At 42.1% G+C, this 72089-nt stretch overlaps 1 protein-coding gene across 1 annotated transcript; it reads left to right on the top strand.

The window, feature by feature from the left end:
• The first annotated feature begins 31701 nt into the window (after positions 1–31701).
• TCP11L2 (t-complex 11 like 2) lies at positions 31702–70722 on the top strand. The gene is made up of 10 exons (XM_066356080.1): positions 31702–32268; positions 40550–40742; positions 42832–42967; positions 46548–46668; positions 47671–47891; positions 49727–49863; positions 56858–57045; positions 57251–57432; positions 62446–62618; positions 68357–70722. The coding sequence occupies exons 2-10, from the start codon at positions 40586–40588 to the stop codon at positions 68599–68601; spliced, it is 1560 nt and encodes a 519-aa protein (XP_066212177.1). The 5' UTR covers positions 31702–32268; positions 40550–40585; the 3' UTR covers positions 68602–70722.
• Positions 70723–72089: the final 1367 nt, after the last annotated feature.

Raw genomic sequence — 72089 nt, 5'->3', positions numbered from 1 at the left:
TGGACAACTTATACAAAGTGACACAACCTGAGAATGCTAGGAGTCAGGCTAGAATCTAGGCAGCCAATCCTGGGGCTCACACTCTCAACTAGCACATGAATGTACAGACAGATAAGAAGGCAAAGCCTAGCATGATTAGATAGTTTATCCAAGGCCAGTCAGCCTTCTGATAAAATCCAGACTCTTGATACGCTTCCCAGAATCTCAAACTGGGAAAGGTTGGGCAGGGTTATATCTCAACCTGATACTGGTAATTTACTAATTCACTTCTATAACTACGCCCTCTCACCATGCTGCTGATGGAATACAGTATATCTAATAAGAACCACTGGTTAGCATGACATTAAAAAAAAAACAAAAAAAAAACTGCCTGACCAGGCAGTGGTGCAGTGGATAGAGCGTCAGACTGGGATGCAGAGGACCCGGGTTCGTAACCCCGAGGTAGCCAGCTTGAGCGCGGGCTCATCTGGCTTGAGGAAAAGCCCACCAGCTTGAACCCAAGGTCGCTGGCTCCAGCAAGGGGTTACTCCATCTGCTGAAGGCCCACGGTCAAGGCACGTATGAGAGAGCAATCAATGAACAACTAAGGTGTTGCAATGCGCAATGAAAAACTAATGATTGATGCTTCTCATCTCTCTCCGTTCCTGTCTGTCTGTCCCTGTCTATCCCTCTCTCTGACTCTCTCTCTGTCTCTGTAAAAAATAAATAAATTAATTAATTAAAAAACAAAACAAAAAAAAACCACTTCATATTCTGGCCCCTGCTTTTCCAGCCTCATCTTTCCCTCATCCCTTCCTACCCTTTGAGGCTTCCCTAAAGGTGCCCTAACTTGTCATATTCTCTAAGAAACTCAACTTCCTTGACCCTTTCCCTGACCCTACCCCCAACCTGCATAAGTGTCCCTCCTGGGTGGCTCCCCAGCTCCCAGATGGGCCGTAGCACTTACCATGATGTATTATAATCGCCTGTTTAACTTCCATCCACACTAGAGCTCTCAGGGCAGTAACTGTGATCTGATCCCTAGTGCCAGACAGTTTGCCTGGATTGTAGGAGGCACTCAATGCATGATGCATAGGTCTGGCAACACATAACTCACAGTGCTAGGCTTCTCATTCTCAGCATCCCATACTGTCAGGGTTCCCACCCTTCAGGGAGGTGTTGGGAAAGTATCAAAATTTTAGAAGTTTAATAGAACTAGGTATTATGTGCAAATGCAATGTATTATGATAGGTTCAGATAACATAATTGTTTGCTGCTAATTTAACCAAGAAGAGGAAGAGGTATGTGAATCTGATGGATCCCTAAATGAATAGGATGGAGATGTTACTAGAAAAATCCCACTCCCCTGAGATCACTTTCATGCCCAAGTGTAAAGCCAGTAGCTGTGGCCACCATCACAGCCGCCTGGCCCACGCAGGTTTGCATTAGATTCGGACAGATGGTAATGAAACAATGGAGCCAAGAACTGGTGGGCCATTAGCTTTAATCCTAGCTTGCACCTGGCGGGCAAGAAATACACACAGTGGGAAAACACTTCCCTTCCCATTCAGGGCTCCCAAAGCCACTGACTTATTCGAGTTTCCTAGAATCAAAGGTTTCTAGCTCATCAGCCTTATTCATCTCCTTGCCCCATCTCTGTCTGCATTCTGTCTGCATAAACTCTGCACAAACTGGCTTCTCCCTCAGCACTCTGCCATCTTGGCTGCTTCTCCTGGCCTCCTACTGGCCTTTATCTGCTCTCCTCTCTAATGCTAATCTCAGGAACTGAGAGAGCAAGCTCTTGATCTGCCCCCATTTTATAGTGTAGAAATCAAAACCTTTAATCCAATATACAGACAAGGAAGTCTCTGATACAAAGTCACTTATCTGAGGCATAATGGGATTCCTCATGAGAGTGCACCACCCCACATCATGCAACAGTCAAGGGTGTGGGGAAAAGCTTAGTCTTAAAACTAAGCCTTAGGCCAGCGGTTCTGAACCTGTGGGTCGCGACCCCAGCGGGGTCACGTAATGCCATCGGAAAATACATAATGCATATCAGGTATTTACATTCCGAATCATAACTGTAGCAAAATTACAGTTATGAAGTAGCCATCAAAATTATTTTTTGGTTTGGGGTCACCGCAACATGAGGAACTGTATTGCGGGGTCACGGCATTAGAAAGGTTGAGAACCACTGCTTTAGGCTATAATGACCCAGCCTGCTTACAGCCTGTCCCCCACACCCAATACAAACTATAAGCGAGCAAATATATATATCATATTTACAAACTTATTTGGCCAACACCAAGCATTACTCAAGAATCTCCCATATCTCCTTATTGGAATTAAATCACAGTGTCCAGGAGTGTGTATGTGGGAAGGGAGTGTAGGAACTGTGTCTCCCCTCCCAGCTAGGATTTTGTTCAGACTACCTCTCCCTGCACTACAGGCACCTGCAAGCCGTTGTCCTTTATCAAGCTCTTCTCCCCGGCCCTCCAACCTAGAAGTTACAACCTCCTCCTCTAGGAAAATTTAGTCCCTGACCACCTCTCCCACTCCAACCCCCATCCATTGGTCCCTTCATCATTTGGGCTCCTTAGAATAAGGAAGAGTAATGAGGATACAGATTGGGTTTGATCTTATCTGGAAAACTAGGTTGTGTGGTTCTAGGAAAGTTATCGAATGCCTCTGTTTCAACATTTATAGAATAGGATGAACACTTCGCAGGGTTCATGAAAAGTAATGAATATGAAAAAAGACCATTATGGATGTCTCAGGTTCGATTCCCAGTCAGGGCACACAGGACCACCGTCTGCTTCTTCCCACCCCCCTTCTCTCTCTCTCCCACAGACATGGCTCAACTGGTTCAAGCACATTGGCCCTGGGCACTGAGGATGGTTCAGTGGAGCCTCTGCCTCAGGCACTAAAAATAGCTTGGTTGTGAGTATGGCCCCAGATAAGCAGAGCATTGGCTCCGTACAGAGACTGCAAGTGGATCCCAGTCAGGTGCATGTGGGAGTCTATCTCTCTATCTCCCCTCCTCTCACTTGGAAAAGAAAAAAATAATAATAATAAATGAAAAAGGCCATTATAATTGAAAGTTACATATACATATTTATCATTATTATGTGTCAACTAAATAGATCGATTCCCTCTATAATTTAGAGTCTACCTGGATATTTCCAGCTATAGAAAAAACTAAAAGAGTATCTATAAACTGTTGTTTGTAGTACCATGGCCTAGGATTGTGACAAGGTTTCAGTGCAATAATGTAAGTAAAGCACCCAGAATGCTCCATTTCAGTAAAATGGAAATTATTATGTAATTAGTGTAATATCTTATCCCCACCAGGCCATGGACCTCTAGAGAGCAGAAACCTGTCTGTCTTGTTCACTGCACCATCCTTAGTGTTTATTGTTGCGTAGATAATTGACACTGAGAATATGTTTTATTTGGTTCATGCATTGAACAGATTTGAGCATCTGATAGGCAAGGGGGGTAGAGCAGTGAATAAATGGTCCAAAATCCCTACTTATGGAGCTCTCACACCAGCAAGGGAGACCAGAGAGTAGCACACTAGTAAATCCAGTATGCAGGAGAGTGCTAAGGGGAAAAGTGAGGAAAGAGAAACAGGAAGTGTGGGATTGGGAGGAAGGTTGCAGTTTTAGGTGGTCAGGGAGAACTCACTGAGAAAGTGACATTTCCGTAAAGAACTGAAGGAATTGAGGGAGCCAGCCACGCAAATATCTGGAAGAAGAGCCTTCTAGGTAGAGAAGAGTGAATTCAAAGGCCCTGAGGTATACATATGTGGAGCCTAGAACAGGCCAGTGTAAACAGGAAGAATGAACAATTCAACAAGCATTTATGACGCCCCCAATATTTATTGAATAAATTAATAAATGAGCACAATGCCTGGTATGTAGTCACCAGTAAGCACATGTTGCTGTTTTTATTATCAGTCATTATCAGAATTACCTATTATCATCCCACCACCCAGTACCCAAACCAAGACCCATCACCTAGTAAGAGCTCAGTAACCTCTTGGTGAACTGAATCTCACTGTCCTGTGTAAACTGGTGTCCCTAACCATTATCACTTGGTTACCCCTTGAAATTTAGCTGCATTGGAGATGTACTGTTTCCTAACATTAGGCTTTGCTCTGAAAATCTGTAGACCTTAAAGTGATAACAGAATTGTATGTAAACGCAGTACTGTATCATTTTGGTTTAATTCATCAACATTCAGAAAGAGAAGTCCAGCAGTTCCAATTCTGTGACTTCTGCTCAGTATGGGCCCCTTCATATTATAAGGACCCCTTAGAAGAAATAGCAAATGCCTGGGCTCTGGGCCAGCATCCTCACTGGCTTTGGGGGGATGTCACCCGAGACCCAGCACTAGAACTAAGGGCCTGCTCACTGCAACTGAGATTAGCCTCTGAGAAGGTTTCAGCATAGAACTGAGTGGTTGGAAGTGTGGGAACTAGGAGCTCACCAGGAAACTTTCAAACATAATAATCATTATAGTAATTCAGGAAACTTCTCCAGTATGTGGAAGAGACTGAGAGTCACTAATGAACTAGTGAAGTCCTCTGTGAGCCCCTGAGAGTCACTAATGAACTAGTGAAGTCCTCTGTGAGCCCCTGAGAGTCACTAATGAACTAGTGAAGTCCTCTGTGAGCCCCTGAGAGTCACTAATGAACTAGTGAAGTCCTCTGTGAGCCCCTGAGAGTCACTAATGAACTAGTGAAGTCCTCTGTGAGCCCCTGCCAGCCAGGAGAGTTCAAGTCTTTTAGAAAGAAGATGCCTTAATGACTTAGGATATTCTTTTCTCAGGGTAAGGAAGTCAGCAGTACTATCTAATTGAAGCCCCTTGTGTTTCAACAAACCTAGGTCCCTTTGTACTTTCTTCAAGTGAAAAAAAAAGACATCTCTCTCTTGATCTATTTCTCTGATGTCCAATGAAGGCAAAGCAGACAAGAACACTACTCATCAGAAACTTTCAGTTCAGTTGCTACATGATTCTCATACCTGTCCTAAAGCCGGGGCTTTTGGTGTGTGATCAGTATACAAGTCAGAAGAGCCCTTCTTTTCCTGTCCCATTGGGTTTTTTTTATTATTCCCCAAAGTACCCTCCCCCAAAGGCAGGCTGGCATCTCTTTCTCTCTGCCCTAGTACCACACAAGTTCTGTTTTCCAGAAGGAAGGACCTCTATCCTCCTCTCCACCCAACTCAATGCTGCTCTTCCTGGAAGAGAGCACTGGCTTTAGAGTAAGGATGGCGTTCTCATTTTAGAGGAAGATAAGGCCAGGCCCAGACTATTTTAGCAATTGGCCTAGAGTCGCACAGCTCATCCCCATCAAGAGTCAGGGTTTGAGCCTGACCAGGCAGTAGCACAGTGGATAGAGCATCAGAGTGGGACACAGAGGTCTCAGGTTCGAGACCCTGAGGTTGCTAACTTGAGCATGGGATCATAGGCATGACCCCATGGTCACTGGCTTGAGTCCCAAGGTCACTGGCTTGAAGCCCAAGGTCGCTGGCTTAAGCCCAAGGGGTCACTCACTCTGCTATAGCCCCCCCCCATCAAGGCACATATGAGAAAGCAACCAATGAACAACTAAGGTGCCACAACGAAGAATTGATGCTTCTCATCTCTCTCCCTTCCTGTCTGTCTGACCCTATCTGTCTCTGTCTCTCTCTCTGTCTCTGTCACACACACAAAAAAAGAGTCAGGGTTTGAGACCACATGTATGTGATTCTAAATTCCTCTCCCTTTTCACCAGTCCTCTCTGCTTTTTTGGATGGATGCCCTCCAAGGAATACTGATTAGCACTCAATTCTAAAATAAATATCTGCCCACCCTAGCTGGATAATTCAGTTGTTAGGTGTCAGCCTGTGCATAAAGGATGCTGGTTTGATCCTCGCTTAGGGCACACACAGGAACAGATCGTTGTTCCTGTCTCTCTCTCTCTCTCTTTCTCTCTCTCTCTGTCCCTTTCCTCTCTCTCTAAAATCAATAAATCTGGTATGAATGAGTCAAAAATTAAATAAATATCTGATGTAAACTTATAATACAAGGCAGCATAGAAAACTGTATTTAAATCAGGACTGTGGAGGCTAGTTCCAAAGTAGTTGTCCAGCAGAAGTGGTATCAATAAATATATATTTGTCAATCATGGAATGAATATCTGAAATGAAATATGAAATTAAGGCAGGTGGATCTTCTGAGAAGTAATGGCATTTTTATCCTTAAAAAAGGAGATTCTTTGCTCTGTTAACAGCTTTGCATGAGAGTTTTTTATAAAAATGACTGCACTTGTTCTGTGTGTGTGCGTTCGTGTGTTCATGACAGTTGTCCTTCCTTTCCAGGTTAAGCTGCCCAGGGGCTGGGATTGTCTTTGCTACTGAGCCCAGGTGCTCTGAAGTGAAGCCCGAGTTTGCCTTTGCCAAGCTTATGAAGGCCAGAGCTTTTTGAAGTTCAAAGCATCTCCATTTCTCTAAGGAAAAAGAGTTTGTTTCCAAAAAGTTGCAGCCTCTTTGAAGGTTTCTGAAACCTCAGGGATTTGAAGGACAACTTGGACCTCTTTCCGTTTTGTATCCTGACATGTGTTAGCATGTTTTCTCTAGAAATGTCTTGCATCAATTCATCCCAAAGGCAGCTCTGAAGCAGGCCTGACATGAGCCAAAGGCTCACTCAAGAGGAAGAAGGAAGAATTAATTAAGGTGTCAGGTGATGAGCCAGACATTTCATACTTGAGTTCCCATTGAATCATCACAACTCTATTAGGCAAATATTATTATGTCTGTTTAGGACAGAAAAATGAGAGTCAGGACCAGTGATCTGCCCCGATGACACAGCTTACAAGTGGCAAAAATAGGATTGAAACCTACATCTGCTTGAGCCCAAAGTCCGTGCTCTTTCTCCTGTCCCCTCAGATGCTTCCTGGACCTACAGCTAAATTCATCGGGGCACTGACACTTCTCTCAGTCTGCTCCCTACTTATCTGACTCATTTTATTCACCACCGTTTCCTACATTGGCAGTGCCCAGGGAGCTTTAAAAAATAGATGAACTGGCCTGACCAGGTGGTGGCGCAGTGGATAGAGCGTGGGACTGGGATGCAGAGGACCCAGGTTCGAGACCCTGAGGTCACCAGCTTGAGCGTGGCTCATCTGGCTAGAGCAAAAAAAAAAAAAAGCTCACCAGCTTGGACCCAAGGTCAACCCCTGGCTCAAGCAAGGGGTTACTCGGTCTGCTGAAGGCCCGTGGTCAAGGCACATGTGAGAAAGCAATCAATGAACAACTAAGGTGTTGCAACACTCAACGGAAAACTAATGATTGATGCTTCTCATCTCTCCGTTCCTGTCTGTCTATCCCTCTCTCTGACTCTCTCTCTGTCTCTGTAAATAAAATAAAATAAAAATAGATGAACTGTGCCCTATTTCAAACCTACTAATGGCAAGGCCCAGGCATGGGTGATCCTGTAAACTCCACAGTCAACAGATATGTCCATCCCTAGTTAGGAATCATGACAATATAGGGACCCTTTACTCTAGACAAACTCAGCCCACCATAAATGCCTCGTGTTTGCCCTCTGCTCCACCATTCCCCATTCTAGCTTCCTGAACTGAGCAGTTTCCGTTGCCCTTCAGCCACCCCTGCCTCGCCTCTCTGTCAGTCAGGGTTCTGTCATCTTTACAAAGCAGCAGAGAAGGGAAGCCTCCAGGAGTTTTAAAAGTTTTGGGGAATCACCCATACACTCTGCCAAGTTAAAAATGAATTAAATCACTGAATCAAAAGTTTCAAGCCTAGGCAAAGAAGAGTAAATACATTTTTTAAATGAAAGGAGGAAAATGAAAGAAAAACTTTTTATTAAAAGGGACAGTATATCAGATTTAACTACATGAAAATGTTAAACTATTTTGAAGAATAAATAAAGAACATATGAAGGAAAAATAACTTGTTTACCTCATGTTCTTTTCTTCAACTAGTCCCTAACCCCCTCATTCAGTTTCATGCTATCCCCACCTCTCCCTTCACACGGCCATTTAAACTAGCCAATTGGGAAAAAGTAAGAATGTATGGTCAACACCCCAGCCAATGGGGCAAGACCCAGCCCAGGGCCTGCATTAGAGATAAAAACAGAACCCACCCCACTGCCTGCACACTTGCTGGTGTGCTTTCACTGGCTGCAGCACACCCTTTTGCAGAAGTTATTATAGTTGCCTTGCCAAGGTATTTTGTCTCCACGAGTCTTACTTAATTACAACTCTAACACATAGAAAAATGATCTGATGTAATATGAGAAGCAAATGTTAATATATTATTATCTTAAAAGGCCATATGGCCTCACCAGGCAGTGGCGTAGTGGATAGAGCGTCAGACTGGGATGCGGAAGACCCAGGTTCGAGACCCTGAGGTCGCCAGCTTGAGCGCTGGCTCATCTGGCTTGAGCAAAAGCTCACCAGCTTGAGCCCAAGGTCGCTGGCTTGAGCAAGGGGTTACTCGGTCTGCTGAAGGCCCGCGGTCAAGGCACGTATGAGAAAGCAATCAATGAACAACTAAGGTGTTGCAATGCGCAACGAAAAACTAATGATTGATGCTTCTTATCTCTCCATTCCTGTCTGTCTGTCCCTGTCTATCCCTCTCTCTGAATCTCTCTCTCTGTCTCTGTTAAAAAAAAAAAAAAGGCCATATGAATAAGGTAAGTGCTCTGAAGACTGGAACCCTAGCTTGTTTGCTATTATATGTTCTGTGTCTATAGTTGCTGGGCCTATAATAACAGAGCAGCAAATATTTGTTGAATGGAGAGATTATTTTTATAAAACCTTAAAGCCCCAGGAGATAAGGGAGCAAAATACATGAAAACAATTCACAAAAGAGGAAATAGAAGCATATTGCTACCTCACTTGTGGTATAAGAAATAGGAACAATTAAAATACCGATGGGTTATTATTTTTGTCTATGAAATTAGCTAAGATTAAAAAAAAATTAAAATGTAATGCCAAGCAGGTAGGATAAAACAGTTTCTTCATGCTGTCATAGATTCAGCCACTTTGGAGACTAGTAAAAGTGGGAACCAGGTACTGATGCACTTGGGATGGTTACTGTAATGGAAATGACTGGGTTTGTCTCACCAGCAGCTCCCCCACCCCCTTCTGACAGAGCACATGACCCACAGGTAGTGCACTGACCCTCTGATCCAAGGGGAAGGTACACAAGTAAAGGCTGGCCAACCCTTCACTGGGATTAATCAAAACATCCCTGGCTGGAGCACAAGCCCTTCATTCCTTTGGTTATGTATCAGTAAGGATGTGACTCTAAAAACTGCTAGCAGTCATAGCTCTTAAAATCTGGAGAGAGTATATCTGTAGTAGAAAAAAATTAAGTTAGTTTGCAGAGAGAATCCTGCTGACAAGAGATTCCTTGCTTCCCACCTTTCCTGAGGTCACTTTGTGTGTCCCTGCTCTTCCCACACTTGGATGATGTGAGTCACCCTTCCCCCTCTCTGAGTGTACACCAGAGTGGGCTCCTTCTGGCTTGCAAGAGCCTACTGTTAAACTTTCAGGCACTTTGCAAACTGGTTGTTAAACAGTTCACACTTGAAATCAGCCCTGGTAGGATTATGGACTTCACAACCTTGGGGGAGTTTCTAGCCCAGGGAAATCCATGAACAGTGCAAATCAGGGCTTTCCTCCCACTGTTGTGAAGCATTTACCAGCACGCCACTTTCCTAAGGTTCTTGGGCTGGATTTCTGTCACTGGCCATCCCAAGAATGTTGGGCATGCAGCCAGAGATGCTAATACCCCTTAGTCCCACCTAAGACTTCTATTATCTTCAGTTTACCAATGGACCCTCCCCAGTCAGTCCCCAAGGAGAGCTTTATTTCTAGGTGGGCTTTAGACTACATCTCATAACGAACTCTGATGCATGAAACTGTTCTGTGAGACTGCAGCTAGACACTTAAGGGGGCAGCTTTCTCTGACCTAACATTGGATCAGCCATTTTGCAAGGGAAGGTGTAAATGCATGTCCACCCATGCTGAATGAGATGGACCCACAGAAAGATCTCAGAAAGTGCACTTTCTTCTGAACCTAGCAACAGGCCCTGGCAGGGGTCAGGGAGAGTCCCAGGACTGCTTGCCACATGGGAGAGAAGAGTGCGAAAGGAATGCCATGGGTCCTCCAGAAGTTCATGCTCTGGGGCAGCTTCTCTCTCACACTGCACTCAATAGATTGGCAGGAAGAAAACTATACCCATGTCCAGACCTCCTTCTGCCTGGTGATTGCGCACTGGCCAAGATAACCCACTGAGTGCTTGGGCTTCTGTTAATCACATTTCTCCTTTTCATCCCCCTCTTGGAAAAGAAGCAAAAAAAGGACCATAAGGGAAAAGTGTGGAGATAGGAGCCCCTCCTCCAGATGCCTTCAGAATTCCTTTGACAGTAAGAAGAAACATTGAAACAGTTGATTCCTTCTACATCAGTGATTTCATTTCTGGAATGGTTTCTAAAGAAATAATAGAAAATAGAGGAAGAGGTTTATGTGCAGACTTGTTTAGTACTGAGTTATTTAGAATAGGAAAAAAAAAACCCTGAAATCCACACAAATGTCTAACAATAGATGAATGATTAAGTAAATTACAACATATGAATTCCATTTAATGTATGCCAGCCATTAAAAAGTGTTTTGAAGAGATTATACTGAGATGGGAAAAAATTCTATGTTGACTAGATAGTAATTAGGATATGAGTTTTATATTCAGAATGACTGCAATACAAAAAGAAATAAAAAAGGCAAACTAAATTATACATTGACTGAAAACTAGAAAGGTACACTCCACAATGTTAACTGTGGTTTTCTTCTCTGAGTGATGAAACTATGGATGGTTTTTAGTTCTACTTTTCTTCGTATTTTCCAAATTATATTCAATAAACCTACATAAAAATGGACACCATTTATTGAGTATTCCTCAATATTTATCTTGTGCTAAGCACTTTTCATAGATTATATCATTTCATTCTCTCAGCAATCCTATATGGTCAGCCCTTTTATCATCTCCAGTTTACAAATGAAGAAACTGAAGCTCAGTTTACATAACTTGCCCGAAGTCAAGATTTAGAACCTGGTCTGTTTAATTTCAGAGCCAAAACACATTATCCAACTCACCCTCCTTAACAAGAGAAGAAAAATAGACAACATATCACTATATATTTAAAACTATAAAACTACCTATATGTGTTATTATATAATACACTTCTTCTAGGCAGTTAAGCTGTCCTTCAAGGTTAGTTCCAGGCTTATACCTCTCTCATGAAAACTGCTTTTCGTCCCTAAACTCGTATACTGATGTTTGCTCCTTTCATTGACTCATCACATGGATGGCTATCTTTTCACATAGGATTTACACTCTCAAATAGGTCAGAAGTCTGGGGGTTGGAAGGGCATTCTCTCCTCACTCTTCTTTCCTCGTTCCTCCTCTCCTTTCTCTGCATCCTAGAAGTCATCTGTAATCTCTCTGCACCATAAGATGAAATGAGCTAGAAACACCCAAATTTATATCCTAAGGGCATTTTAAAGCCCTGCCCATGATTTCTGCTTTCTTAAGTTTACTTTCTTATGGTTGCTTCTGCCTCCGACTCCTGACTCCACCCAACGAGTTCATCCAGGAAATGGTCTCACCTTTCTGTCCTGACCCGGATGGAAGCTCAGCCCCTTCCTTCCTCGGTTTCTACAGAAAATCCACACTCCAATGGATGGCGATCCCATGTGTAGACTTTATCAAAGATTGGGGGGTGGGGGTGGCAAGGATAGGTTTGCATTGTTGAAACTCAAACAACTTCAACTTGAATGTTAAACTACCCTGTGAAAACAAAACAAAACCCTTTGACTACCAGGCCCTGAAGATGTATTATTTATTGGCTGCTATCTGCTAGGTCCTCTCTTTCTCTGCCTCCCTCTCCTGGGCCTTCCTACCCCACCCTTACCCCACACCCAACCCCAAACTCTTTTCTCTGTTCTGCCAAACCATTCAGCCCACTCAAGCCCCAACCTCTGGGCTCAGCTCCTGACCCTTGCAGGTGCCCAGCTGAACAAAAGAACCTTTCATTGAAACTGAATCCACACTTCTTGTGCATGTGGATTACAAACATGTTATCCTCTTCTATTACATTTATATCTATGAGTTTGATGAAGAACCTGCTTTGTGCCAAATGCCAAAGATGCACAAAACTGGAAAAATAAACAAACAACAATCCTTAAGAATGTAATCATTAAGTTCCTTAAGAACTCACAACTTATGGAACAAGTAACCCCCACACCAAGTCATTGGAGCTATCACGGAGGTTCCAGCAAAGGGCCGTGAGGCTGCAGGGGATGAAGCAGCAGGTAGATTTGGGCCCCTTTGAGATTCAAGGCCCAGACATACAGAAGTCTTGAGTTCTGAGTTCCTTTCTCTAGCCTTAGGTTCAGCTGCTGTTCCTCACATTTCCCCTCCAAAATCTCCTCTTTGGCCATGGCTGCCATGAATCTTTCTATTGCATTACATAATACATAGCATTTATGACTGACACCCCAATATCCCTAACTTGACAATAGCCTCAATATGAAACTTGTAGGTTAGCTCTGCACCACCCGACAGGATGTCGTGAGCATGTGAGCACTGCAAGACCATTTGGTGGGTTGAGCAACAGAGGATATTGAGAGTTCTCCAAATAAAGTCAACATGTGTTACGATGCTCAATAAAGTCCACTTTCAGCCCAAGTTTCTTGTTTCCAGTGTGTTTGTTTCCCCTTTTCAAAACCAAATGCAAACCAGAGCTCTTCATTTAGATTCTTTAAAAATTGGGGGGGGGGGGGGGTTGCACAAGACTGGTTATCTCTGTTATCATAAAGGATGTTTCCTGTCTTAACATTAGTTTCACCAGTTCTTTTACAAAACACTGTGACTGTGCTTTATTTAGCCTTAGCTTGAATTCTGAGCATAGAACAACTGGTTGTCAGGATACGCAATTTCTAATATTTGTGGAACACATGTTACATGCTAATTATTGTGCTAAATATATCATTTTATTCTCAAAATGAACCAATAAGGTAGACAATATGTCAGATTTTCTTTTTCTTCTTTTGCAGGTGGGAGAGCACAGATAGAAAGACAGACTCCCACATGAACCCTGACTGGGATCCACCTGGCAGTCCCAGTCTGGGGCCAGTGCTCTGCCCATCTGGGACCATGCTCACAATCAAGCTACTTTTAGTACCTGAGGAGGATACTCCACAGAGTCATCCTCAGCACCCAGGGCCAATGTGCTCAAACCAATTGAGCCATGGCTGCAAGAGGGGAAGAGGGAAAGAAAGAAAGAGAGAAAAGGGGGAGGGGGAGGAGTGGAGAAGCAGATGATCACTTTGCCTGTGTGCCCTGACTGGGAGTTTGACCCCGAAACATCCACATGCTGCGCCAATGCTCTACCACTGAGCCAACCAGCCAGGGCCTGATATGTCAGATTTTTAAAAAGAAAAAGAATATCAAAGTTCTGAGACTGTCCCAGATCCCACAGCTGCTAAGTAGATGAGCTGGACTTCACAGTCAGTTGATTTGAGTCTAAACTCATGGTATCTCTCAAAAGTAATAACCTCTGAAAATAAAAATTATCATGGTTTTGGGGTCCCTTCCTACTAATTTGAGCCTTGAAACCAAATATTTTTATCATTTAAAGATATAATTGGGATCTGCTTTCATTCTAGCATAATATACTATTAAGTTTAAAGTTCAAGTTGTAATTATTGTTTTACTCTGGGCTGAGATATTTCATTTATATATTTATTTATTTTTGTGACAGAGACAGAGAGACAGAGACAGGGACAGACAAGAACAGTCAGACCGGAAGGGAGAGAGGTAAAAAGCATCAATTCTTCGCTGCAGCTCCTTAGTTGTTCATTGATTGCTTTCTCATATGTGCCTTGACTGGGGGGCTACTGCAGAGTGAGTAACCCCTTGCTCAAGCCAGCAACCATGGGGTAATTTTACGATCCCATGCTCAAGCCAGAGACCCCGCGCTCAAGCTGGTAAGCCCGCACTCCAGCCAGGTGAGCCCACACTCCAGCCGGCAACCTCAGGGTTTTGAACCTGGGTCCTCTGCAACCCAGTTTGGAAGCTTCATCCACTGCGCCACTGCTGGTCAGGATGGGTTGAGATATTTTAAATGTTTTTTTTTGTTATAAAAGAGATAGAGGTTCGTTATAAAGTTAAAAATTGTTAAGTGTACAGTGAAATAAATGTCAATAGCCTACAAAAATTTAAATAGACACTCCGCCAAAGGAGATCTACAGATGGCAAATGAATATCTGAAAAATCTACATCATTAATCACAAAAAAATTAAAATTTAAACCAGTCATTTGACAAACTAAAATTAAAAAGTCTGATCATGCCAGACACTGGCAAGGATATAGAGAAACTGGAACACTTGTACAGTGCTCGTGGGATGTGAAATGATACAATCACTTTGGAAACCAATTTCGCAGTTTCTTAAAAAGTTAAACATACACCTACCACAGGATCCAGCCATTCTACTCCTAGGTATTTTATTTTTTATTTTTTTTACAGTGACAGAGAGAGAGCCAGAGAGAGGGATAGATAGGGACAGACAGGAAGGAAGAGAGATGAGAAGCATCAATCAGTTTTTCGTTGGGACACCTTAGTTGTTCATTGATTGCTTTCTCATATGTGCCTTGACTGTGGGCCTTCAGCAGACTGAGTAACCCCTTGCTCGAGCCAGCGACCTTGGGTCCAAGCTGGTGAGCTTTGCTCAAGCCAGATGAGCCCGCACTCAAGCTGGCGACCTCGGGGTCTCAAATCTGGGACCTCCGTATCCCAGTCCGACGCTCTATCCACTGCGCCACTGCCTGGTCAGGCCACTGCTAGGTATTTTCACAAGAGTAATGAAAGCATTTGCAAATACTAGACTGGAACATGAATGTTCATAGCAGCTTTATTAACAATCCAAATGCCCATCAGCAGATGAATGATAAATTATGGTACACCCATACAAATATAATTCTGTTCAGCAATGAAGAGGAATTGATAACTGATATATTTAACAATATGGATAAATCCCAAATTAATTATGCTAAATGAAAAAAGCAAGACCAAAAATAAGACATATTGTATGATTCCATTTATGTAAAATGCTGGGAAATGCAAACTGTTAATGCCAGAAAGCAGATCAGTGGTGGCCTGGGGACTGGGGACAGAGAAGGAAGATAGAAGGGACTACAAAGAAATGTGAGGAAACTTGTGAGAGTGATGGCTAAATTCACTATTGTGATTAGAAAACATATTAAATTATATAGTTTGAATATGTGTAGCTTATTGTATGCCAATTATGCCTCAATAAAGCTGTTAGACACACGCGCGCACACGCACACACACAGAGGCAATAGCCCTAAATTCCTCTCTAGAAATTACTACACATATCAATTTTATGACCATCATTCTAGACATTTGCACAACAGGGATCATATTATACAGTATTCTACAATTTGCTTTTTTCACTTGGACATTTTTTTTTCATGTGGGTACACACAAAGCTAACTTCATTCCCTTTAATGGCTTCCTAGTCATCCAGTACATGAATGTTTAGTGATCTTTAATGTGTCCTCTATTTGTGGACATTTTGGTGACTTCTAGTTTTTACTGGAGAATATTTTAATCAGTACAGTTATTTTCAGAGTTATGAGTACCTGACTTAGAAGCTTCCTGCTCATGAAAAGTGCCTTGCTGGTGCTGTCTCCTGTTTATATTCTTTCTCCAAACCCCGCAGTCAGCAACCAAGCTGTTCCAGCCTACTTGCTCCACCTGCTGGGAAGTGTAGGAAACTGCCAAGCTTTATTATTTCTCCTATATGAGTGCGCCTCTGACTCCATTTTGCCCTTCTCCAACCCAACATGCTCCTGGATGCCAGAGTGATCTTTCTACATACAAATATGATCCTCTCTCCTCATGAAAAAGCATTACCTAAATAAACCCCCACTCCCTTATTAAAACATGCAAAGTATTAATATTCTGTCCCTTGACCAGCTCTCCAGCTTCAATTTTAGCAATTCTACTGGTACGTGTACTCCAGAAATACATAACCAATGTAGCTCTCTGAACAGATACTGCTGCTTCACACATCCATATATTTGTACCTTCCATTTGGAATGTCACTCTGCCCTTTCTTATTCCATGTTTGCCTGGTAAACTCCTATTTAGCCTTCAAAACCCTACTTAAGAATCTCTTTCTCTCTTCAGTTTTATCTGTCCCCCCTCACCCCATGGAATTAATCATTCCTTCCTACCATGCCTGGTGTAAATATCCAATACCACACCTATAGCATTTCATTATAATGACCTGTTTATATGCTTGTCTCTTGCACTACACTGGCTTCCTCACTAAGCCTCCTCACTGAACTTGAGAGCCTTGGCCGTTGTTACACTCCCATCATATTCCATAGTGCCCTGCACATAGGAAAGGGAGGCTTAATAAGCAGGCCGGAAATAAAATGAGCTGACCACATCTGCAACCTCAAGGAAATGGTGCCAGGTGCTGCTTATTTTTCTCCTGCGTGAAGGGCCTGCCAAAGTTAGGGTGCTATTGGTCAAGACACACAGTCCCAGGATGAACCAGTCACAGGGACCATATACTTTTTAATCTTTACCAAATATACTGTCAAGTGATAGCCTCCATTTGGTCAAGTCTAAGGATCATTTCAACTATCTTAAATGTGGCATTCCTCATTCAATGGCTGGGAAACCAACAAAGATTTGTTTGATGAATGAATTTCGGGGTTTGGCTTGTAGTTTACAGCTTTGTCCCTGTGTGGGCCACAAGGAAACTATTCCAGCAAACAGAGTTTCCTCGCTTTTTTCTTACTTCCCCAGGAGAGAAAGTATGAGGCCATCGTAGCCGTCCTTTTTGCTTCATTTGGGATCCAAAGGAAAATATTTTGCCCTTTTACATCATTCATTCAACAAATATTTATTACGTGCCTACACTGTTTCAGACATCGTTCTAGGCACTTAGGATAAGTAAGTGACTAAATCAACGATCCCTGCCCTCAGAGAGCCTAATTCTAATGGAGGAAAAAGACAATGCCAATAAGCTTTATAAGTATGTATATTTTGTAACATAATAGAAGTGAAAAAAGAAAGAGTTGAGCAGGTCATCTATGTCTATAAAGACATATGTATTAAAATGTGGAGGCAAACAGAATACCTCTGGACTTCCCATTATGGGAGATGATTTTCTCATGGTTTAAGCCAGTTTGGATTTTTTTTTTTTTTTTTTTTTTTTTTGTATTTTTCTGAAGCGAGAAGTGGCAAAGCAGACAGACTCTCACATGTGTATGGCCAGGATCCACCCGGCATGCCCACCAGGGGGCGATGTTCTGCCCATCTGGGGCGTTGCTTCAGTTGCAACCAGTCATTCTAGCGCCTGAGGTGGAGGCCATGGAGCCATCCTCAGCACCTGGGCCAACTTTGCTCCAATGGAGCCTTGGCTGCGGGAGGAGAAGAGAGAGATAGAGAGGAAGGAGTGGGAGAAGAGTGGAGAAGCAGATGGGCACTTCTCCTGTGTGTTCTGGCTGGGAATCAAACCCAGGACTTCCACACACCGGGCCGATGCTCTACCGCTGAGCTAGCTGGCCAGGGCTGAATTGGTATTTTGTTCCTCAAAGCTAAAAGCAGCCAAACTAAACTCAGGCAGCCATCTTGGCATGCCTTTCCTTAAGAGCAATGCATGTCATCCTCTAGTCCCATCTGTTTCCTTGGCAAAGAAAAATTAATTATGAGGAGACAGCAGAGTCTCAAGTTCCACTTGGGGATTTTCCAGAGGGCCTTTATGACACTGTGTTCTTATTCATGTACCATTCTGTTGCATCCATCCCAGGTAATCTGCTTCTCGCTGTCAGACGTGCAGTCAGAAAGCTGCACCTGACAGTATGCTCCCAGGACAGGATTTAAGAGGAAAACACCCAACTGCTATGTACAGGCTTGCTCCATCCACAAGGAGAGACTCCCAGCACAATCCCAGGACCACCAGCACCATCTCTACCCAGAATTACTGCCACAGCCTCTGGACTAGTCTCCCTTTTCTTCTTGCCCTACTCTGTCATCCTCGCAGCAGTCATGTTGCTTCTTCTAACACATCTGTCACATCCTGTCTCTCCAATCGCTGTTCTTTCCTTAACTCTAACCTCACATCCTCCCATCCCACTCCCCATCCGCTTCACCACCACACTCCAGGACACCTGCTCCCTGGCTATCCCTTACGTATGCCAGTGTGCTTCTACCTCAGGTCTCTTGCACTCACTATTTCCACTACTAGAAAGTTTCTTCCCCAGACACCTGCAGGCTTAACCCTTCACTTCCTTCAGATTCCTGCTCAAACATAACTTTAGAAAGAATCTGAGGGATTCCTTGCCTGACCAAACTACCTAAACAAGTACCTAAAATAGCACCCCACACTTATCCGTCTGTACCATATCCTGCTCTGTCTTTCTGTATAGCACTTGTCATACCTAAAATTATGTGTATCCGTTTATTTATTTTTGTGCTGCTTGCCTTCCCCTACTAAAACGTGAGCTCCTTGTGGGCAAGGACTTTGCCTACTTTGTTCACTGCTTGGCTCCCTGGTTACAAACAGTCCCTGGCACATAGTAGGTGCACAATAAAACTTTGATGAATGAATGAATGGTAACTTGCCTGACTCTAACTCTCTCCACGGCCAAGATGGGACATTCACACAAAGACATACATCCTTTTCAAGCCTATTCTTCTCCACTTCTCTTCTGACACTTATAATATCTTTAGGAAAGGTTGGCTTCCATTTTCACTTCTCAATCCCTTAAAGAGAATCATATATAGTCTTTTGTTTTGTTTTTTAAGTCATGTTCTACTAGAAATCTGATTGGTGCCAATGTTCTTGAGCTGTGCACTGACAGAACTGTCTCTAGGAAGCGAAGCTGCGTTGGATCTGGTAAAAGCCCTCGTGAGCATGAGCAACCAGGAATGTGTACAGCGTCAGGGAGCAGGACTCGGTCCCTGCCTCGGCACTGAGCCCAGCAGGAAGTTCAGAAGATCTGGGAGCATCTGGAGGTTGTCTCTTTGGCATGGACGTTGGCTGTGCCATGGCTAACAGGGGCAGAGTTGTCAAGTATATCTATGTGAGCAGTAGACCTAGACACATGAGAATCTGAGTAGGAGGGAAGAGCAGGGCTAACGCCATGCAGTATATGTAAACTCAGAGGCTAAAGTGACTGCTCAGCAACAACTGGGGGATGCTTTGAAGGGGACTCACTTCCAGCAACACAGCTGGTAGGCACCCATGCTGTCATATTTAGAGTGCAAATTAGAAATGTGACCTGATTTTCTATTCTCAAGCTTGTGAGGGCTGGGACAATTGGGTTATACCCGGAGGTGGGGTAGGAAATCAGAGTTAGATATGAAAATAAACCAGGTAAGCCAATCTTCAAAGTCATGGAGAGGGTCAAGAAGTCTTGAGTGAATGCACCCCAAATTTGGCAACCACTTCCTCACTTTCCTTTCCCTAAGTTAGCTTTTCCCTCAAACATCAGTCTGTTGAAGTTGTTTCAAAAACTATACTCACTTATTTTTTTTTTAGTTTTGTTTAATTATTAGGATTGTGTCATTTCTTTTCATTGCAACTAATTGGTAGTTCAAAGATATTATTGCTGGAATAGTATTTTGTAAGTCACCTAAGGAACTGAATTCTTTGTGTTCATTCAGGTGTTCTTGCAAAATATCCCCTGAAAATTTTTGGAATATCACTTGTTTATAAATCTGAAACTTTCCCTGGCTAGATAGCTTGGTTGGTGTTGTCCCAATATGCAAAGGTTGCCGGTTCGATCCCCAGTCAAGGCACATACAGGAACAGGTCGTTGTTTCTGTCTCTCTCCCTCTTCTCTTGGGAAAAAAAAAATCAATAAAATAATTTTTTTTAAATCTGAAGCAGCTCACCAGTGAGTTGCTTTTGTGTTTATTTATTTGCATTAGCATTGATATTTACGGTGAGTAGAATGATCTCAATTCATTGTTTGCTGTGGCCCAGAAAACACTGCTTTTAGAGAAGAAAAAGTTGGGGAAGGGAAAGTCTTAGAAGGAAGAGCTAGAGGGTGATCTTTGTCTGTTTGGGGCAACAGCATCAATCTTCTCCAGGGAAGTAATTGTTGGAGGGGAGCCATGATAAAGACCATTAATTCTGACCTAGGCTGTCTGGCGGATTAAGAGCATCTCATGCCCTTTCAACATTTGGAGATTATCTCTGCCAACTGCTGCAACCTGCCTCTAACCAACTTAATGGAAAAACAGCAAATTAGCAAACTATACACGAGTGCATGTGTACATTGGGGGAGGTAGACCCGATCATTTAACTAACATTCTTTGAAAGTCTACTGTGGCCGAAGCACTCTGGAAGAGCTAGAAAGGGAAGTGTGTGTGTCGGGGCACAAGGGGTGCGGGTGTTGTTACAAAGGTAAGTCAAACTTGACCCCTATCTTCAAGTCAAATTTAACCTCTATCTTCAAGACACGAAAAATCCAAAGGGGAAAATGAACCTGAATAGAAACAATTAAAAAAGGATGTCCTCAGTAACACCTGAGGTCACTTTCACACCTGAGACTTTATTATTCTATTTATCCATTCAACAAATATGTATTCAGGTCACCTAAGGGAAATTGAAAGAGGGCCATAGGCAGAACAGAGAAGGTTAATTACTTCCAAATGTGGGGCTATTGAAGGTTATAGTGATGGCATCTAAGCCAAATCTTAAATGGTGAGTAGAAATTTGGAAGGGAGATTTACGGGAACATGGCAATGCAGGGAAATGGTAAAGGGTTAGTAAAAGCATCACCACAAAATTCAAGGACCAGTGGGTGGTTTAGTGTCCCTAAAGCATAAGTGGGGTTTGTGGTAGTTTTAAAACACATCTAAAAATTCTTTGAAGACCCTGCCACAAAGGGTGGGATCTAATTTCCCTCTTCTTGAATAGAACAGGCTTGTAACTAATAGAATGTGGTGGAATGAGACTGTGTGACTTCTGAAGCCAAGTTAGCAAAGGTGATGCAGTATCCACCTGGCTCTCTCAAGGCATGCGCTTGGGGAGCACCCATGTGAGAAGAGAGGCTACCCTGAAGCCACCGGTCTAAAGAGACCACATGGAGAGGACACACAGAGAGACAGGGACATGCCCCAGGAGCCCCAGATATTTGAGTCTTTCCAGAATTAACCACCAAACCTGCAAGTGTGCAAACTGGCTGGTAATGCTTACCCTTCATCTTCAAGTCTTGCCTTCAAGTCTTCTAGCTGAGGTCCCACTCATTCTAGAGAAAGATAATCCTTCCCTTCTGGGTACTTTTCAAATTTTTGATACCCCAGGATCTGTAAGTAAATGAAAACTTATTTTATGCCACAAAATTTGGGGGCTAATTTGTTACACAGCCATAGTAACCAAAGAAAGTTTCCTGACAGATAAGACAGAAAGAGTTTGTTGCTGCCCAATCAGTCAAGTCCTTGAAATCCATGTTAAGAAATTTAGATTTTATGGAGGTGGGGTGGCAGTGGGGGAGCTGATACTGGAGAGTCACTGATGGTATTTGAGCAGGGATGTGACATAATGACATTTTATAAAATTGTTCTCCAACATTTTTATGAGGATTAACTTCATATTTCCTTGAAGCCTTATTGTCAGTGGAGAAAGGAGGAGGAAGAATACAGGGAATGAAGTCCTTGAGGAAGGTGGTGTGGAGGAAAAGGCACCATCTCCGTGGAGATTTCTTATGTCCTGGGGAGTACCAGAAAACATGGTGAGCAGGGATATCTGAGCTCTCCCACTAGGTACAAAGCCATTGTTTCAGGACATGAATATAAGACCAAAGGAAGTCTTCTCTTTTTCCTCGTTTTCCATAGAATTAAGAAAAAATACACTAGATTGGTGAGCTGTATGTATACAAAGAGAAATAAACTAAACTATATGGAATATAGCCACTTGTTCTTGCTCTTTAAGTCTGTCTTTTCCCCACCCTGTGCATTTTGTCAAGCTAAGCCCTTACCTAGAACATTGACTCTCTTTCTTCTTCTAGTTAACTCATCCCTCAAGACTCAGCTTTAGAGCAGCTCATTTATTCATTCATTCATTCACAAAATATTTATGAGAAACCAAATAATGCACCAGACACAACACCAGGCATTGAAGAGACAGCCATGAAAAAAACTGATGTTGCGCTACCTACATGGAGCCCAGTGGAAAGGACAGATGAAACAAGGTACAGGCATACCTCAGAGATATTGCAGGTTTTGTTCCAGATCACTGCAATCAAGTATCACAGTAAAGTGTGTTGTAACCTTTTTTTCTGGTGGGGGTTGTCTTGCCTTCAATTTGTAAAAAACATACCACCTGTGAAGCACAATAAAGTGAAGTACAACAGTGCAAGGTATGCCTGTATATAAATGATATAGTGATTGTATCAATTTCATCTGTAGCCCCAAGAAAGTGTGTGACAACTACTCCCAGGTTCCTAAGTGAGATGGCTGTCAGACTACTCAGGACTTGCAAATGAGATGGTCAAACACAGCTGTATGCATCGGCCTAGCGTGCGGAGGACCCGGGTTCGATTCCCGGCCAGGGCACACAGGAGAAGCGCCCATTTGCTTCTCCACCTCTCCGCCACACCTTCCTCTCTGTCTCTCTCTTCCCCTCCCGCAGCCAAGGCTCCGTTGGAGCAAAGATTGCCCGGGCGCTGGGGATGGCTCCTTGGCCTCTGCCCCAGGTGCTAGAGTGGCTCTGGTTGCAACATGGCGACGCCCAGGATGGGCAGAGCATCGCCCCCTGGTGGGCAGAGCATCACCTCTGGTGGGCGTGCCGGGTGGATCCCGGTCGGGCGCATGCGGGAGTCTGTCTGACTGTCTCTCCCTGTTTCCAGCTTCAGAAAATAGCAAAAAAAAAACAAAAAAAAACAAAACAAAAACACAGCTGTATGGCTCTTGGCTCCTCGTCCACTTAAAAGTAGGAAGTGTTTTATTTAGAGAAGCCAGGAGAGACACAGTACATCAATAGTTCCAGAAGTCATGGGAGGGAACGAGGGTACCTGTGGAGGAAATGTGGGCATGCTAAGAACAAATGAGTGACAAGAGTGATGATTATACCCTTCAGAAACACCATCAACCACAGGGCTCATCTGGGAAGAAGAACCTGCAAGACTGAGAAGGAATGGCCAGAGAAGTAAGAGAGTCTGTCTGATGCACAGAAACAAAGAAAAAAAAAATGTGTTTAAAGATGGAGAGAGTGTTCACACTATGATAGAGATCATAGAGTGTCCAAACCATATAGAGATCTAGTAGGTTGAGGACTGAGAATTCACTATTGACTGGCAACATGGAGATTTTCTATGAAGCTTCCCCATAATTCTCAAAGTAGCCTAAATGTACCTCTTCTATGCTCCCTAGGCATCCTGGATGTTTTTAAATTAATACTCCCTTGAAATGATCTATCTCTATGTTATTCTCTTGCATCAGACTATGGCTCTTTAAATTTAAATCAATTAAAATGAAATAAAATTCAACATTGTGTTCCTACGTTGCAGTAGCCACATGTGATATGAGAATGTTTCCATCATTGCTGTAAATTCTATCAGACAGCATTGCTTGTATATTAAATGGTAATAAAAGGACTACCACTTGGGAAGCTAGACCACCGAAGTGACAAATGGTCCCAAGTGTACCCATTTTACACCTGTAGAAATAAGGGCATATGTATTATGAGTGGTGGGACTTGGCTATGAGCCCTCTGATCTATCTGAATCCAAAGTTCAACACCCTCTTTCCACCATATTATATTTGCTCTTTATACAGGGAGTTAGTTTATACCTTAATGAATTTGCTCTTTGAAAATCCAATCAAGGTAGCCTTCTTTTATTTTATTTTTTTTTTACAGGGCAGAGAGAGAGTCAGAGAAAGGGATAGACAGGGACAGACAGACAGGAATGGAGAGAGATGAGGAGCATCAATCATCAGTTTTTTGTTGCGACACCTTAGTTGTTCATTGATTGCTTTCTAATATGTGCCTTGACCATGGGCCTTCCGCAGACCAAGTAACCCCTTGCTCGAGCCAGCAACCTTGGGTCCAAGCTGGTGAGCTTTGCTCAAACCAGATGAGCCTGCACTCAAGCTGGCGAGCTTGGGGTCTCGAACCTGGGACTTCTGCATCCCAGTCTGACGCTCTATCCACAGCACCACTGCCTGGTCAGGCTCAAGGTAGCCTTCTTGTATGTAAAGAATTCAGTTTACACATTAAAATTCACTTGCACACAATTATGTTGTACCAGCTTTTCAGGATCTGCTGATTATGTACATGCAGATGTACCTGAAACATAAACAGTGTCATGACCAAGAATCTCTCTCAGGAAATCACCCAGAAATGCCTTACTGTTGCTCTTTACTCCAAATATTCTTGTAGCCAATTTACTTCTTTATTTCTTCTGCTTCATATACACATGAGAGAAACATAAACAGTTTCATATTTTAGGAGTATTGACAGCATTTCATTTTTCTTGCTTCCCAGAAGGCACAGGCATCTCAGGACTTGGTCCCAACACCCTTCTAGAATAATGGAATGTGAATGTGATTATCAATACTTTGGGCACTTAGTTGAAACAGTGCTTGTTGACACGTTGTTGTGAGAATTAGACAATTATGCCAATTGGTAATACTTTGCACGTGACACTGCCTGTGTATGGGTGCGTGAAGCCATGAAGCTATGAAGCAAGTTCTGGTGTCTATTCTTGACCTGCAAATTCAGTGAGTCACTGAATACCCCTTTGCTCACCCAAACCCTAACCCTCAATGCCCTAATAAACTGTGGAGGATGAAAAAAAAAAAAAGAAGAAAAAAACCTTTCCTCCTGCCTTTTAAGTTCTTTTAGTTAGGCTAATAATCAAATTAACAGAGACAGATTAACAGAAGAAAATCAAATGTTAATACATATGCCTGGATGCATGGCCAGTAGTCGCCGCCATTGTCGTGGCCATTCACATGCAGGTTCCCATTGGATTCGGGCAGACAGTAAAGAAACAGTGAAGCCAAAAAATGGTGGGCCATTCTTTTATTCAAGTCTCACACTGGCCGACGAGCACATAGGGAAAACACTTTTCTCTGGTTCCACAACCAGGAGAATCTTCTCCGGTTCCTCCTAGAATCAAGGCCCCACCAGTCTCAGTGGAACTTGCAAAAGCCCCTCAGCTCTGGTTCCCCATCTGCACACCTTTTTCCCTTCTCTCTGCACAAACTGGCTTCTCCTTCAGCACTCTGCATTCTCTCTGCTCTCACTGCAAAACATGGCTTCTTTCTGCCTCTTCTCTTTCTTCTCTTTGCTCTTTTCAAAAGTTTCTGGGGTGAAAACCTCTCCTCCAGCAATCATTAGGAAAACAATGGCCCTTTCCAAGCAGGAAGGTAATTTGCAATTTCACTGACATATACCTGGTGCTGTCCAGCCCCCAATGCAAACTACAAGTGAGCAAACAAACAAAAAAAAATCATATTTTACAAACTTATTTGACCAACACTAGAAAATTCCCATAAGCATGAAAATTCCAAAAACAATGAGGCAACATTGGATATATAAAACACTTTGGACAAAGGAGAAAAGGGGGGTTAAGGGGTATTCAATTTCAGAAGTGCGATTTATAGGTAGTTGTGGAAGAGGGGAACACAAAAGACAGCTGTCGGGCAGATAATATATATTTTGCTCACCCTGTTAAAGATGGCTGTTGCCCACGTGGGATGGCTGAATGCCCTTCTTGCTTGGAAGGGACATGGTTTTGCTAATGTGTATTGGGGAAGGGCTTTGGTGCCCAAAGGTTTTAAAAGGAGGAGCTAGGAGGTCATTTGGGGGAAAGCGATCAAGTTCTAGTAAAAGGAAGAGCCCATGGTGGAGCAGGCCAGGGAAGCCACATGGAGCAGGCAGCCAAAATGGCAGAATGGGAGAAGGAGAAGCCAGTTCATGGAGGAGAAGTAAATGGGGAACAGAGGTGAATAAGACTAGTGAGGTGGAAGCCTTTGATTCTAGGAAAACTCGGATGACTCAGTAGCATTGTGAGCACTGAACGAGTGGGTTTTGGAGCCCAGTGTGTGTTTTTACTTGTTTGCCAAGTGCGAGTCTAGAATAAAGGAAAATGGAACACCAGTTTTCGGCTCTGTTGATTCCTTACCATCTGTCCCGAAACAAATGCGAACCTGTGCTGGCCAGGCGGCTGTGATGGTGGCTGCAGTCACTGGCTCTACAGCAGCCAAATTCTTGCTAGTGACTCAGCAATGGTGGGACACAGAGGGTATCCAACAGGCTCCTGCCTGAAGCCCTCCTATTTACCATGGTTAGTTCAAATTAGGCTGAGGCAAACATCCTAAGATTTCCTTCCTGAAGCAGTGAATCTCTCCCACAGCAAAGCGGGAAGGGTTATAGGTCTTTTCTTAGTAAATTTATTTCTCAAAAAGGCAGCTTTGGGTGGCAAAACTTTAATTTTCTTCAGTACCTCCTATTAGAATCCTCAAGAACTCAGCTAAAAGCCATGGTACATCTGAACATCCAGGGCTCTCAACGTTCATCCTCAAAAGTTATTATAATAAGTCCCATATCACATCGAAAAAGAATGCCTGTTTTGTTCATCATCAAAGGAAGGAAACCCTTGGAAGCCACAGGTTGGGGCAAAACATGTTTTAAAAATGCAAATAAATGCCATACACTTGGACTTTCTAAGAATTAGGCTTGACAGGAACTACTTGAAAAGTAAAAATTAGTATTTTTCCACCCAGCATAATTTTGACATACTGTAGAATTTTAAATTATCTTTTTAAAATAATAAAGGCCTTTTGAAAATCTTTCCTATAATTTATATGAAAAGCTCCATTTGTTTTCATGACTTTAAAAAATATGAAAAAAAAAGAGAGAAAAGTTATTTATTATGCAGTGTTAATAGCCCACCACCACTAAGGTATATTTAGGAAGACATACAACTATCGGGTGGTATCATTGTGTGGCACTGTGAAATTATACTTAGTGACATTTGAACTAATACATTCTCACTGTAAAAGAAATAGGCCATTTGCATGTATATAAACTAAATCAGAAACATCTCCGAACTTGTCTCCTAAACAGTTTGGAGGATAACCTTCTAGTCCATTTCTATGCATTTCATATATACATAATACATATATGTGCTCTCAAGTGCAAGTCCTCTGTCATGTATAAATGGTATCACCACATAGTCATTGTTCTAATTCATGTTTTCATGTTGAACATGCTCTCTAAAGACACATATCTTACTCTTTTCCTTTATTCCTTCTAAATTTGGCCTCTTCTTTTAGAAACTCTTCCCCTACTGGTTTTCTAATTGATATTTAAAGTGAAGATCAAAATATTCAATCATGATTGATCAGGACTATAAAGGCATTTAGAAAAGGGCTGACTGGTGATCCAGTGGTGGGGTAAAGAGCATGACTGTCTTGGCCAGGGCTCTTGAGTCACCACTTTTTCGGCTTCTAGATGCTCCTTGGAGTATCAACTCCCCTTGGGCCCTCCCACTTCCTCTGCCCAGAGTTGTCTTCACTGCTGGCTCACTCTCATTTGCTTTCTAGGGGACAACAGCAGTTTCCAGGTAAGTGGAAGGGGCCCATGGAGGGTGAGGAGAGGTTACTGTTTTCTTTTAGTATGAGAGCGGTCAGGATCTGGAGCCGTGTCTTAGGAGTGAGAGTACAAATGCAATTGTTATGAGAAATAACCTTCAGTTTTATACTAATTCAGTTTAGTGGAGTCAGAGGAAAAACTGGTTTTGGTGATTTGGAAACTTGATCAAGCAACAACATTTTGATTAACAGTTGAAACTGGTCAATGTTCTAAATCTGCCTTATATTCAAGAGAAAAAGAAAAAAAAAAAGACAAAATCTGCTAAGAAGGTGTGGTCAAAATTTGAATATTCAGTGACCAATTTTCTATTTTGTATATTAGCCAAATTATTTAATTCCATCCACTTTACATTGCCTCACCCCCTTACTAAATTTTAGCCTTTCCTCGCACGTTATGATTAACAGGGGAGAAAAAGAGAGATGAGGTTCCATTTAATCAATTTTTTCTACTTATACTGGAGTCATATCTTATGTGAGGGGTAAAGTTCTAAGGAACAACAGAAGGTCAAAATGAGCAGTCAAAATTATTCTTAAAAGTTCCTTCAATGGACCACAAGACCTGGGATACACCCACTCTTTTTGCCTACAGCATTGAAACAGATATGTTTCATCAGATGAGCACTAGATGTAAAATACTTGCATTGCATTTTGGGGACAGGTTAAGGGAAAATAAGTGCCTTTAAACACTAGACTCATAATCTGTGTGGTGAGATCAGGACTGGCTATGTAATGTTTGAGGTCCCGTGCAATATGAAAATGTGGGGCTCCTTGTTTAAACAATTGTTACAAATGTTAGAATCGCAGCAGCAGAACATTAAACCAAGTGTGGGCTTTTCCAAGTGTCTGGTCTTGGGCAATGTCACAGGTTGTACATCCATGAAGCCAGTCCTGGGTAAGAAGCTTGAAACATAATGAGAAGCTTGGAAACTGAGATCAACTCGGGAAGAGATGCCTCAAAACTCCCAGAGAGAGAATAGGGGAAAAATCATTGCCAGTGTTCAAATTATTCTCTTGTGCTGCCCACACCCTGTCCCATCTGAATAGTATAGTTGAAATTGTATTATGCTACATTACCATATTATATAAGTTAAGTGGTTGAGAGGTTTCAGATCAATATTACAATAAGTTTTGGATTTTATAATTTTTTCTCGAGGATTCATTGTAATTTAAAACTCAGATTGTAAAAAAATAAATAAAATAAAAAGAGAGAATAGTATTTACATTTCTTTACTGTGCAAAAATTTTGACCTACCCTTAGTTACTTGCCAAAAGCAATAGATCAAATTTAGTCTATTTTGTATTTTATCAGGTAAAACAAACTGCATTACCATGAGTTCTCCAAGTGGTCACCCAAAAAGTAAGAAAAATTAGGTGTGATCATGTCTTTTTCACATAAAAAGTTTAATTATTTTACTTACTAAAGAGTTGCCTCTTCAGACTTTTTTTCCCATAACGTCTTGAATAATAATCTGAGCAAGAAGGATTTTGTTCTATGACTGCCTGAGCTCTCTGAGCAAGAATGTGATTCAAGGCTAATTTTTTAAAAAAGGAACTAATATTTTACAGTACTATATTTTTTCAAAGCATTTTTATATCTAAGTCAGACTGAGGGCAGTTGGTCAAATAATTGACCAAAAGGTTTCCAGATAGCTAGTTATTCAATGTCGAAGTAACAGAAGATTGTTTTCCCAGGCTATTTTCTTTCCCTGGCTTGGACCTCTGATGTTACCCCACCTCTTCTACCTCAAAGATCTCAACCCAGTACATATTAAAACTTGACTAACCTGCTTTGACAAAAATTGCTTCCTTGTGCCCTTGAGAGTTACATATTTGAGCTTTAAAATAAGCGCCATGCCCAGGGTCAACAGCTGGTCATTCAGGTGGATTGGTCAACTTTCTTGACTCATGCTCACCTGCTCCAAGTTATGTAATAGAGCAAAACAATACTTAAGCTCCTACAAAGCTAAGAAAAGAAGCAAAGCTGCAATGTGTCATTGTCAAAGTGTCCAGAAATTTGAAGGATATTATTGGATAAGCTATTACAGAGATTTTAGGGTATTGATGGCAGTTGTCATGTGGTGGTTGTTATTTGGGAAGATTAAAATTAGAGGCATCTGTTATCCTGACTGCTGATTACAACAAACTGTATGGAACAACTTGGAAGAACCAGGGCAGCAATATAATTTTCTTTTTAATCTCTTGATTTGTATCAAGTTGTATACTTTTAGAGAAGGGAGGAGAGAATGGCATAAGGCCGAGGCCAGGCAGGTCCACATTGGATCTGGGCAGACAGTAGAGAAACTACCAAAATGCGTTGGGCCATTCCTGTTTAATAGATTCTCCCAACAGCAGACGAGCACACAGGAGAAAATCACTTCTCAGGCAAACAGCAAAAATGGCCCCTCACAGTGCTGGCCAGGCAGTCTGCCGTCTGCAACCCGCCACCTGAGCGCCAGCCCGCATAGCCTTACATATATTATACACAAGTGTTTACACATGCTCACACACCAATCAGGCAAGGTTCTTCCAGCTGGTAAATCAGCGACCAAGCCTAACACAATTGTTTTTCCCACAGAGATGCAAATGTATATTTATACAGCTCACCAGATAAGTTTGTTCAGAGGGGTTTGCCAAATAGTTTTAATACCTTATGGAGTGCTTTCTGTGTCCATTTCTAACAGCTTCACGGGTGTTATCTCATTTCATCCTCACAGTAACCCAATGAGACAGTTATCATTGTTATCCCCATTGACCAAGATCAGTATGGGCAGTAAATGTCAGAGCCAGTGTTTAAACCCAAGATGAGCCCCTACTACAACAGTGAATTATTCCATCCAGGATTAACTGGCTTTCAACCATCCTTTAAAATGTTGCCTGATTGGTTCTCTTCTAGAACCAATTTTGCCTCCATAATCCAGACATGATTTCAGCACTAAATAAAAATACTTCAGCCTATATAAAATTAACTTACATTCCTGCATCAAACTATCTCCTAAATAACACCAACGTACCCTAGGCATAAGATAGAGTGATTTTCATGCGCGTAGCTAGGGGAAAGATGTTTCCGTGCACCTTGAAGCATGCCTACAAGTGCTGAGCGGTAGGCCTGAAGGCACAGAGCCCATCCTAACACTGCTTATTTACATTAACCAGTGTTGAAACTTCTCCCGGATACAGTTAGGTGCTGCCTAGAACCGTAGATGCTTTATCTCTTGCATGCACATAAGTTTGCTCTTCAGAGAGCCTGTGTGGGTGTGACTCCCAGGAGTTAATCGTCTAGTGCAGCCATATGCAAATCTGGACCCGTGTGTATGTGGAGATGCAGACACGGTTGGTTGCTGCTGACGTGTGTGGAAACGCACTTGCCACGTTGTCCATTTGGCTGTCTCTGCAAGTGTGGTCGGTATGACAGTGAGCACTCAATTTGGATCTGCCCGACTAGATGAGAGGTGTTACGGTAGCAAAAGTTCCACCCGCGGCCGGGGAGCTTGCAGCAAAGTTCACACGCTGGTGCGTCCCGGGGGACTGCAGTGGGATTGATACAGCCCTTCCAGAGCGGATCCACGGGCTGCTTCGCAGAGCCCCTAGCTAGCTCCGCTGTTCCGCCCCGCCTTCAGCGCCCCCAATTTGGCCCCGCCCCCAGCGCCCTGACAAGCCCCGCCTCCAACGCCAGGAGCTCGGGGCTGCACTGCGCCCCAGTTCCGTAAACACTTCTCTCCCCGCCCCTAGACGTCTCCGGACTGCACCACTCTCAGGCCGCGGGGGGTAGCTTTCTCTTTAATCCGAAACACCTTCAATTCAGGCTCTCCTCGGCTTATTTCATCCAAACATGCCGAGACATGTTCTGAATAAAGTGAAAGCTGTCATATATCTGCTTGCGGATCCTGCAATGCCCTGGATTCCCTTCTCTACATGCTGCCTTTCCCCCACCCGCCGGTCAGGCGATGGTCAGGCCGTGACTTCCCCCTTAGAGTCCCTCCCGGCCCTTTAAATACCGCGTGGAGGGGACGGAGAGGCTGGGGTTGGTTGGCTTGGTGAGTTTTCGCGGTGTTTGTGCAGGGCTGGGTGAGGGGGCACCCAGAGGCCCTTTACCCGGGTTCACTCAGTCGCCTTTCTCCTCGGCCTGTCTCCGCTCCGGGCACTGCCTATCTGTTCCCGGGGAGGGGTCGCCGGGCCTGAGGTGAGGGCCCGGGCCCGCTGATGGGGATACGTTGGCTTTAGGGCTGCAAGAGCGTCCCTGCCCCATCTTAGAACTCAGGCCTGGGAGGCCGGGGGCGGTAAAGCCCGGTTTCGTGCCCCCCCCCATCCTCCTGCTTCACATCGAACCGCCGTCCCGCGTGGGAGCGGGGCGCGGGCGCCGAGTACCCACGGCGGGTGTCGGGGTGGCCGCGGGCTCCGGGGCCCGCAGGCAGCCGGCGCAGCGGCTGGGCCGCTGTTTACATCTCGCTGGGCCGGAGCCAGCGACCGCTCAGCGACCGGCTTCCCACCATCTGGGCTCCGGGAAGGGGCATCTTGTTCCCTGCGACCCCCCGGCCCGGCTGGAGTGGGCGAACCGGACCGTGGTGAGTGCCAGGCGGGCTCTGGAGCGTGTGTTTGGGGTTTGTTGCCGGGGCGTCTCTGGTAGTTGGCTCAGCCTCCGCCGTCCCCTCCCCCAAGGGTTTGTTTTGACAGGAAACGTGGTGCTGGAGGGGAGCGGCTGCGGGAGGACGTGTGGGGTGTGTCTGTGTGTGTGTGGGGGGGGGGGGGGTAGTCTTTGCGGACTCCAGTTTGTCCCCTCGGGGTTACCTCGTTAGGGGAGAGGCGGGAAGTGCCAGCCAGTCAGGCCGGGGGTCCAACCCCTGGCCCCTCAGGGATGGCTTGTGCTTCCCAAAGCTTCTCCAAGTCTTGGTGGCACCACTCAGGTTAATAGTGCTGATTTGAGGTGGCACGTGGACGAACATGACTCTGTGTTTTTGTTAGTAGTAGAAAAAACTGTTCCATTAAATGAGCGATTTCACAATGATATGAAGTCTCCTTTTAAACTAAGTGTGCTTAAGTGAAAAACCTGGTGAAAATAAAGAGAAGCTATTGAGAAATTAGTGTATGCGTGAGGATGGAAACAAGTGTAACGAGTGGCACTCAAATGACTGAAGTTTGGGAAATATTGCCTTGGCCGGTTGTCCCATTACCTTTATCTTGAAGAAACTAGACAAATTGTCCCTGTACCCAGTGGGCCCACCAGTCCCCAAGATTCCTGTGGTCTCATGATCTCCAGCCCAGCGACCTTGCTCGCTGCTAACTGCCAACCATACTGAGGTTACAGCAGTGTTTCCCCTTTAGGAGGCTCCCTGCTTGCCTTTTCCTCTTGCCTCCAGGGATTTCATACATCACCCTGCCAGCCCAAAGAGGTAGCCTGACTTGAAGTGGCCCAGGGCTAAAGATACTCAGTCATATGTGGAAACAGCTTCCATGCTATTATGTGGGGGTGCTGAGGGCCCCAGAGGGCACAGGTCCTAAAACAGGGCAGCCAGTGGTGGGAGGAAAAGTGTTTTCAAGGTTGAAAAGTGCCTAGAAATCCTCTCTGATGCTGTCATGTTATGTGTAGTGTGAACATCTGTTTTAGTCAATGACTGGCTCGTTGACTTTTATCTAACTCTCTGGTGGCTCTAGTTTGATGAAGACCAATCTTCTCTAGCTGAACCAAGCAAGCACCTTTCTCCGGTCTGTGGTTTTTGCTTTGCTGGGGGTGGATAACTTTTAGCACTGCTGTTTGGGACTGATTCTAAAGCAGCATTTTTGCAGATGTTGGAGATTTTCCACACCATCTGCAATTTTTCTTAGAGCCCGGTCTTAATCCTTGGACTCCTTGCCCTTTAGAACACCTATGTGAATGCTTGTCCCGGCACCTGACCTTGATTGGGTCTTCAAAGATGAAACCCACTAGATATTTCTTGAAATTTCTTTTTGGTGACAACCTTAACTGGATGGGTGTCATTTCTCAAGGCACTGCTGGATAATCTGAACAATTCACTTCAAAATCTTTTCGATTTACACTAGTTGTCACTGGGGATTTTGCAGGGCTTAAAGAATGGCTGCCTGCTAGAGGGTTTTCAGTCACTCTAGTGGGGTGGTTGAGAGTTATTTTGGACAATAGACTCTTTCAGTGATGTCCTTAGTGGTGTAGTACTTGAGCAACCACCCTGGGGTAAGGTCAGCTTGCTACCATATGTGCAGATGTTCACATGGTGATAGGTAGATGGATTTGGCAGAGTGGGAGTGGAAAGAATGAGCAGTGCACCAGATTTTCTCCAGCCATCCTAGAGGAATAGAAAACGTGGGCTTTAGGGATCCACTGACTGGATCTGAGTTCTGCTGCTGCTGTGAATCCTTGGGCAAGTAAATAATTTAACCTCTCAGCCTCAGGTTCTTATGTGTAAAATAGTCATAACAGCAGTTACTTTAGTTAGCAATGTTATAATGAAAATTCAAGGAGATAAAACATTTAAAGCATTTTTCATTGGGGCTAGGTCATAATAAGTACTTAGTAACCATTAGCTTTGTTATTATTTGCTATCAGTGAGCATTGAAGAGTGGAAAGATACAATGTAACTGTGAGTCTTGGCTAGTTTGAATGTGTTGAATTTCTAAGGCACTGGGAATTAGAGAAGGGAGACATAGCTCCTTCCTGGAAGCTACTTAAAATTTAGTGAGGAGACAGATATGCAGAAACAACTATAGTACTTTAAGTGACTGCATAATGAGAATATAAGTGATGTAAGGCAGAAGAGAAGGAAAGTCCAAGTTTTATGAACAGGAGTGTGGCTTTATTTGTCCATCAGCAATACTTATTGAGCCCTTGCTTTATCTCAGGAAGAGGTCTAAGCTCTAGGTGGCTAATTTAGAGGGAGTGAATGAATGAGGATATCAGGGAACATGACTTTGAAGTCATAACATTTCATTTCAAATCTGAATGATGACAAGGAGCCAATCGTGAGATCAGGGAGAAGAATGTCCCAGGAGGAAGGAATAGCAGGTGCAAGTACTCTAAAGTAGGAAATTTGGCTTGACTGAGGACCGCAAAGAAGGCCATCATGTCTAGAGCAGGAAGGGTTAGTGGGAGAGTGGTACAGGGTAAGTGGGCAGAGGCCAGATCACAGAAGGATTATAAAGCAGCACCAGGAGACTTCTTAGGAAAAAAGAAACCATCTGGAGAAGAACTCTCAAAAGGGATGATTTATTTTTCCTCTTTGGAAGGCCTCTGGCCTATTTCCTGTATTATTCTCTTGGCGCTGTTTAAGAAGGACCTTGGCACAAGTTTGACTGTATAGAACTTTTGTAATAGAGTGATATCTAAGCTGTCATTTAGACTTGAAGTTTCAGTTTAGTATGTTTTTCTTTTTTTTTAACCTTTTGCTCAGAAATAATTTTAAACTTATAGAAAAAGTTGTGAAAACAGTATAAAAAACTCCCCATTGTCTACCTTTTACTTATATTCACCTATTAACATTTTGTTCCATATGCTTTATCATTTTCTCTCTCATTTAAATAATTTGAAAGTTGCATGAATCATGGCCCTTTACTCCTAAATATGTAATCACAGTACATTTATTAACTTCAGTAAATTTAATGTTGTAATACGGAGGTAGATCCCAGTTTTGTGACAGTGTTCTCAATTGATGCAGTAATGTGCCCACTCCCACACTCTGATACAGGATCCAGTCTAGGATCATCTGTTGCACTCACTGTTAAGTATCTTTTCATCTGGAACATATCCTAGCCTTTTGTTTATTTATTTGTATGAGATTGACATTTTGGAAATTCATAACTTCTTTTTTTATGAATTTTTTAATGTTTTATTAATTCATTTTAGAGAGAAGAGAGAGAGAAGGTGAGAGGAGCATGAAGCATACACTCCCATATGTGCTTTGACCAGTAAAGCCTAGGGCAGGGGTCCCCAAACTTTTTACACAGGGGGCCAGTTCACTGTCCCTCAGACCATTGGAGGGCCACCACATACAGTGCTCCTCTCACTGACCACCAATAAAAGAGGTGCCCCTTCTGGAAGTGCGGCTGGGGGCTGGATAAATGGCCTCAGGGGGCCGCATGCAGCCTGTGAGCCTTAGTTTGGGGACACCTGGTAGGGTTTTGAACTGGTGACCTCATTGTTCCAGGTCGACGCTTTATCCACTGTGCCACCACGGGACAGGCCTCATAACTTTTTCTAGTAAGAGCAAAATAATAGTTAATAATCTATCACCAGGAGCTTAAGTACTTGACATAGACTATTTAAATTAATCTTCACAACAATTAAAACCAATCTTTCCTCCATCTGTTATGAAATATCAGGTCTCTGTACCCATGCCCTCCCCTCTAAAATATCAGTGACCATTCTGTCATTCATTCATTCACTTATTTCAACAAGAAATGTGTGTCTGCTGTATCCCAGTCTTTGACCTTGGAAGGAATGATATAATATTGCATTTATTATTAAATATGGAACACTCAGTAAAAAAAATGTAATTCTTTTTGAATAGTGACTCATTGTAGTATTAGAGGCTTTGCTTGGAGTCCTCTTCTGTTTTCACCTCTGACTTGACCTTTGGCCCCTGAGTAAATCCTCCAGGTTTGAGAAGTGATGTTCCTGAAAATTGTGTGGTTTGTATGTGAGTTGCCATGGTGAAGGTTAAATAGGTCTAAGTTTGCTGATACGAGAATCTAACTTTCATAAAGAATCAGCCTGGTTTTATGACCACTTGTTTAAGAAAGAATATGGAATAGTTTTAAAAGCAATCTAATTACCCTCAATGTCTTTTTCAGTCAAGAAACATTGTCCCCAGATGACTTACATAGAAACCTGAGACCAAGAAAGTAAGAACAGACGTGAAGGAACCTAGAGAAGACCATTTACACTGGATGGGACACTTGCCTTCAGTTTTTAGATTTCAAACCAGTGTAAGAGTTCTGCCCTAGGTTAACGACCAGTCTTGTTTATCTGTAGGAGAACCTGCTTTTATCATCATAGGATAAAACTCTTCTTCCCTTGAGAGTTTGTAATGCCTAAAACGATGCTGATGATAATAACAACATAAGCAAATAGTACTAATAATAGCAAGCTCTGTATCCTGTTTTATGCTGTGTTAGACACTGTTTCAAGCACTGCATACATTGGTGTGAGATTTCATTTACTCAGCCCTGTAATTTAGGTAATATTAGCAAGCCTGTGTGAGGAATTGGGCAATTTCCTAATAAAGTAACAATGGACATTTTGGCTTTAAAGAGAAGTTTCTGCTTAGAAGAAACTTCTGCACTAAAGCCCAGTGTGTGTGGAAGCTTCTACCAAATGAGTTTCTAAACATTTTGAAACTTTTAAATTTCCTGTTGCATTCCCTGTACTAGAAAGTCTCCCTTCAGTGAATTATTGGAAGAAAGCGTAGTTGTGTGTTATTAACTGTCTGCTGTGAGCACATTTAATTTCTCATAACCTCTAGTGATGCCTCATGGAACTCTGGGTTTATAGCATTTTAGCAGTTCCTAGCTGCAAGGAAACTTGTAACTGGCCCAACCTGCTTAGCAAAGTGAGGTGGAAAAAGCAGATGTGATGTGCAGAAAGTCACACAGAAAATTAATGACAGGCTCAGGCCTCATATCCTAAACTTCTAACGTCTAACTTAGATCTTTTATTTCTTCAATCTTTGTACCTTGCTGCCTTGTTAAACACAATTTAAAAACCGATGAAGTGTGTTGTACAGCTGCAGTAGAAAAAATGGACAGTTCATAAATTCTAATGGATGAATTTATGGTTAAGTACATCCAATGGATTAATGTATGAATTAACCTAATTCATAAATTCCAGTGAACGAAAGCTTTTATTCATCTTTCCTTGGAAAAAAGGCCAAAGAGAAATAAAAGCAGGCCACACATAGCACAATGATTGCAGTGGAATGACTGAAACAAAATGATAAAAGTGGAAACAAGGTTTAAGATATTCAAATAAAAGTGTGATATGGACCAGGGAATAGTGCACTTAAACCTAATAAGGTAGGTTTCTCTGTAGGTTCTCTGCTCCAGTACTTGAACTTTGGCAATACCAGGCCTGCAAATGTGTAGTGATATCAGTTTGCAAATGTTCTGATTGAGGCTGCACCAAATGGGATTCAATGATTTCAATTGAGCTGACACGGAATAAATACTTGTCACCATACCTGACACTGGCAGTAGACGAAACACAGTCTCAGCTTTACTAAGGAGAGTTGGAAGTAGCAATAAGGGAAAATTACTGTACAAGGGACTAAGCACTGTCATAGAGATACAGGAGATGTGCTGCAAGTGTAAAAGGAAGAGTGCCCTTAGCACTGGCCACAGAGTAGAGGGAAAGCTTCCTAGAAGAGGCAGCATTTTCAAGAAGTGCCATAGGAGAAGTAAAATGTTATTAGTAAAGAGACAAGGCTAGAGGGAAGGGCAAGCATTCATTCCATTTAGGATCAGGTTTGGCAGAAGGGAAAGGATTAGAGCAGACACTTTCCTTTTGTCCTCCCCCCTCTCCCCAGCAGATGGGAGTTAAAGCTCAAGTCGAATCCAGTTTGCATGGGGATAAAGGAGGTTATTTCACCACTGAGGATGCAAGGGCTTAGGGCTTTTGTATAGCCCGTGTTCTAGGTGGTTGGCCTGGGGACTCTAGGAAAAGGTTGCTTCCTGGCAGCTACACTGAACTCCTTGCCCTTCGGTCTGCAGAGGCAACCTTCAAGTTACTGGTTTTCTGTTTGGGAAAGCGGTGGGCTAAGCCAGGGTACATTTATATGAGTAGCAGGTCTGAAGAAGTTTCTTTAGGTAAAGCCAGGTGCAAATGACCTTGAGCTTTTGACCCTTTACAAGTCCCCTTCAAGCCTATCTTCGCCTCTCCCACCAAGAGATAAAAAGTAGCTCTATTTCTCTCAACAAAGGCTAGATTCCCCTTAAGTCCCAACCCTGCCTGCCTTTCTTTTCTCAGGTTTCCTTAGCACTGCCTTGTTTTATCTTTTTCTTGTCTTCCAGCATCTGGCACACACAGTTTTAGGTAACTGGACTTGAGAGGCATGAGAACAGGGTCCTGTCTGTTTTGTTCACTCTTACTTTTCCCAGTGCCTAGTACACAGTAGGCACTCAGTAAATATGAAAGGAATCATTGAAGGAACTGTACAGGTATTTCTAGGCATACTCTGCATAGTTGTGGTTCCACATTCTGGCAGCTTTAAAAGCTCTGTGTCCCTCATTGCATGAGCTGGCCCAGGGTTAAAGAGACTCTGAACCCTTTCTATCATTACTGTCCATTTAGGGGTTGAGATGCCTTTCTCTTCAAGCCCAGGTTTCCCCTCAGTGTCAGCTGACACCATACTCATGTGAAGGCCAGTTTTCTCATGGGCCTGGCTAGGGCTCCTGGGCTCGGGCCTGGGCAGCCTGTGTGCCCAGGATCTCCTTTCTAAGGGGTGACTGGGCCAGGTGCCCTGCCCTGGGAGGCAGTCTGCTGTCCCAGTGACAGCACTGAATGTAGAGGTAAGGGACTTGGCTTATGGCATCGTTAAGTCTCCTTGTCCCTCAGAGTCTGCCTCCCCAGCCTGTGACTCAGGATCTTCTGGGCCTGTTTGTCCATTGGGTGGTAGTGGGTACTTTGTAAATTGTCAAGTACAACTCAAATATCAGGCCTTACTCTTCCTGTCACGGCAGTTCACCGGAAAATGGAGAAGAAACTAAAGACCTGCCAGTCAGAGAGGCTCACAGACAACTTATGAGGCTGATTTCAAAAATACTTGATTTAAAACAGAGACGTAGAATGTTAACAACAGCTAACATTTGAGTACTGTACTAAATAAACACTTTAAGATGAATCCTGCCTGACCAGGCGGTGGCACAGTGGATAGAGCGTTGGACTGGGACACAGAGGACCCTGGTTCGAAACACCTAGGGTGCCAGCTTGAGCACAAGGTTGCTGGTGGCTTGAGCATGGGATCATAGACATGATTCCATGGTCGCTAGCTTGAGCCCAAGGTCGCTGGCTTGAGCAAGGGGTCACTCACTCTGCTGTGGCCATGACCCCCGCCACTCCTTTCTCAAGGCACATATAAGAAAGCAATCAATGAACAACTAAAGTGCCACAATGGAGAATTGATGCTTCTCACCTGACCTGTGATGGCACAGTGGATAAAGTATCAAACTGGAATGCTGAAGTCACTGGTTCAAGGTTCTGGGCTTGCATGGTCAAGGCACATATGGGATTTGATGCTTCCTGCTCCTCCTCCACCTTTTCTCTCTCTCTTCTCTCTAATGATAGAGTCTTTTAAAATAAAAAGAATTGATGCTTCTCATTTCTCTCCCTTCCGATCTGTCTGTCCCTCTCTCTGTCACACATACACAAAAAAGATGAATCCTGTTTCATCTTCCAGTAATCCGATGAGATTAGTCTTTCAGCCCAGTTTTACTGATAGAGTAGGTAGTTCAGTGACCTCCTCAAGGTCATATAATGAGACTGAGCTTCTAACCTGGGCAGTTTGACCACAGAGCCCCACACTCTTGCTCTTACATCCCTCTGTTTTCACAGCTCTGGGAGAGAGATTGTGTTCTGCGCTTTGTTTTTTAAGGATCCGATATGACTGAGACTCCACATTCACACTGAGTCTATTCCAAGTAAGGTCACACCTATGGCCATAGAATCCTTTATCTGGAAGGCAGTCCTGAAAGCTGAATGATAGCCTGGCTGGGTAAGCATGAGACCTTCTGTGAGAGCCTTTTGAATGCTGTGATACATGTGACATCATGTCCCCACCGAGGAAGCATCAGCATCACCGGTAAAGTACTACAAAATATTGACCCAGGATCTATTTGTCTGTGCAGGTACTATCTCTCCGCCCCACACTCAAGTGACACACGATGCCCTTCAATGACGAGAAGCAGTGTGTGGGTGAGGACCAGCCGAGCGATTCTGATTCTTCCCAGCTTTCCGAAAGCATGGCTTCGCTCAGTGACTGTGAGTGCTCCGGGCAGAGCTTTACAAGTGACTCTTCCAGCAAGTCCAGCTCTCCTGCTTGTAAGCTAACTGGGGAGCAGAGGCTGCGGGAAGTGGGGCGATTCTATAATAGACATGTGTGTTGGGTTTTACAACTAAGAATTGACAGATCCGAGTACAGACTTCCCCTTCTTTCCAGATATGTCAGAATAGCGCTGCAGAGGCCTTGCAGCTATCTTGGCCAAGCTCTCAGAAAAAAATAGGCACTAAAGATTTCAAGCTGCCCATTGTTATTTTCATCACTGTGTCTGGTCTGCTGTGGTGTGACTATAAACCAACCCCACCTGTCTTTCTAAAATAGTGCAAAACCATTCTTTGACATCACTTCTTGGCCCACATTCAAGGATAGATTGAAATTAGTCTTTTCTGATCATTTCTGATTTACATTAAAGTCTCAATTCAAGGGTCAGGGAGGAAGTGAAATACTCTAAAGATTTCCTGCTGATTTCAAAAACTGTTGTGCAAATCAGTTCAGAAAAAGGACCCATGAGGAGAATTACTACACTAAGGGAGTGGCAAAGAGTTAAGGGTGGCCTCAGTGAAGGGAGACATCTCTTTTCCTTTTACTCTGTGTGGAAGTTAGAGATGTCTGAAAAAGGTGCATTTATTTGTTTTTTATACTTTTAAATTGGCATTTTGTATAGAAAATATAACATTTAAGCTGACAAAATTAAATGCAGCAAAAAGCAACTCAAATGTTTAATATGATCAAATGCCCATTTCAGAAACATTTGTTCATTTGCATTTATTTAAATTTCTACATTCTCATTTTTAAAAATTGGAAAGTTGTATAGAGAACTTACGTATAGAAAAAACATTGCCTGTATTATTGCCCAAAGATGGCAGCTGGCAGTGCTTGGTCATATCTTAGTTCTCCATATAGACATATGTGTGTGCATTTGTGTGGACTCTTCACTTAGTATTATAACTAAAACACTTGCTCATGATAACATATTTTGAAAACATTGTTTTTATGACTACTTACTACATCAAGTGAATATATGATAAATTTATTTAACCATTGATTTGTCACTGGACATTTAGTTTGTTTTTTTCTTTTCTTTTACAAATACTGTTTTATGAACATCTTGGTGCACAAAGCCTTTCTAGGAGTTCCTTCAATATAATTGGATTATTGGACCAAAGGGTACAGACAGTTTTAAAGCAATTCTTAATGAGACAGAGAATTGGCAAAAGAATTTTCTAGCAGCCATACAGCTTTCGGTGCCTTTTTTTACCCTTTATACTAAGTATAGAGGGTTGGTGCCTCTAAAAGGGCACCTAGGAGCACTGAAGAAGGGTTTTACTATTCCTTCTTCTTCCTCCTCTTAAATTCTTTAACGTAGCAAAATATTGCTAGTCAGTACTGATGTTGAGGTAATGATTGTTAATTAATAGGAGCTAAGAGAACCAACAGTGGTTTTAAATGGACCTGATTTATTAAACATTTTTTAGAATAATCTTTAGAAATAAATAGAATAATTTTCCTTCCTTCTGAAAAGTATAAGCCTTTCAGATTTGTTTTAATTACCTACATTTATTGAGTTCTTACTATGTTCTTTTTTACCTAAATGATCTCATTGAGTCACCTCAGCTAAGTCCTGTGAGGAGGTCAGTGATGCCTCAGTGAAGTTGAGGATAACTACCAACTGGCGAAACTTGGAACCAAACCTAACGCTACCCTGCCTATGCTTCCTAGAAATTATAGTTTTAAAAAATCAGTTATTTCATAGTAAGTCTGTCTGCTTAAATTACAGCATAAACAGTGGTCATCAATTTCCTGTATATTACATATACTAAATGTAAATGTAATAGGCATAGAAATGAAGTGATTTAATTTTATTAAAATTAACCTAGCCAATTTTAATAAGGTTTTCTCAGAAACACTGAAAATATATCAATGCAGTAACTGAAGCTATCAAAGGAGTTTTTAAAAATTTGAAGTCTTAAATATTAAGCAGGGGAATCCATCCATTTTGTGTGTTCTTCTTGCTTGTATAACTCTGAAAATATATACATGTTGGGATAACTTACACTCTTGCTGCATCAGGAGGCTTCATTGGATGCCAGCTTTTTTTTCCACATTAACTGGTTTTTGCTTTTCTCTTAGCAGCAAGCCCTCCCAAGGTTACAACATTTGATGAAGTGATGGCCGCAGCAAGGAACCTAGCAAACATGACTCTGGTTCATGAAATAGCTGTAAATGAGAGCTTTGAATTGAAACAAGAAGTCCTCCCTGAGAACAGGTAACCAAAAGATGTTGTGCATAAACTGTACTGCAGATTGTGTGTTGTGTGTGTGTTTGTGTGCATATACACATACACACCAAGTCCTAGAAGTTCTCATATAATATTAGTGGGAGTAAACATTCTCTGGTTCTCTAACAAGTTCTTATACTTGTTTTTAAAACCATTCTGCTGGGTTACATGTTATCTGTTATCTTTAGAACTCAGCTTGTGTGCCTCTGTCTCTTCCTGAAGGAAGCTTTTCCTGACATTTCTGAGCCTTTTGGATGACATGACATCCCCTTCCTAAGACTCCTGCAGCCTCCTCTACCTTCCCTTTGTTGAGATGTCCTAAAAATTTATATTCAGCATCTGTTTTTTCCCACTTGACCCAAAGCACCATTAATGGAGGAACTGTGTCTCTACTATTTGCTCTATCCTTACGACCTAGCGGAGTGCCTGACATATAATACATGCTCAAGAAATATTTGCAGATGGACTTATTAAAAACCAGTATGTACATTGTAAAAGATAAAGAAATGCAGCTGAGTGTTAGTTAGGAAGAGGTGATCCAGAAGCCTCTGGATGGAGGAATTCCAGCTTCATAGGCTCCCCTATTTAACCTCACCACCAAGGCCCCTTTAGTTATAGATGCACCCTTGTATCCTATCTCGCCCATCTGGCCTCTGAGGCAGGACAAAGAGGAGAAAGCCTTGTGGCCATTACTATAGATAAATCATTGTTAGAGGCAAAGTTGGTTCATGGGTAATGTCACTGCACCTTTAACCTCACAGTGACATTTATAAACCTGGAAGCATTCTTTATATCATCTCAGACAACATGTAATCTTGATTCTATTCAGAACTTTGTTTGTTTTAAATCAAGACAATTGTAAACATAAAAGTTTTTAAATATAAAATGTGGATTATAGTCTTCCTGGGGATGTTGTTCCTAGTACTCCTTAATATTTTTTAAGATTACTGGCCCAAACAGGTGTATCTGTTTGGTTTTCTATGGTAACTGCATTTTGTCATCATCTTTTGTATCAGTTTAGGCTACCATCCTCTCTAGACTAGTTCAGTCCTGACTAGTTGTTCCATCTCCATTCTTAGTTCCTCCACATCCACACGGTAGACGTTGAGATCTTTCTAAAGGGGAAATCAGATTAGATCATTTCTTTGCTTAAAAGCCATCAATGGTTTTCTAATACACTTAGAATAAAAGTATAGGCTCTTTAATATGGCCTGTAAGATCCTCCTCCCCAACTGTGTCTTTAATCCTTTACCTGCTTACTCATTTTTAATGTGTTTTTTTTTGTTTCTCTTTCTCTACTAACATAAAAGCTTTCTGAGAGATATCTTTTCACTATAATATCTCCAACATCCAAGACAGAGCCTACCACATATTGAATGTTGAATAAACACTGATTGACTGACTAGTAAAAATGAATGTTTGAAGTTAAAACTAGTATTTTTTATGAAGTACAGCAAAAGATAATTTTGGGGCATTTGTACTTTAAATTCAAAAATTACAAATATATGTAGTAGTAAAGGTGTTTTAGGATCAGGTGGCCCTGAGGTTTGAATGTGAACTCTGCTGAGACCATATCTGAGCCTCTCATTCCCCAGAATGAGATGGGGACTACAATACTTGCTTCAAATGCATGCTCAGGGCCATGTGAGCACCTTGAACATAAGTACTTTGAGACTATGGAAAATATGAGTCCTCTTCCCTTCATTTCCTATCATAGCTAGAAAATATGAGCAAGGGACATGACATGCAGAGTCCTTAGGACACATTACCTTTGTTTAAAAATGAAATAGCATATTAGGGAGGCCTGACTAGGCGGTGGTGCAGTGGATAGAGTGTTGGACTGGGGCACAGAGGACCCAGGTTCAAAACCCCAAGGTTGCTGGCTTGAGCATGGGCTCAGTGAGCTTGAGTGTGGGATCATAGACATGACCCCATGGTCACTGGCTTGAGCCCAAGGTCACTGGCTTGAGCAAGAGGTCATTTGCTCTGCTGTAGCCCCTCGGTCAAAGCACATATGAGAAAGCAATCAATGAACAACTAAGGTGCCACAATGAGGAATTGAATCTTCTCATCTCTCTCCCTTCCTGTCTGTCTGTCCCTATCTATCCCACTCTCTATCTCTGTAAAAAAAAAAAAAAAAGAAAAAAGAAAATAAAAGAAATAGCATATTAGGAACTGCTGATTTTTCAGATAACTCTCCACAATGGCCAAGTCGTTGCTTTTTGAAATACGGATGACTCATATTTTACCAAATATTTTCTTTGGAGAAAAAACTTGGTAAAATAAATCAGATATCTGATACCCAGTAGGCATGCTTATAAATGATTTAGTTGATCTTATCCTCCTCCACTCCACCCCCAGAAAATTAAAGAAAATTAAAGACCTAAGGAAGTATCTTTCAGCCTTTAGGAAAATTTAAACTCAGATGTCCTGAGAGAACTATAAAGTTGTTTTAGCTCATTCCTGGTAGGTCCATTGAGGCCAAGTGTCAATGAGGCTGGTAAAGTCAAGAGCAAAAGTGCACCCCAACCTTTGTTTTTGTTCTATAGCTGCTCAAGAGAGTCTCAAACATTGGAAACGGCATTTCTGTTGAAAACGCTTTAACATTTAAAGTTGCTGAGTAGAATATAGTATTTGTAATTATAGAAACAATTTATAGAAACACACTCCTCAAAATGCTAATCTCTTTCTCATATTATTGTATATTTAGCTATTTGTACTTAAAATATTGTAAAATTAGGAGATACACCCAACTATCACATTGTCAATTCATTCACCAGGAATTTATTGAACAGTCTGTATATGCCATGTGCCGTGTTAGTAGGTACAGTGGTAGGTACCTAGAAGAGGTTGTGGCCTCCACCTGGGAGAGGGGTATAGCCTTGTGGGGGTAGAGACTGGTAAATAATTCCAGGGAAGGCCAATATGTACTGTTCTCAGAGCTGTTACAAAATAGTGTAGGAGTTCTGTAGGGATGTGTATTTTAGTGCATACCTATTTTAGGGGATTGACATAATGAGTGAGGCAAGGTGGTCGTCTAGTGGTCTGTTGTGAGCTGTTGCTAGGAATCTATTTCAGCAGTTTGCTCTGGCTAACTTTAAATGGGACATCAGAGCTGAAATTGGCAGGCTTTCAAATACATGTCTCCTTGGGGCCAATCTGTTCTGTTCTGTGCCACAAAACATCAGCTGCTAAGGAAAGAGCAACTTTGCCATCTCATCCCAAAAATCTGGAACAAGTCTAAGAATCTGTGTAAAAGAGTAGCTGGGTAAATTATGATATCTCCTTAGGACAGAATATGATGAACTTATTGAAAGCTATAGGAAGGAAGCATTTTAAAAGTCTAGAGAAAACAGAACAGAATGTTAAATAAAACAAGTATATAATATCGTATATAATTGGTACTCTGTGTTAAAACAATACATTAAAAATGGAAAGAATGTGATTTTGGGAAATTTTTATTCTCTACTTTTCTGCATTTTCTTAGATTTCTACCATAAACATACTCCTTTTATAAACAGGGAAAACAATGCTCATTAAAAAAAAATGATCCTTATCATTTCTATAGCTTGGTCAGCCGAGTGAAGCACATTGTCCACCAGGCCTTCTGGGATGTTCTGGAATCAGAACTGAATGCTGACCCTCCCGAGTATGACCACGCCATCAAACTGCTTGAAGAAATCAGAGAGGCAAGTTGACATTGTCAGTATTAATTAGTAATTGTTTTCCTGCAGAGACTGTTTTCATGCCCTCCAAAGAGTATTTAGAGACACTTTTTGAAAAACTGAGTGAGTTCAATCACGGAGGGGTTTTTCCCACACCTCCTAAGTGTAGGTGGAGGCTGGGAAAATGGGGCTGTGGAGGGCACTCAGGGTGATGGCTTAGCACACCGAGTAGTGGCTGTAGTGGCTAAGACCACGGACTCTGGAGTTAGATAGTCCTGGTTTGTGATGGCTTCTCCTTCTTGAAGTCTTATTTCCTGAGTACTTACAGATTAGCTATAAGGATGAAATGAAGGGACACTTACAGTTTTACCTAACATTTACATGACACTCACTCTGTGTCAAGCATTAGACTGTCCATTTATCCTTACCATGATGCTGTGAGGTAGTTACACCTGTTGTTTTATATAAAGAAACCAAGTTCCCTGACTCCAACTCAGGGTCACACAGCTTTGAGGAGTGGGAAGGGCTTTGAAACTGGCTCAGAGTGCTCCTGCCCATGTGTCTGCAAAGTACTGAATATTCAGTATAAAGTTGCTTATATAATATTTAATAAATATATGTAAAATATAATATACTGATGGAGCCCATAGGGGGATTGGGTTTGCTCTTCCTTAATGGATTCTTTTGGAGCCATGATCTGCAACTTGTTCTCTCTTTGCACAGTGTATCTGTAAACCTTTTGAAGTTCTTTTCAATAATATTGCTTCCTTACTATTTGCTTTCATTCCAACAGTATCAGTAATTTCCCATGAAAAGGGGGAAGGAGACTTTAATTCAGAAGCCAGATCTTTTTAGGGTTGAGATACTGGAGTGCTCTGAACCACTATCCAGTCCATATATACTTCCGTGGCATTCAGGGCATTAAAATATAGACAGGGAGCTTGGTCATCTAGACACTGAAATAAAAAATGACAAGCTTTATTTATGTAATGATGCTGTTCATTTTTCATCCCTTTCCCTGTGTAGATTCTCCTCTCTTTACTGACTCCCAGCGGTAACCAGCTTCGCAACCAGATCTGTGAAGTTCTGGACATAGACCTCATTAGGCAGCAGGCTGAGCATGGCGCTGTTAACATCCAAGGCCTGGCCAACTACATCATCAGCACAATGGGAAAGCTGTGTGCTCCTGTGAGAGATGATGATATCAGAGAGCTGAAGGTTACTGGGAACATTGTGGACGTGCTGAGGTTAGCACTTTTACCTCTTGCATTTTCTTAGAGTACCTTTGAATTCATGCCAAAGGAAAGTGTGGGGATCGAGGAACACAGACTAATAACTGGTCTCTCAGAGGAATCCTTGGCACTAAGAAAGAAAAAAACTGAATAAATAAGGATTAAGCCAACCATTTGCTATGCACATAGAGTCTTCAGATGAAATGATCTAACAGGGTTATTTGGTATGTGCTGGGCATTAGGGATGCAATGATGAAGAAGACAGAGTCAATCCCTGACCCCAGGGAGTTTATAGGCTAGTGGGAAGACAGACTCTGAAAGAAGAATTAAACCTATGATAAGTGCTATGGAAGGGGAAATAGAAGGGCTAGTAGAGCCTCCAGCAGGAGGACCTGGTGAAGGATCTAGAAAGGCCTCTTTATTAGGTTACTGCTAGCTGCTATTACACATAACTCTGAATTCCCAGTGACTTAACCAATAAAATTTGTTTCTCATTCATGTCACAGTTCAAGTCAGGGGTTCTTAGGAAGCCTTTCACATGCCATTCAGTGACTCGGGCTCCTTCCTGCCCTGTTCCCAACCTTACTCAGGTCCTCAGAGTTCTTTACATTCAGCTGGTGAATGGGAAGGAGATCATGGGGAAGGCATACCCAAATGTCTAACCACCTCGGCCCAGAAGTGACACATTCCATGGACTGATTAGCACCACGGTCCCACCTAGATTGAAGGGGGCCTGGGAAATGTGGTTGCTGTCTGGAAACACACTTCCCAGCCTCAAGTCTGCACTGTGGAAAGGACTCATGGATCTTTGGTGATCAGCTAGCTATCTCTGTCACAGCTTCCCTGAAACAGTGAGACTCTAACCTGGCTGTGCAGACAACAAGTTCCTTGTGATCCCAGAGGAGGGAGGAGTCTGCAACACTCCTTGCCACTGAAGGGAACTTTTCTTTGTGTGTGTGTGTGTGAATAGGGCCACACTGATACGTGAATTTTATGTAATAGCATTGGAAAGGTAGGAGAAGGGAACTGCATGTAGCAGGTAACTTTACGACCTTGGGCACACTGATAACCTCTCAAAGTCAACTTTTACCCATCTTGTAAAATAGGTGTTATGATCCTTAGAGTTGTGCTCAGCTCTGGCAAATTCTGATTCTTCAGTTGCAGAATCTTTGCTTCTAGTTGTCTCACTACCCATGTGTGATATCAAATCTGTGGTGTTCATCTTGGTCATTTATCGAGCACTTACTGGGTTCCACTGTCCCCTACATTTTACATTTATTATTTCATTGACTCTTTCCATCATCCCTGCAAGGATGATCTTGTCTTCTCGTTCAAAGGTGAGGAAACTGAGACTTAGAGAGATTGAGTGACTTGTGCCTGGCCACAGAGAGGATTTGAGCCCCAGGTCGTCCAACTCTAAAAGAAAGTATTTTTTTCCTAATGTTTCACTGCCCTGTCCTTTTCTTTTTTCTTATTTCCTTAGGAATAAAAACTATATGCACTATGTTCAGACTCCTTAAAATTTTAGGGCTTTCAAAGAAAATTTCTTCTTGAACCTTTTTTTTTTTATCTCATTGTTAAGACTACTTCTTAGTGGTCAGACCTGGATGTCATGGTTCACATTGAGGTAATACATTTGCTAAAGCAAATACTTTTGAGAGGTATAGGAGAATATATTTGGAATGCATGTGTAATGCAGTCTACGAGAGGGGACCTTGCCAAATGGCAATTGGAATTTAAAAAACACTTTGGGAGTGTTTATTTTTTTCTAGCCTGGTAACTAAGTAAAAGTTTATGACCTTCAGATTAGCTTCTTAATCATCTCTCTATTTTAACTCTGAAATTTTTAGACAAATATTTCATGTTCTGGACCTCATGAATCTGGACATGGCAAATTTTTTAATTAGGAGTCTTAGACCACATCTTCAACGTGAATTGGTGGATTATGAGAGAACCAAGTTCCAGGAAATTTTAGAAGAAACTCCAAGTAAGTACAAGCTATTATTTATTTATATTAAAATTAGGTAAAAATATGATATTTATATTTTTGATATCTTAAGAAGCATCATTAAAGAATTTTGGCCTTTCTATTAAACATGTTTTTAACTTTTAACATTGACATCACAAACTTATAGCTCTTTACTATATCCCAAGAACTGTGCCAAGTTCATTTCTTTATGCATTAGAAACAATATTTATTGAGTACTGTTTAGGTGCTGTGAACACTGCAATGAACAAAATAACAACATTGTAACCCTCCCAAGGAGCTGACATTCTAGTAGACAGACAAACATATTATCAGCTGTGCTGATATATTAAGTGCTATGGAGAAAAATAGACAGACCCTGGTCAGTTGGCTCAGTGGATAGAGTGTACAGTGTATGGACATTCCGGGTTCAATTTCTGATCAGTACACAAGTAACCATCTGCTTCTCTTCCCCTCCTTCTCCTTCTCCGCTCCCTCTTCCCCCCCTACAGCCAATGGCTCGATTGGTTTGAGCATTGGCCTGGGCACTGATGATAGCTGGATTGGTCCAAAGAGAATCAGCCTTAGGCGCTAAAAATAGCTTGGTTGATTTGAGAATCAGCCCCAGACAGGCATTGCTGGGTGGATCCAGGTTGGGGCATATTCAGGAGTCTGTCTTACTGTATCCCCTCTTCTTAAAAAAAGAAAATAAGCCCTGGCCGGTTGGCTCAGCAGTAGAGCATCGGCCTGGCGTGCAAGAGTCCCGGGTTCGATTCCCGGCCAGGGCACACAGAAGAAGCGCCCATCTGCTTCTCCACTCCTCCCCCTCTCCTTCCTCTCTGTCTCTCTCTTCCCCTCCTGCAGCTGAGGCTCCATTGGAGCAAAGATGGCCCTGGGCGCTGGGGATGGCTCTGTGGCTTCTGCCTCAGGCGCTAGAATGGCTCTGGTTGCAACAGAGCGATGCCCCAGATGGGCAGAGCATAGCCCCCTGGTGGGCATGCCGAATGGATCCCGGTCAGGCGCATGCAGGAGTCTGTCTGACTGCCTCCCCGTTTCCAGCTTCGGAAAAATGAAAAAAATAATAATAATAAAATAAAATTAAAAAAAGAAAATAAGTAAATCAAGGGATAGACAGAAAGGGTGCGAGAGTGAGGGTAGGGAGTGCTGAGTTTTTTTGTTTTTTTTCAGATGAGGTGGACTTGGAAGGCTTCACTCACAGGTAGCATTTGACAAGAGTTTTCACAAAGGAATGAGGAAGGGGCATGTGAAGATGTGCGGGAAGAACATTCCAGCCAGAAGGAGCTGCAAACACAGCAGCCCTGAAGCAGAAACTTGCTTGTGCGTTTGGGTAGACAGTGTGGCTGGTGTAGAATAGGCAAGGAGAGAGTGGTTGGAGACAGTTCATAGAGCCTTGTTCGGAAATAAGAGGAATTTAGATTTCATGCCAGATATGATGGGAAGTTCTTGGAGAATTTTAAGAAGGGTGCAACATCCAATTTTCACTTTTAAAGAACATCTGGCTCTTGAGTAGAGAAGAGATGATACGGAACAAAGAGGGAAGCAAGGGTACCAATTAAGTGACATTACAGTTGCTCAGACAAGAAATGATGGTGGCTTGGGCAGGTGACAGTGGTGGAAGTAGTAAGACATCATATCCTCGATGTATATGAGGGTGGAATAACAAGATTTTCTAAAAGTTAAATGAGGGAAAAAAAAAAAGGAGTTGAGGATGACTCTGAGGTTTTCACCTAAGCAACTGGGTGACTAGCGATGCCTGTTAATGAGATGCGGAAGATGAGGGGATAGAAGGTTGGGGATCAAGTTCAGTTTTAGATACATGATCTCTGAGATCTTTTGTTTGACGTCAGCATGGAGATGTAAGGTAGGCATTTAGATATAAGAGACTAGAGCAGTGGTCGGCAAACCATGGCTTGTGAGTCACATGCAGCTCTTTGGCCCCTTGAGTGTGGCTCTTCCACAAAATACCATGTGCGGGCACAAAGACCAGCTTAGAAGTACCCTAATTAAGTTAGTAACAATGTACCTATCTATATAGTTTAAGTTTAAAAAATTTGGCTCTCAAAAGAAATTTCAATCGTTGTACTGTTGATATTTGACTCTGTTGACTAATGAGTTTGCCGACCACTAGACTAGAGTATTGGAGAATGGGGATATACATTGGGAATCATCATTATATTCATGGTAGATTAAAGCCATGGAACTAAATAATGTGTATAAATTGCTTACCATATTCTAAGCACTTTACCTGTACTAACTATTTTTTTTTTAATTTTTCTGAAGTTGGAAACGGGGAGGCAGTCAGACTCCCACATGCGTTCAACCGGGATCCACCCGGCATGCCCACCATGGGGCGATGCTCTGCCCATCTGGGGCATTGCTCTATTGCAACCAAGGCCATTCTAGCGCCTGAGGCAGAGGCCATGGAGCCATCCTCAGCGCCCAGGCCAACTTTGCTCCAGTGGAGCCTTGGCTGCGGGAGGGGAAGAGAGAGAGAGGAAGGAGAGGGGGAGGGGTGAAGAAGCAGATGGGCGCTTCTCCTGTGTGCCCTGGCCGGGAATCGAATCCGGGACTCCTGCATGCCAGGCCGACACTCTACCACTGAGCCAACCGGCCAGGGCTTGTACTAACTAAATTAATCTTTACAATGCTTTAGGAAATCAGTCCCCATTTTATGGAGGAGGAAGCTAAGTCATAGGGAGGTTAAATCATTTGCTTCCATAATACAATTTGCATGTTACAGAGCTGGGACTCCCTCAAGCAGTCTGGCTCCCCAGCCCATGCTCTTTTCCACAAGAGTGCTCTGGCTGAGATGACCTAGGGAGTGAGTGTAGATACTGAAGGGGCCTGACCTAGGGCTCTAGCATCTGGAGCTGAAGAGAAGGATCAGCAATTGAAACAGTACAGGCATAGTGAGAGCTCAAGAAAACCAAGAGAGAGTCGTGTCCTGTAAGACACGTGAAGAAAGTGTTCGGAGGAGGAAGTGGCTGTGATAAGTGCTGCTGAGTGGTCAAGGAAAGGTGAAAACCAAGGCTTGACCTCTGGATGTGACTACATGAGGATTCGTAGTAACCCTGATGGGAGCAGTCAGTGGACTAGTGGGCATTAAAGCTGGACTGGGAGTGAGGGTTAAGAAAGAATAAGAGCGAGGCAGTATTACCTCATAGAATTCACAATTACTCAGAGAGGTAGGCACTTCTATACCCTCATTTACTGGTGAGGAACTGATATTTCACAGCTAGCAAGAGACTGGCTAACTGGTTCTCTCATTGGCAAACCCTTGACACCAGTTTCTGGACTTTAATTAGCCACAGTCTAAGGCTGAGTTAGGTGATCCACCCACTTTACTCTGCCACTTGTGGATAGAGCTTTTCTCTCAAGATAGACCATATGATAGCATTATGTGAACAAAGCTAATAGGGGCCACTTGGAAAGGGGCTCCAGCAGGCTAGAAAATATCCAGGAAAGAGAGCATGGGTCGTGGAGGGTCACATGGAAACAGCTGATGGAACTGGGCATATCTGAGTGATGGCAGGGAGACTCAGGTGGGCCATAAGCTCCGCCCTGCTGATGGTGATTCAGGGACTTTGGCTAAGCTCTGCAGGGCCAAGTAGGATCCATGGAAGGGAAGTAGCCACCAGCCAGTTTTGACCTTACTAGCAGCTGGAGCCCTTTTAACATTGGCATGGGCCTCTCCTTTATAACAGTAGTCAGTGCTAGCTACATCTTATTTGAGCACTCAAGTACCAAGTCCTTACTATATGTCAAACACTGCATGTATTAGCCCATTCAGGCCTCATCATGGCCCTATGAGGCTGGTACTGTTATCACCCACAGTTTACAAATGAAAAAATTTAGTTTCAGAGAAAGAGAAGCATTAAGGGAAGTAGTGCCCCACATAGACCCTGAATCTGAACCCTGAACTATAGTTTGTTCTTAGCAGTGTTTTCCTAAGACTTAGTAATTGATTTCATTTGTGTATGTGTATATATACCCATATGTGCAAATGTCTCCATGTTTTGAATAAAAATAATTTGGAATCTTGAGCAGATTCCTTAATACAGAGTTAAATTACAGTTTTGTTCATCTCAAATAATTTGTTTCTCTCTTTAAAACTTGGGCTTAGTGACCTATAATTCATTTGCACCTTTCACATTGGATATTTCCAGAGATTTAAGAATAGAATAAATCCAGCTGTGCATATAGGTCATTATTGCCCAGCTCCAAGTATGTTCCCAGAGAAGCCAAGAGCCAGGAAGCAAAGTGTATGTCAGTTGTTAATTATATCCTTAAGTGACTGCCAAAAGTCGGCCACTGTGCCCTGATATCAAAATAAGAGCCTCACAGAATCACACAGAAAGACAAAAGTGTCAGATTTTTGTGTGTGCATGACTTTTATAAAATAGTTACAGGAAAATTACTATAGATAAGTATTCTTGAGTTTCTGAATTGACTCCAACAAAGATTTTACTTTGCTGACAAAGAGACTCGATAAATGCATCTGCCTTATTTAAAACGCACCCGAGATTTCACTAAAAAAAACAACAAAGAGTAAACAAAAGAAAAATAATTCATGCAGAGAACATTCCAAAAAACTTTTTAAAATTATTTGAGAGAGAGAGAAACAATGATTTGTTGTTCCACTCATTCATGTATTTGTTGGTTGATTCTTATCTGTGCCCTAATGGGGGTAGACCCCACAACCTTGGGATACTGGGATGATGCCAGGGCCAATTCCAGCAGCTTTTATTGAAAAAGACTTTTTTTCTTCATAGCATTGCTTTTGTGGGTTTATTTAAGTTTTATTCTTTTTTTAAATTTGAGATATAATTTATATGTCATTAAATTAAATTTTTAAAGTATATAATTCAGCTGTTTTTAAATATATTCACAAGGTTATACAACTATAACCAGTATTTGATTCCAGAAGGTTTTTATCATTCTAAAAAGAAATCCCATACCCATTAGCAGTATCTCTCCATTCATATCTTTGCTTAGCCTTGAAAGCCATTCTCTTTCTGTCTCTATGGATTTGCCAGTTTGGCTCATTTCATATCAACAGAATCACACAATATATGGCTTTTGGCTCTGGCTTCTTTCACTTAGTATGTTTTCAAGATTTACCTATGTTGTAGCATGTATCAGTACTTCATTCCTTTTTATTGGCTTATTTCTTCTTTTCCATTGATCTATATGTCTACTTTCATAGTACCGCACTATCCTGATTATCGAGGCTAAATCTCGAAATCAGACAGTGTTAGTCCTCCAACTTTGTTCTTTTTTTTTAAATTGTTTTATTTCTTTTAGGTTCTTTGAATTTTCATATGCATTTTTAATTAGTTTATTAGTTTCTTCAGAATTCCAGCTGAGATGGTGACTTATGTTGAATTGATGTCTTAATAATATTGAGTCTTTACTCTATGAACTAGATATCTTTACTTAAATATCTTTATTTTGGCAATAATTTAGTATTTTATGTTTTTTATGCTATTACAAATGATATTTTGTAAATTTTTTTCTAGTATATAGAAATAGAATTTTTTTTTTAGTGAGAGACAGACACACAGGAAGGGAGGTAGATGAGAAGCATTACCTTGTAGCACTTTAGTTGTCCATTGATTGTTTCTCATATGTGCCTTGACTGGGGGGCTCCAGCCAAGCCAGTGACCCCTTGCTCAAGCCAGCCACCTTGCAGTCAAGCCAGCAACCTTGGGGCTCAAGCCAGTGACCTTTCTGTTTTACTAGTCAGACACAATTCTGGCTGTATATTAGGATCACCCCGGGTGTTTGAACACTGCTGCCTGAGCCCCATTTCAGACTGATTAAATCAACCTCCAGGACCTGTATTCAGGACCTTTTTTTTTTCTTTTTAAACTTGCCCAGATGATTCTAAAATCAGCCAGGATTGAGAACCACCATGCTACATTCTTGCTTTTGTTTGAAGTAACTAAATGGCCTTTTAAATGTGTCAGCTATAAATTATTACGCTTGCAGTATAGATGCTTATTACCATCACATTGTGATTATATCCATGTTGATTGCTGTACACTGTCTCTGTGTGGGATATTTCTTAAGTAAAAGTCTGAAAATCTTTACATCTTTATAAGCAGAACTAGAAAAACCAAGAACAGCATTTGCCAACTGAGGGGAAACAAAATTGTGAAATTGTGGGGGAGGTGTCACTTTTGTGTGGCAAACAGAGCTGCTCATAAATTACCAGTTTAAGTGCTGGGTCTGAGGAGGGATTTCGGGGTGACTAGTCTTGATTTCGTTCTCTGGCTTTTAAAAAAGAAATCTGCACCTGTGTTCAGTTTTAGCAGTTGCCACCTTATAAATTCTACCAAATACATACTTTCATAAGAAATGTAATATAAAAAGCAACTTGTTTCTAGTAGGAAACTTTAGTACCAGGTATAAAGTAGCGCACATGCATTTTGGGAAAGATGTAGCTCTAGTGACACACCCAGAGGGGTCCAGGACCCACAAATGTTTAATAATCACTGTTTTTATTCTAAATGCCTTCTCCGCACAATATTCAAGGTGGTGTGTGACCTGGCCTGTCTATTCATCCACTGCCATCCACTACCACTCTCTTCCCCCTGGTTCTTTTGAATCAACAATACAGATTTTCTTGCAGTGTCCAGAATGTGCCGTGTTCTCTCACTTTTCTGGGTCTTTGTGTGGACTGTTCTCTGGACTGGGGCAACAGCCCTTTCTTCTGTCTGCCTTGTGCCTTTCAGTGTCGCAGCGCTTTCTCTTGGACTCTGCTTTGCACGTCCTCTGCTTCCTCCACTCCCACTGTGCCTTCTAGTGCTCTTTGTACTCTGCTGTAACTGTTAGTACACAGCTCTGTCTCCCCACCTGGACTCGAAGCTCCTTGAGGGAGACGGCTGTCTGTTCGTTCATGCCCAGCACCTAACATAACATCGTCCTGAAGGTTGCAGAAAGGCAGGGATCCATCAGCTGTAGGATAAATATGTGGCCTTTTTACTTGTAGGTGCTCTTGATAAAACTACAGAATGGATAAAAGAATCTGTAAATGAAGAGTTACTTTCTCTTTCTGAGACCACCTCGACTCCTGGGGCTGAAAACAGTGCCAAGCCAAGTTTGAGCCCTATATTGGTGCTAAATAACAGTTATTTGAAATTGTTGCAGTGGGATTATCAGAAAAAAGTATTACCAGAGGTGAGTGATTTTTTTTTTCTTCCTCCAAGTTTTCCATTATTCTAATTCTTAAGTTCTACCATGAGTCTATCTGTGTTGTGTGTGGTTTAATGACTTTACTGAAATCAGATAAAAATGGGAGTTTGGATGTAACATTGCCTGTTTTACATTTTCATGATATTGAGCCTCTCCCTTTCTAATTTTCCATTTTAAATACATATGCTAGACACTGATGACAGATGAAGGACGTGTCCAGGAACTGACAGAAAAGCTGAATCAGTTGAAAATTATTGCCTGCCTGTCCCTTATTACCAACAACATGGTGGGCGCTATTACAGAAGGCCTACCTGAGCTTGCAAACAGGTTAAAGAGGATTGCAACTGTTCTACTTGAAGGCATGAACAAAGAGTAAGTTCCAGGTGTTTTCATCTGTCCCCCCTTGTGCTAAGGCTCCACATGTGTTTCAGAGAATGGGAATAACCTGGGACATCTGGATGTGATATTCAGAGCTGCACTTCAGAGAAGTTTATCTCACACCTTCTTTTTCTAGAATTTCTTTTAATATCTCTGAAGACTCAGATGTCCTTTTATAGGAAGGGAGAGGTCTTTTCCACAACAAGTGCCAGACTTAGTGTAATATTTCCACTGAGGATGGGTGTGTGCAAAAGCTCTTCTTTGACAGTGCTGTGGAGAAAAACAAAACCCAGAAATCCACCAAGCTCAGTGTTTAGCATGCCCTATCAAAGAGGCTTTCCAGATTAAGTAGTTTTGACGCCATTATTTTCCTGAAATGAAATGTTTACCAAGTTTACTGATCCAGGGTGCTGTGAAGTCTTTAGAAGCAGTGACCTCTCTGTCCTTTAGCAATGTTCATGGAAGGTTTTGTTTTTGTGAAATTCATTTCCCAGTACATACCTTCATTTAATACTAGAATCCCATTGAGATTTTGCACGTAGGTCATCCTGTTGGGTATCACATCCAAGTCAGAAAATTCCTAATCTTAGTCAATGACCACATTTCCATGGGTCTTATATAGGTTAAGAGCCTCCTGCTGCTTTGGTCCCCTGTTAGGTGTTTTCGGGGACATATACTCTGTTCCTCTCATTGAAGGATGCACGTATCTTACCATACTCCTGCCCATTTCTCCAAGAGTACATTACTTGATAAAATCCTAGAATATTAAGAGCCAAAAGGAGCCCAAGTTGCTATAAAATCCAGTGTTCTCATTTTGAATTGAAGCCCAAGGATTTTCCTTGAGCTGCACAGCAAGAAAGGGACAAACCAAAACCTGAGCCCTGGTCTGACTATGTAAAAGCCCTGCCTTTTCTACTGATTCTTTTTTTAAGTTATTCTGAATATTTTTTTTAATATTATAAAACTTATAAAAAGTACTAGAGCATAATAGGTATAGACATGCTCTATAAGAATAATCTCTGAACCCAATCTTAAAATTATTATTATTATTATTATTATTATTATTATTATTATTGTATTTTTCTGAAGTTGGAAACGGGGAGGCAGACAGACTCCTGCATGTGCCCGACTGGGATCCACCCGGCATGCTCACCAGAGGGCGATGCTCTGCCCATCTGGGGTGTTGCTCTGCCGCCATCAGAACCATTCTAGCGCCTGAGGCAGAGGCCACAGAGCCATCCTCAGCGCCTGGGCAAACTGCTCCAGTGGAGCCTTGGCTGCGGGAGGAGAAGAGACAGAGAGGAAGGAGAGGGGGAGGGGTGGAGAAGCAGATGGGCGCTTCTCCTGTGTGCCCTGGCCAGGAATCAAACCCAGGATTCCTGCACGCCAGGCCGATGCTCTACTACTGAGACAACCGGCCAGGGCCTTAAAGTTATTATTAAGGTTAAAAATACATTGTCTTTTTTAGTTTTTATTTTTCAATTACTTTACTTTCAATGTTGTTTTGTGTTGGTTTCATGTGATTAGACCAGTGATTTTCAACTTATTTGAGCCGCGGCACATTTTTTACATTTACAAAATCCTGGGGCACACCACCGACCAAAATGACACAAAATGACACTCTAACACAGTACATATTATACATATAGTTAATAATATAGTTTCTAAATGTATTTATACTCAGTGTGAAACCTGGGCCTGTTTCGATGAACACAAAAGGGATATCCTGGCAGGAATGGTAGAAAGACACACACGAAGTTCTTCCTCAACAGTTCTCAGTCTCTGTTTTTAGTTTTTATCGCAGTCAAGCTTGAGAAGCTCAGCTCACATAGATATGTGGTTGAAAACAGGAGCAATGATAGCTTTGTTGGCCAGAATGGGGAACTCCTTGGCAACAGATAACCAAAAACTGTCCAAAGGAAGATCAGCAAACTTTAGCTTTAAAGTTAGATAACATTGTGATGCATTGTGATGCATTGTATATCACCCTATGCAGGGGTCTCTTTTAAAAAGAAAAAGGTCAAATATCTATATACACCATCAGGATAGACATCACCAGCTGAGGCTGAGGCTTCATCTAGTGGTGGCAACATTTACCTCCAGTCCTGACCAGGATTAGAAATCGGGACCATGGGGAAGAGTAGCAGTTGCAACGACTGGCCGCAGCCACACAATGACAAGTGCGCGGCAGCCCGAGCGGGACTTTCCTGGGTGTGGATGAGAGGCGACCTACTATTGGCTCATCGCTAGTGGTCGGGATGAATCCTAGAAGATGATTGGTCAGTGAGTGTTCCCTGTGCCTCCACTCTTCCTGTCACTGATAGCTGGAGGGATTGTGAGGGGAATGTTTATGTTCGGATGGAGGCAGCTGGCGGCGGGCCGGATAAATAGCCTCCGCGGGCCATATCCGGCACGGGGGCCGTAGTTTGGTGACCCATGTTTTATTTCCCCACGGCACACCTGACCATGTCTCGCAGCACACTGGTTGAAAAACACTGGATTAGACAATCATCTACTTAACAAATGTTGCCCGCTCTTCCCTTTTACTGATTCTTATGCTAACCTGCCAGGCTCATTGATTTCATACTCAGAACCTAAGACCTATAATGAAAAGAAACTTCTGTTTTTGTATTCAGCTTTACCTTAGCGTTTCCCCACACTGGGTAGCCTTTATTTTCCAGAAACTTTTTAAACATTTAGTCAACTCCCAGGGCTGCTAAAGTATTGTTATAGAGCATATAACAAAGTAGCTACTATGAGGACAGGCTTTTGGATCTAAATCTGGATTTTTAAATCCCAGTTCTGCTGTTGACTTATGTGTATACACCTGAACAAGTTCCTGAAACACCCTGAGTCTCACTTCCTCACTTGCAAAAAGGGAATAATATTTGTGCCTGTCTGTCATGGAGTTGTGAGAACTCAAGGTGATTCATGTGAAACACTTCTACTGGTGTCTGGCACATAGTAAGTGCTAAAGAAATGTTAGCTTTTAATAACTTTATTTGTTAAATCATTCTCTTTGTAGTTGGTCTGCCTATCTGGTTGTTTTATTATTTTGTTTAATCCTCACCGCCAGCCTGTGTTAGGAAATGATTATAATCAGTTCTCAATTAGTATCCTTGTTATGGATGGGGTAATAACATTTATAACATTGAAAAGCAGATGATTCCAAATAACCAGTAGTAGATCCAGATGTCATTTATATTTGGTTTGATGATGCAAGAATTTTGCCTTTATTGTGAATAGGAAGTCGTGGCTTATACTGAAATTAATTTTTCCTTTAGCCTAAGGATTCATAATTAAAAGCAGGAAAGCTAGGAGAAAGTTGGGTAAGAAATTCAGAAGGTAAAAATTTTGCCATAGCCTGACCAGGTGACCCAGGTTCGAAACCTCGAGGTCGCCAGCTTGAGCCCAAGGTTGCTGGCTTGAGCCCAAGGTTGCTGGCTTGAGCCCAAGGTTGCTGGCTTGAGCAAGGGGTCACTCAGTCTGCTGTAGTCCCCTGGTCAAGGCACATATGAAAAAGCAATCAATGAACAACTAAAGTGCCGCAACAAAGAATTGATGCTTCTCATCTCTCTCCCTTCCTATCTATGTGTCCCTATCTGTCCCTCTCTCTGTCTCTCTCTGTATGTGTCACACACAAAAAAAAATTTGTCATAAATAATCTAATTTTAGGTTGTAGAACCTCAGAGGTAGGTTCGGTGTAGATTTATAACAAATTCCAGCCAAGGCAGATCACCAGGACTTACTTCTTGTTGTTAATGATGATAATGATAATAAACAGTCTTTTTTTTTCTTCTTTTATTAAGTATTTACTACATGCCTTACAATCTGCCAAGAGTGAATATAGTCACATAGCAAGCTTAGTGTTAGAGTCAGGATTTGAACCCAGGTCTGTGTGACACCTCAGCTTATACTGTAATCACTACATTACACTGCCTCCTATCATTGAGCCTCTCATCCTTTAATTCCCAGTTTGAACAGAATTTTCTTAAAGACCCTGTCTGGATAGTGAAGTGCAATTTTTAATTATTATTCCCCAATAGTGCACATTTTTTAAGCAGGAGAGAGAGAGGGGGAAGGGAGAGATGAGAAGCATCAACTTGTAGTTGTGTCACTTTAGTTGTTCATTGATTGCTTCTTATATGTGCCTGATCAGGGGGCTCAAGCCAATCCAGTGACCCCTTGCTCAAGCCAGTGACTTTGGGCTTCAAGCCAGCTCTCACAAGTCAATGATCTTGCTCAAGTTGGTGAGCTGCGCTCAAACCTGTGCTCAAGCCAGCAACCTCTAGGTTTCAAACCTGTGACCTCAGCATCCCAAGTTGATGCTCTATCAACTGTGCTACCACCAGTCTGGCACAAATGCACCTTCTAATTACCTCTTTTTTCTTACCTATTAAGTAACCAACTGATAATTACTTTTTACCATTTTCTGAACTCTGTATATTGCATTATTGATCAGTTGTTTGAAAGTGGCAGTGAGAAGAAGCTTCTTATCTTTGGGCATGATAGGTCAAAAGTTTTAGGTAATTTGCCTTTATGTTATTGAACTCTGTATATATCTTCATTTCTTGGTTTGATTAGTGTTATAGATTTACTGCTCAGGCATAGATAAATGAATTGACTTTACCTTATTTTCCAAGCTAAAAGAAATATGTACAAATGAATCAATTAAGACCGAAGAGTTTATTTTAAGAATAGATATTTTCTTTCCCTTTCTAATAGCCCTGCAGGAAAATGGGATTGCAGACTTATTTTCAGGGATCACATTTTTCTGTCTGTGCTTTCTTATATAAACACTATGTACAGAAATAAGTGTTTTTAAGCATGTAAAGACTGCTACAAATACGGGTTGGTGATTGAGAGCAGTTATTATTTTCTAAGTTCATTATAACAGAGGTAATTGTAAGAAAAAATGGGTAGATGCTTACAATTGGTATGTTAAAAAAACAATAAAACTGAGAAATGAAACCTCTCATTGATGGGATTTTGTTTTCTGTTTTGTAGGACCTTTAACTTGAAGGAAGCCCTGAATTCTATTGGTGTTCAGACTTGTGTTGAGATTAACAAGACCCTGATGGAGAGAGGCTTAGCCACTTTAAATCCTGAGGTTGAAGCTAATCTTGTAGGTCAATTTTCAAGCATCAAAGAGAAGGACAATCCTATCTGGTCCTTGATTGGTGGGTCCTCATATTTTTATTATTTTCTTCCTCATTTTCATTTGCATTACCTTGCTGGTTTTGACTAATGTTAAGTGTCAGTCAAAATTTAGTCTTCAACAGGTTACCTGCTTCTTTTGTAGAATAAATTTGAAAACATGAAGAAAGCATTACTATAGTGTGTCCATAAAGTCATGGTGCACTTTTGACCGGTCACAGGAAAGCAACAAAAGACGATAGAAATGTGAAATCTGCACCAAATAAAAGGAAAACTCTCCCAGTTTCATACCTATTCAGTGCAGTTTGATGTGGGCTCATGCACAGATTATTTTAGGGCTCCTTAGGTAGCTATCCCGTATAGCCTCTACAGACTCGTCACTGACTGATGGCCTACCAGAAAGGGGTTTCTCCACCAAACTGCCGGTTTCCTTCAACTGCTTATCCCACCGAGTAATGTTATTCCTATGTGGTGGCGCTTCGTTATAAACGCGCCGATATTCACGTTGCACTTTAGTCATGGATTCGAATTTAGCGAGCCACAGAACACTGAACTTTCCTCTGTACCGTCCACATCTCGACTGGCATGGCCGTGGGCTGCTCCGCTGTATACACGGTGTTATGTCATCATCTGCGCTTGCGCACATGCTGCCACATCATCCTACAGAAACTGGGAGGGTTTTCCTTTTATTTGGTGCAGATTTCACATTTCTATCGTCTTTTGTTGCTTTCTTGTGACTAGTCAAAAAGTGCACCATGACTTTACAGACACACTGTATTTTTAAGGGTTTGGGACTTGCTGCTGCTCCTCTGTGTGTATGGAGTGGAGTAAGTCGTACTTCAGGCCTTTTTACTATCAAGCCAATAGATTTATATGAGGAAAATAATGAAATGCTGCCAGTAATGTTAAAATCCTAGATCAATACAACAATCCAAACGAGCTGACAGTATGTTCACATAAAGTAGGTGTCAATACTGCTGTGAGCTAGCCTGAGCCAGCTGAAGCCCCTTTCTTGGTCAGACTTAAGAAGACAAAGAATGAAAAGGCTATGGCACAGGGAGGCATAATGAATGGGCTTTTTTGTACTTGCTTGCTAAGAAAGGGAATATCTGGCTGTCAAGCTGTGTTGATGAGCTGGGGAAATGGAGAATGTATCAATTAGAACATTTTCTGTTACCTGTGACTGAGAATCTAAACAGCTGAAGCAGAAAGAGAACATTTTCTCATATAACTGAAAAGACTGGAGGTAGGGTTGGCTGCAGGTACAGCTTAACCAGAGCTCAGACTGTGTCCCGGTCACTAGTTTCCCCATTTCTAGCCCTCAGCACTGCCTTCCTTTGGGCTGGATGTCTCAAGATCATCTCTTCCCACACAGTAAGACAGCTTCCTCTCAGGCCTGTATCTTCCCATGTTGAAAACAAGGCACTAGCCTCCCTGTTAGCTCACTGGCTCTGGCTGGCCTGAGTGGAGGTCATGTCTCACTCTTGACTCAGTCTTGGTGGCCAGAGGGGAGGAACTTAGGCCCTGAGACACATTCAGTTCCTGGAGTCAGGGGAGTTAGCTTAGCCTGTAACACCTGATCTGACAATCGGAGAGAGATGGTTTCCCCAAACAAAATCGGGTAGCCAGTGATGTGGTACACCAAGTGAGCATTGACTACTGAGAGTGAGAAACAGAATGGAAGGAAGAAAGAAGTGTAGAATTAGACCAAACTAACTTTCTGGGACTAATCTGCAAGCTTTAAAAGTACAATGTTGACTTCCTTAAGAATACAAGTACTTATTATTTATTTGAAGCTCTCAAAATAGTTTTTCTCATCCTTATCCTTGGGGACAGAGAATGCTGGAGATCTAGGCCACACAGGCCACTTACAGGCCACTTCAGTCCCGTCTGGTATGCAGCACTGCAGGCTGCTGAGAGGTGACAGGTGATAACAGTAACAAGCCCAGCATGACCATAGCCGTCTGTGGCTGAGCCCTTGTCTGTGACTGAGCTCTTCACTGCATAACCTTCACTGGTGACAGGTCTGTCCGCACAGTCTCCAGTTGAAGAGCTAATACCTGGGAAGCCGTGTTCCACAGAGAAAGACAGACAGACTGTCTGTATTCTGCCACATACCATCAGCTGTATCCTTGCACCGGGCTGGGCCCATGGTGACATTTAATATTTGTGGAAGGGATGAAGGCAGTGCAGGCAAGAGTGGTTGAGTGACTCTCCCCCAAGGTCACATAACTGGCTGGTTACAGAGTAGGGCGTCTTACTGAGCCTGTCTGACTCTGGAGCTCATATTCTTAACTGCTCTGGTCGGAGCCAGAGCCCTGCTGCTTGTTGGCAGGGTGGCCAGAGCATCCCAGTGTCCTCTGTACCCTTGCTTTAGATAAGGGAAGTACTTGCAGTGCCATAGGGAGAGGGAAGCTGGGGGCCAGGAGATACCCTCATCTTGAGGTGGCCTCTTAAAATACGGTAAAACAAGTTTTTCCCACCCTTGTCTCCCCAATTCAATTTTCTTATTCTTTTGAAAATGTAAGCATTTTAAATCTCATCCACAGTACTGTTGCCTAGCACTTTAATGACTCACCTGAGCAGTGGCTCTCCTTTGACTCTGGAAGATGCAGGCACGGACTCAGTTTGGCTGCTCCTAACTGGATAGATGCTTCTGTCATTTTAGTCTTGGCCGAAAAACTGACTCATCTGCGGAGGAGACAGAACCACTTCTCAGCATAATAGCAGTTTTGAAAGAGTTTTATCCTTTAAACATTCTTGCGGGAAACTGCTTGCACCATATCTGTGATGAAAATAGACCTGTGCTCCAGAGAGTCAGGCAACCAGTCTAACGGGAAATTTAGTGCACAATTGATTCTCAGTTTTCTGCCCATAGAGGAGTGAGAATAAATTAAGCACTTAGAGGACATGGAAAGGACTTGACCAGTGCTAGCCATAGTCTTCCTCCCCCCTATGCACAGTACCCACCATGGTCTGCCTTTTGTTCTTAGTTGATGTGCTATTTATTTGCAATGCAGTTATAACTCCCACCATGTTCTTAGACTTATAAAAAGATAATTAAAATTTTTCTTTCAGAACAGTTTTTTTCTTTTTCTTTTTTTTTTTTTTGTGGCAGAGACAGAGAGAGTCAGAGAGAGGGATAGATAGGGACAGACAGGAAGGGAGAGAGATGAGAAACATCAATTCTTCGTTGCAGCTCCTTAGTTGTTTATTGATTAATTTCTCATATGTGCCTTGATGGGGGGGGAGGGCTACAGCAGTCCGAGTGACCCCTTGCTCGAGCCAGTGACCTTGGGCTCAAGCTGGTGAGCCTTGCTCAAACCAGATGAGCCCGCGCTCAAGCTGGCAACCTCGGGGTCTCAAACCTGGGTCCTCCGCATCCCAGTCCGATGCTCTATCCACTGCACCACCACCTGGTCAGGCTCAAAACAGTTTTTCTCAAATGAATACCAAAATCAGGTAAATATATATTATTTGTAGACTACCTACTGTGTAGGTTATTTGCATGCTATAGCCATCTGCATTTTTTAAAAGCAATTGTCAATTGTACAGGTGATTATATACACAAATACTTTCTTCTTTTTAACAAATAATGAATAAGGCCCAAGTTATCTTTGCCTTTCCCAGCTCCCGTTCCTCCCTGACTCCCGTTGTTTTCAGTTTAGCATTATAGACCTTTTCCATTCCATTCTCAGTGAGCATTTGTGATGTGCCTGCCTCATGCCTGGCCAGGGATATAAAGATACAAGAGTAGCTCTCACCCTCAGCTCACCTAAGCAAGGAGACATATTCTCAAGTGACAATAATATGGTGTGACAGTTTGCCAGATGGTAAGGAAAGCCACAGGAGGAGGAAACTTTAGGCTTGGCACTGAAGGATGCTTTTGACTTGGGGCAGGAATGAAGTGAGATGGAAGAACATTCTAGTAAAAGGAAGCAATTCTGGCTAAGACATGGACATAGGATATTGGGAACTTTGAGTTCTAGGTCAGATCTGGTTGGAACATGTGACTTTTGGGAGAAGTGTTTGGAAATAAGTTTCACTAAATCATGGTTGTCTGTATTTGATGAAGTTTATTCTCCTTAGTACACCTTCTTATTTGTGTGATTTCTGTTTCCAAGGCCAAAGAAAATTCTTGAAACAGCATGAGCTATAGCAGATCTGGTTTGTCCAGTACTTTTAGTCCAATACTAATAGTACTGGACAAACCTAATTTATGTTTGCACTTGGTTGCTTTTGGGAAGTAGTCTCGAATGCATATACATTGAAGCAGTGAGGCAGAAAGCACGAAGGAGAGGGCAACTGGAGTGCCAGCTGGGGTAGCACTCCTCATTGCCTCCAGACCGTTGGCCACGTGTGGGGCGAACCTATATTGTCCAAACCAGGACACTTTTAAGAGTGCTCTTTTTAATTATGCCAAGACCACAGGTGTAAACTTCAGCTGTCCTGGGAAAACTTGAATGTGTGGCCATGTGATAATTGGGGCTCCTAAGTTTGCCAGATCTCTAGATTTTTAAGAGGAACCAGTAATTTGAATCTTTCTTTCCTTTTTCGTTCTCTCTTTTTTTTTTTTTTTTTTTTTTTTTTTTTTTGAGAGAGAGAGAGAGGAGAGAGAGAGAGAGAGAGAGAGAGGGAGAGGGAGAGGGAGAGGGAGGATGAGCAGCATCAACTCATAGTTGCTTTCACTTTATTTGTGCATTGATTGCTTCCCTTATGCGCCTTGACGGGCCAACCAAGCAACCTTGGGCTTTTCATGCTAGTGCTCTTTAGGCTCAAGCAGGCGAGCGTTGGGATCATATGAATGATCTCCTCCCAGCCCCAAGCCAGCAATCCCCTTGCTGACAAGCCTGTGCTCAGAGCCAGCAACATTGGGGCTTCGAACCTGCAACTTCAGTGTTCCAGGTTGATGCTTTATCCACTGCGCCACAACTGCTCAGGCCAGAAATTTGCATTTTCATATGAAATCCCCTGATTTTAAGTGGTTTTATTTTTTTAAAAGCACTGTGTGGGCCAAATTGGCAGTGTCAGTTTACAAACTCAGCTTTATTGTGTATAACTAAAATTTGGGCATTAAGTACTGTATTGAGTTTTTGTGAAAGACTCCCTGACCTACCCCAAAAGTGTTCTGCATCTTTTATCAGTTAGCTTTTGCTACATAATAAGTCACCCTCAGATTCCATGGCTTAAAAAAAAAAAAAAAAAGGCAAACATTTAAAAGGAAAGGCATTCATTTGTGAGTATTGCTCACAAATCTGTGGGGCAACTGGGTAGTTCCTTTGGTCTTGCTGGACTCACACATGCATTTGTGGTCAACTATGGCTTGGGTTGGTAGGCCTGCTGATCTTGGCTGGGTTCTCTCAAGTGTTTGGGAGTTGATTGATCTCGGATGGCCTCAGATAGAAGAGCTGGACTTCCCTCCATGTGGTCTTTCATTAAGCCCAGGTTTGTTCACATGTAGGCAGAAAGGGCAGATGTGAACTGTGCCAGTTGAGGCCTCTGCGTGGAACTAACATACTGACACTTCTGGATTCTGTACTAGCCAAAGGAAATCGAAAGGCCAGCCTCAATTCAAACATGGGGAAACAGACAACAACCCTTGATGGGAAGAGCTGCAAAGATACTTTGTAAAGGGTATATATACAGGGAGGGTAAAGAATTGGGAATATTACTGTAATCCACCTACCATAATTACTATTCTCATTAAAAAAATTATGTGCTTTAATAATGGGACAGATAAAGATATCTTATTTTCCCCCAGATAAACGAATCCAGCTATACGTGAAGAGTCTACTTTGTCATCCAAACCCTCAAAAAGGCAGGCCTCCCATGCCTGGAGGCCTTGCTGTCATTCAGCAGGAGCTGGAAGTGTTAGGTTGTCGGTATGTAAACATTGTAAATCTCAACAAGCAAGTGTATGGACCATTTTATGCAAATATACTTCGAAAGCTGCTCTTTGGTGAGGAAGCCGTGGGGAAGACCGATACTTCACCTTCTGCTAACTAAAGAGGAACTGACATTAGATGAGATTGGAAATCCAGCACTTTGGTATGGAATCTGTTTCCATCAATGGCATTACAGACGCAGCACATTCTCAGTCCTGTTCGTGGTGCAGTGTTAGCCTGTGTAACCAGTAATATTAGAATTGCAGAAGACATGCACATATAGATCCTATTCATGCATCATTTTTAAGTTCAAAAGAGGTGTTTTTCATGAACAGAAAGCAATTTGTAGTTAATTATATTACCTACATAATACTTAATAAATGTTTTTTAAGCATTTATAACTGGCTTATTCAACCCTTAAGGAGTTGTATTTCCTTACTTGTCACTATCAAATCTAATGATTTTTAATTTTGGTACAACTTAAAAGGTTGAAAGTTCTGAGAATAACCAAGGGGATTGATATTCTGAATACATGATGTAAAGTAAGCATAACTGTATTTGAAATGTGCAATGAAAAAAAATTTTTTTTAAAGAAATGCACAATGAAATTTTATTAATGTGTAATAGAAACTTAACACAGTAAGTTCTAGAATTCCTCAGTTGTACCAGTTCACATTTTATAATACCAATTGTCAGTATTTGTATAGAATTTAAATTTATTAAATATATTTTAAAGCTATATGCACATTTTGGATAAAATCTCCCTTGTTCACTTAGAGAAAATAGAAACCCCTTCTAAAATTTTATTCTGGAGGTTGGTTTATGCAATTTATCCTGCTCTCTGAGAGAAACAATTTTTGCACAAATCTCTTGGTGAATGTCTTTGCATTTCTCAGGCCAGTGGTAAGATTTATATAAGATTTTGATATTTTTATCAAAAATGTAAGGCAGGAAAGGTTTGGATTGGTTTAGTTGTGAGGAGAAGGGAAGTTTAACAATAAAACAAGATGCCCAGGTAGGTCCCCATTCTCAGTGAAGTTCATTGAAAAGTAGTAATTGAACTGGGGATTCTTGAACCACACAGCTTGCTAGCAAATGCATTCTGTACTGATTAGATTCTTACCCTGCTATGACCAAGGTGCTCTTCTAAATATCGTTATTTGACATTCTTGAGTATGAAATCAAACTTTGCCAAGCTAGCACCAGCTGTCGTTGAATTTTAAAGAAATCTGCTTGTCCTGGAATTCCATACTTCTTCTGAAATGTTAAGGGAAGCATTAAAGTTTGGGAAGATTCAATCTAGAAAGTGCTTTATTTGCATAAAACACATTTTTCTTGTTTTGTTTTCTAAGGACTTACTGAACCTTAGTGGCTGATAGGCAAGGGTGGGTATTACCTACCTTTTCCTCATCACGACCTCCACCATGATGGTGCTACTCCTTTGACAAAGTGCTAAGAAATGATTGTGTGAATAAATTGTCTCCAATCTTCACATTTTAGAGCTATCTGCCAAAATTTGAGGAAGTTTTTTTTTTCACAATGACCAACACATACAAATCAGCCATTTTGTTCATTTAAGCAGGAGTGTACAAGTGGAAATGAAATTTGCTGAAGAACACAGCATTGGTCTCTCCCTCTGTATTTCCAGTCTGCCCATGCTTTTCTCTGCTTAGAAACCACAAGGTGCTGAAGATTTTTGTTTTCATTTTCTCTTAAATTGAAGTCGTTTTCAACTGTGTTCACTTCAGGACATGGGTGGCCAGGGAAGTCTAACATAGCAAAGTAATGTATTGTGTGATTTTTTGGTTGTTGTTGTTTTATGAGGTGAGCTACTTAACAGGAAGACCAGATGCACTTTTTAACTATCAGATTGGAATCTAGCTGGTATTCTTATATACTTGATTATACTGCAGCTGCCAGCAGGAAAACAATGTGCAAACATTTTTAAAAATGCATTTTAAATGAAGGGCATTCCGCTTTTTTTCTTTAAGTGGCAAAGTAAATCTCAATGTCTCATGTCTGGATTTAGGCAACTACCTTTATTAGGATTTTTACATCATATCCCTTAGCATGTTGTTTATTTGGTTTTTAACTGTTTACTTCTACTTTTAAAGTTTTCCTAACATGATCTTGTTTTGTAATGTCAATTTTATTAAACACCATACACACATTTTCATTCTTCTGCTAAAACATGTATTGTGTGAACTGTTAAATTTCAAACATTAAACATTATTTCAACATAGCTAGTGTCTCTTTGTCTTCTAAACCAGAAATTTCGTGCCAATCCACAAAAGAGTTAACTAGTGAAAAACACTTGTCTAAACCACCTGTGGATAGGTCAGGGCTGGACTACTTTAGTCTTTATTGTGGTTGTTCTAGAATGATTCTTCTGCTAATCGTCAGAGCCTTACAGACATCAGGTCATGTTCACTCTTTCATTTAATTAGTCAAGAAACACCTATTTGCATCTTCTATGTGCCAAGAAGTATCCTAGGTTTTGTGATAAATAGACGACTAGACAGACACTGTCCTCAAGAAGTTTGTTACCTACTAAGAACAAACTTGTGAATAATTACAATAAAGTATAATAAGGGCTATAAAACAAATACACATGTTAGAGGAAAAGTCATCAAACTCTATATGATGGAGATCATTCTTGATACAGAAAACGAAAGATAAGAACTTGCCCAGAGACCAAGAAACAGAAAGGCACAACAGGCCAAGTGGACAGTGGATACAATGATGTGGAGAAATGGTGAGCCCAGGGACCAGCATATGGTAGAAGAGTGAAGGCGATGAGAAACAAGGAAGGTACACAGGTCTGGGTTGTCATACTAAACTGTGCGTTTTGTCCTGAGATAAAGAATCATAGAATCTTTTGAGACAGGAGAATGTTATGAACAAATTATTGGCAAACAACACTTGCTGTTGATGCTAGAATATTCCTCTGTGTTGTGTGCATATGTATTACACATGCACTTACATGAACACAGTACAAGCAGTAGAAACAGGCTCTGGCAAACTGAAGCAGAAAAGGAGTTTACTGGATAGATGTTAAGAACCTCAAAGACTACTTGACCGTGGGAATCAGTCTTGAAAAATGGGCAAGAACCAAGGCAGTGCAAGCTGCAGGATTCCAGCCACACTGGCTTTAGTGTGTGGCTTCAGAGTTTGGTTTCTCAGCTGTCCTTGCTTCTTTGACTAGTTTAACTCAAGATTTAGTATCCCAGGTATCAACATTCAGTTGGAAAAACCTAGGTCATGTGCCCAGACTCTTAATTTGCAGGTGATGGAATGAAGGGAGTAGCTGATGCTTAGACTCCCATGTTCCCAACAAAAGTCACCCAACTAGGGGTTTCTCCCAGATGGGAAGAGTAGGCTGAGGAGCAGAAAAACAAATCCACTATACTGTACATTCATGAGGTCTTGAGAATTTGAAAGTAAGGAGTGTGTGAGACCACCTAGTCCAGCATTGCCTCTGAGAATGGACACCAAAAGATGATTCAAGGAAGGGCATAATCACAAGAAGTCGACCTTTATTAATGTGTGTAGATGAACTACTCAACAAAAACTCCCAAATCAGGGTAGCCTTAGTATAAGACATTTCTC

This window comes from Saccopteryx leptura, chromosome 1 (assembly GCF_036850995.1).
Source record: "Saccopteryx leptura isolate mSacLep1 chromosome 1, mSacLep1_pri_phased_curated, whole genome shotgun sequence".
In the NCBI taxonomy this organism is placed as follows: Eukaryota; Metazoa; Chordata; class Mammalia; order Chiroptera; family Emballonuridae; genus Saccopteryx; species Saccopteryx leptura.
Note: the sequence above shows the minus strand (reverse complement) of the source record. Positions and strands in the feature narration are given on the sequence as shown.

What these genes read in the sequence shown, in the direction of transcription:
- TCP11L2 (XM_066356080.1), top strand. Translation starts at nt 40,586, where the DNA reads ATGCCCTTCAATGACGAGAAGCAGTGTGTGGGTGAGGACCAGCCGAGC. An exon ending in AACATTGTGGACGTGCTGAG is followed by an intron (nt 47,892 to 49,726) that starts GTTAGCACTTTT and finishes TGAAATTTTTAG; the next exon opens with ACAAATATTTCATGTTCTGG. An exon ending in TCCTATCTGGTCCTTGATTG is followed by an intron (nt 62,619 to 68,356) that starts GTGGGTCCTCAT and finishes ATTTTCCCCCAG; the next exon opens with ATAAACGAATCCAGCTATAC.